Below are 72,089 nucleotides of genomic sequence, written 5' to 3' on the forward strand. Positions count from 1 at the left end.
TTGTCGTTCATTAAATCCCATAAGAAACGTCGCATCGAATAAATGCGATTTAATTCTCCCCGTCTGGATGAGCGGGATTTAGTGGTGCAACAGATTTTGCTGTGCTGTGTTAAATAAGATATTTGCATGACTGCTTTTGTTTTATTTTGTGAATAGAAAAAAGCATTCATCCCCATAATACATGTTGTTTTATTGGTCGATCGTCCATTTTATATTCCATAGCTTAACCACTCATATCTTTGGATTCCTCTCGATGAGGCGAGCAGTACGAGTACCAGCTTGATGGGGCTGCGACGTTTCCTTCCAGAGTTATTAAAAAAAAACACAAACATCCCAGAATCCTCTCGGTTTGGGGTCAAAATGTTGTCGTTCATTAAATCCCATAAGAAACGTCGCATCGAATGAATGCGATTTAATTCTCCCCGTCTGGATGAGCGGGATTGAATGGTGCAACACATTTTGCTGTGCTGTGTTAAATAAGATATTTGCATGACTGCTTTTGTTTTTTTTTGTGAAAAGAAAAAAACATTCAACCCCATAATACATGTTGTTTTATTGGTCGATCGTCCATTTTATATCCCATAGCTTAACCACTCATATCTTTGGATTCCTCTCGATGAGGCGAGCAGTACGAGCACCACCTTGATGGGTCTGCGACGTTTTCTTCCAGAGTTATTACCAAAAAACCACAAACATCCCAGAATCCTCTCGGTTTGGGGTCAATATGTTGTCGTTCATTAAATCCCATAAGAAACGTCGCATCGAATAAATGCGATTTAATTCTCCCCGTCTGGATGAGCGGGATTGAATGGTGCAACAGATTTTGCTGTGCTGTGTTAAATAAGATATTTGCATGACTGCTTTTGTTTTATTTTGTGAATAGAAAAAAGCATTCATCCCCATAATACATGTTGTTTTATTGGTCGCTCGTCCATTTCATATCCCATAGCTTACTCACTCATATCGTTGGATTCCTCTCGATGAGGCGAGCAGTACGAGTACCACCTTGATGGGTCTGCGACGTTTTCTTCCAGAGTTATTACCAAAAAACCACAAACATCCCAGAATCCTCTCGGTTTGGGGTCAAAATGTTGTCGTTCATTAAATCCCATAAGAAACGTCGCATCGAATAAATGCGATTTAATTCTCCCCGTCTGGATGAGCGGGATTGAATGGTGCAACAGATTTTGCTGTGCTGTGTTAAATAAGATATTTGCATGACTGCTTTTGTTTTATTTTGTGAATAGCAAAAAGCATCGAACCCCATAATACATGTTGTTTTGTTGGTCGCTCGTCAATTTCATATCCCATAGCTTAACCACTCATATCTTTCGATTCCTCTCAATGAGTCGAGCAGTACGAGTACCACCTTGATGGGTCTGCGACGTTTTCTTCCAGAGTTATTACCAAAAAACCACAAACATCCCAGAATCCTCTCGGTTTAGGGTCAATATGTTGCCGCTCATTAAATCCCATAAGAAACGTCACATGGAATAAATGTGATTGAATTCTCCCCGTCTGGACGAGCGGGATTGAATGGTGCAACTGATTTTGCTGTGCTGTGTTAAATAATATATTTGCATTACTGCTTTTGTTTTAATTTGTGAATAGCAAAAAGCATTCAACCCCATAATACATGTTGTTTTATTGGTCGCTCGTCCATTTCATATCCCATAGCTTATCCACTCATATCTTTGGATTCCTCTCGATGAGGCGAGCAGTACGAGCACCACCTTGATGGGTCTGCGACGTTTTCTTACAGAGTTATTACCAAAAAACCACAAACTTCCCAGAATCCTCTCGGTTTGGGGTCAATATGTTGTCGTTCATTAAATCCCATAAGAAACGTCGCATCGAATAAATGCGATTTAATTCTCCCCGTCTGGATGAGCGGGATTGAATGGTGCAACAGATTTTGCTGTGCTGTGTTAAATAAGATATTTGCATGACTGCTTTTGTTTTATTTTGTGAATAGAAAAAAGCATTCATCCCCATAATACATGTTGTTTTATTGGTCGCTCGTCCATTTCATATCCCATAGCTTAATCACTCATATCGTTGGATTCCTCTCGATGAGGCGAGCAGTACGAGTACCACCTTGATGGGGCTGCGACGTTTCCTTCCAGAGTTATTACAAAAAAAAACACAAACATCCCAGAATCCTCTCGGTTTGGGGTCAAAATGTTGTCGTTCATTAAATCCCATAAGAAAAGTCGCATCGAATGAATGCGATTTAATTCTCCCCGTCTGGATGAGCGTGATTGAATGGTCCAACACATTTTGCTGTGCTGTGTTAAATAAGATATTTGCATGACTGCTTTTGTTTTATTTTGTGAATAGAAAAAAGCATTCAACCCCATAATACATGTTGTTTTATTGGTCGATCGTCCATTTTATATCCCATAGCTTAACCACTCATATCTTTGGATTCCACTCGATGAGGCGAGCAGTACGAGTACCACCTTGGTGGGTCTGCGACGTTTCCTTCCAGAGTTATTACCAAAAAACCACAAACATTCCAGAATCCTCTCGGTTTGGCATCAAAATGTTGTCGCTCATTAAATCCCATAAGAAACGTCACATGGAATAAATTTGATTGAATTCTCCCCGTCTGGACGAGTGGAATTGAATGGTGCAACTGATTTTGCTGTGCTGTGTTAAATCAGATATTTGCATTACTGCTTTTGTTTTAATTTGTGAATAACAAAAAGCATTCAACCCCATAATACATGTTGTTTTGTTGGTCGCTCGTCAATTTCATATCCCATAGCTTAACCACTCATATCTTTGGATTCCTCTCGATGAGGCGAGCAGTACGAGTACCACCTTGATGGGTCTGCGACGTTTTCTTCCAGAGTTATTACCAAAAAACCACAAACATCCCAGAATCCTCTCGGTTTAGGGTCAATATGTTGCCGCTCATTAAATCCCATAAGAAACGTCACATGGAATAAATGTGATTGAATTCTCCCCGTCTGGACGAGCGGGATTGAATGGTGCAACTGATTTTGCTGTGCTGTGTTAAATATTATATTTGCATTACTGCTTTTGTTTTAATTTGTGAATAGCAAAAAGCATTCAACCCCATAATACATGTTGTTTTATTGGTCGCTCGTCCATTTCATATCCCATAGCTTATCCACTCATATCTTTGGATTCCTCTCGATGAGGCGAGCAGTACGACTACCACCTTGATGGGTCTGCGACGTTTGCTTCCAGAGTTATTACCAAAAAAACACAAACATCCCAGAATCCTCTCGGTTTGGGGTCAATATGTTGTCGCTCATTAAATCCCATAAGAAACGTCACATGGAATAAATGTGATTGAATTCTCCCCGTCTGGACGAGCGGAATTGAATGGTGGAACTGATTTTGCTGTGCTGTGTTAAATAAGATATTTGCATGACTGCTTTTGTTTTATTTTGTGAATAGCAAAAAGCATTCAACCCCATAATACATGTTGTTTTATTGGTCGATCGTCCATTTTATATCCCATAGCTTAACCACTCATATCTTTGGATTCCTCTCGATGAGGCGAGCAGTACGAGTACCACCTTGGTGGGTCTGCGACGTTTCCTTCCAGAGTTATTACCAAAAAACCACAAACATCCCAGAATCCTCTCGGTTTGGGGTCAAAATGTTGTCGCTCATTCAATCCCGTAAGAAACGTCGCATCGAATGAATGTGATTGAATTCTCCCCGTCTGGACAAGCGGGATTGAATGGTGCAACACATTTTGCTGTGCTGTGTTAAATAAGATATTTGCATGACTGCTTTTGTTTAATTTTGTGAATAGAAAAAAGTATTCAACCCCATAATACATGTTGTTTTATTGGTCGATCGTCCATTTTATATCCCATAGCTTAACCACTCATATCTTTGGATTCCTCTCGATGAGGCGAGCAGTACGAGTATCACCTTGGTGGGTCTGCGACGTTTCCTTCCAGAGTTATTACCAAAAAACCACAAACATCCCAGAATCCTCTCGATTTGGGGTCAAAATGTTGTCGTTCATTAAATCCCATAAGAAACGTCGCATCGAATAAATGCGATTTAATTCTCCCCGTCTGGATGAGCGGGATTTAGTGGTGCAACAGATTTTGCTGTGCTGTGTTAAATAAGATATTTGCATGACTGCTTTTGTTTTATTTTGTGAATAGAAAAAAGCATTCATCCCCATAATACATGTTGTTTTATTGGTCGATCTTCCATTTTATATTCCATAGCTTAACCACTCATATCTTTGGATTCCTCTCGATGAGGCGAGCAGTACGAGTACCAGCTTGATGGGGCTGCGACGTTTCCTTCCAGAGTTATTAAAAAAAACACAAACATCCCAGAATCCTCTCGGTTTGGGGTCAAAATGTTGTCGTTCATTAAATCCCATAAGAAACGTCGCATCGAATGAATGCGATTTAATTCTCCCCGTCTGGATGAGCGGGATTGAATGGTGCAACACATTTTGCTGTGCTGTGTTAAATAAAATATTTGCATGACTGCTTTTGTTTTATTTTGTGAAAAGAAAAAAGCATTCAACCCCATAATACATGTTGTTTTATTGGTCGATCGTCCATTTTATATCCCATAGCTTAACCACTCATATCTTTGGATTCCACTCGATGAGGCGAGCAGTACGAGTACCACCTTGGTGGGTCTGCGACGTTTCCTTCCAGAGTTATTACCAAAAAACCACAAACATTCCAGAATCCTCTCGGTTTGGCATCAAAATGTTGTCGCTCATTAAATCCCATAAGAAACGTCACATGGAATAAATTTGATTGAATTCTCCCCGTCTGGACGAGTGGAATTGAATGGTGCAACTGATTTTGCTGTGCTGTGTTAAATCAGATATTTGCATTACTGCTTTTGTTTTAATTTGTGAATAACAAAAAGCATTCAACCCCATAATACATGTTGTTTTGTTGGTCGCTCGTCAATTTCATATCCCATAGCTTAACCACTCATATCTTTGGATTCCTCTCGATGAGGCGAGCAGTACGAGTACCACCTTGATGGGTCTGCGACGTTTTCTTCCAGAGTTATTACCAAAAAACCACAAACATCCCAGAATCCTCTCGGTTTAGGGTCAATATGTTGCCGCTCATTAAATCCCATAAGAAACGTCACATGGAATAAATGTGATTGAATTCTCCCCGTCTGGACGAGCGGGATTGAATGGTGCAACTGATTTTGCTGTGCTGTGTTAAATATTATATTTGCATTACTGCTTTTGTTTTAATTTGTGAATAGCAAAAAGCATTCAACCCCATAATACATGTTGTTTTATTGGTCGCTCGTCCATTTCATATCCCATAGCTTATCCACTCATATCTTTGGATTCCTCTCGATGAGGCGAGCAGTACGACTACCACCTTGATGGGTCTGCGACGTTTGCTTCCAGAGTTATTACCAAAAAAACACAAACATCCCAGAATCCTCTCGGTTTGGGGTCAATATGTTGTCGCTCATTAAATCCCATAAGAAACGTCACATGGAATAAATGTGATTGAATTCTCCCCGTCTGGACGAGCGGAATTGAATGGTGGAACTGATTTTGCTGTGCTGTGTTAAATAAGATATTTGCATGACTGCTTTTGTTTTATTTTGTGAATAGCAAAAAGCATTCAACCCCATAATACATGTTGTTTTATTGGTCGATCGTCCATTTTATATCCCATAGCTTAACCACTCATATCTTTGGATTCCTCTCGATGAGGCGAGCAGTACGAGTACCACCTTGGTGGGTCTGCGACGTTTCCTTCCAGAGTTATTACCAAAAAACCACAAACATCCCAGAATCCTCTCGGTTTGGGGTCAAAATGTTGTCGCTCATTCAATCCCGTAAGAAACGTCGCATCGAATGAATGTGATTGAATTCTCCCCGTCTGGACAAGCGGGATTGAATGGTGCAACACATTTTGCTGTGCTGTGTTAAATAAGATATTTGCATGACTGCTTTTGTTTAATTTTGTGAATAGAAAAAAGTATTCAACCCCATAATACATGTTGTTTTATTGGTCGATCGTCCATTTTATATCCCATAGCTTAACCACTCATATCTTTGGATTCCTCTCGATGAGGCGAGCAGTACGAGTATCACCTTGGTGGGTCTGCGACGTTTCCTTCCAGAGTTATTACCAAAAAACCACAAACATCCCAGAATCCTCTCGATTTGGGGTCAAAATGTTGTCGTTCATTAAATCCCATAAGAAACGTCGCATCGAATAAATGCGATTTAATTCTCCCCGTCTGGATGAGCGGGATTTAGTGGTGCAACAGATTTTGCTGTGCTGTGTTAAATAAGATATTTGCATGACTGCTTTTGTTTTATTTTGTGAATAGAAAAAAGCATTCATCCCCATAATACATGTTGTTTTATTGGTCGATCTTCCATTTTATATTCCATAGCTTAACCACTCATATCTTTGGATTCCTCTCGATGAGGCGAGCAGTACGAGTACCAGCTTGATGGGGCTGCGACGTTTCCTTCCAGAGTTATTAAAAAAAACACAAACATCCCAGAATCCTCTCGGTTTGGGGTCAAAATGTTGTCGTTCATTAAATCCCATAAGAAACGTCGCATCGAATGAATGCGATTTAATTCTCCCCGTCTGGATGAGCGGGATTGAATGGTGCAACACATTTTGCTGTGCTGTGTTAAATAAAATATTTGCATGACTGCTTTTGTTTTTTTTTGTGAAAAGAAAAAAGCATTCAACCCCATAATACATGTTGTTTTATTGGTCGATCGTCCATTTTATATCCCATAGCTTAACCACTCATATCTTTGGATTCCTCTCGATGAGGCGAGCAGTACGAGCACCACCTTGATGGGTCTGCGACGTTTTCTTCCAGAGTTATTACCAAAAAATCACAAACATCCCAGAATCCTCTCGATTTGGGGTCAAAATGTTGTCGTTCATTAAATCCCATAAGAAACGTCGCATCGAATGAATGTGATTGAATTCTCCCCGTCTGGACGAGCGGGATTGAATGGTGCAACACATTTTGCTGTGCTGTGTTAAATAAGATATTTGCATGACTGCTTTTGTTTAATTTTGTGAATAGAAAAAAGTATTCAACCCCATAATACATGTTGTTTTATTGGTCGATCGTCCATTTTATATCCCATAGCTTAACCACTCATATCTTTGGATTCCTCTCGATGAGGCGAGCAGTACGAGTACCACCTTGATGGGTCTGAGACGTTTTCTTCCAGAGTTATTACCAAAAAACCACAAACATCCCAGAATCCTCTCGATTTGGGGTCAAAATGTTGTCGTTCATTAAATCCCATAAGAAACGTCGCATCGAATGAATATGATTGAATTCTCCCCGTCTGGACGAGCGGGATTGAATGGTGCAACACATTTTGCTGTGCTGTGTTAAATAAGATATTTGCATGACTGCTTTTGTTTAATTTTGTGAATAGAAAAAAGTATTCAACCCCATAATACATGTTGTTTTATTGGTCGATCGTCCATTTTATATCCCATAGCTTAACCACTCATATCTTTGGATTCCTCTCGATGAGGCGAGCAGTACGAGTATCACCTTGGTGGGTCTGCGAGGTTTCTTTCCAGAGTTATTACCAAAAAACCACAAACATCCCAGAATCCTCTCGATTTGGGGTCAAAATGTTGTCGTTCATTAAATCCCATAAGAAACGTCGCATCGAATAAATGCGATTTAATTCTCCCCGTCTGGATGAGCGGGATTGAATGGTGCAACACATTTTGCTGTGCTGTGTTAAATAAAATATTTGCATGACTGCTTTTGTTTTTTTTTGTGAAAAGAAAAAAGCATTCAACCCCATAATACATGTTGTTTTATTGGTCGATCGTCCATTTTATATCCCATAGCTTAACCACTCATATCTTTGGATTCCTCTCGATGAGGCGAGCAGTACGAGCACCACCTTGATGGGTCTGCGACGTTTTCTTCCAGAGTTATTACCAAAAAATCACAAACATCCCAGAATCCTCTCGATTTGGGGTCAAAATGTTGTCGTTCATTAAATCCCATAAGAAACGTCGCATCGAATGAATGTGATTGAATTCTCCCCGTCTGGACGAGCGGGATTGAATGGTGCAACACATTTTGCTGTGCTGTGTTAAATAAGATATTTGCATGACTGCTTTTGTTTAATTTTGTGAATAGAAAAAAGTATTCAACCCCATAATACATGTTGTTTTATTGGTCGATCGTCCATTTTATATCCCATAGCTTAACCACTCATATCTTTGGATTCCTCTCGATGAGGCGAGCAGTACGAGTACCACCTTGATGGGTCTGAGACGTTTTCTTCCAGAGTTATTACCAAAAAACCACAAACATCCCAGAATCCTCTCGATTTGGGGTCAAAATGTTGTCGTTCATTAAATCCCATAAGAAACGTCGCATCGAATGAATATGATTGAATTCTCCCCGTCTGGACGAGCGGGATTGAATGGTGCAACACATTTTGCTGTGCTGTGTTAAATAAGATATTTGCATGACTGCTTTTGTTTAATTTTGTGAATAGAAAAAAGTATTCAACCCCATAATACATGTTGTTTTATTGGTCGATCGTCCATTTTATATCCCATAGCTTAACCACTCATATCTTTGGATTCCTCTCGATGAGGCGAGCAGTACGAGTATCACCTTGGTGGGTCTGCGAGGTTTCTTTCCAGAGTTATTACCAAAAAACCACAAACATCCCAGAATCCTCTCGATTTGGGGTCAAAATGTTGTCGTTCATTAAATCCCATAAGAAACGTCGCATCGAATAAATGCGATTTAATTCTCCCCGTCTGGATGAGCGGGATTTAGTGGTGCAACAGATTTTGCTGTGCTGTGTTAAATAAGATATTTGCATGACTGCTTTTGTTTTATTTTGTGAATAGAAAAAAGCATTCATCCCCATAATACATGTTGTTTTATTGGTCGATCGTCCATTTTATATTCCATAGCTTAACCACTCATATCTTTGGATTCCTCTCGATGAGGCGAGCAGTACGAGTACCAGCTTGATGGGGCTGCGACGTTTCCTTCCAGAGTTATTAAAAAAAAACACAAACATCCCAGAATCCTCTCGGTTTGGGGTCAAAATGTTGTCGTTCATTAAATCCCATAAGAAACGTCGCATCGAATGAATGCGATTTAATTCTCCCCGTCTGGATGAGCGGGATTGAATGGTGCAACACATTTTGCTGTGCTGTGTTAAATAAGATATTTGCATGACTGCTTTTGTTTTTTTTTGTGAAAAGAAAAAAACATTCAACCCCATAATACATGTTGTTTTATTGGTCGATCGTCCATTTTATATCCCATAGCTTAACCACTCATATCTTTGGATTCCTCTCGATGAGGCGAGCAGTACGAGCACCACCTTGATGGGTCTGCGACGTTTTCTTCCAGAGTTATTACCAAAAAACCACAAACATCCCAGAATCCTCTCGGTTTGGGGTCAATATGTTGTCGTTCATTAAATCCCATAAGAAACGTCGCATCGAATAAATGCGATTTAATTCTCCCCGTCTGGATGAGCGGGATTGAATGGTGCAACAGATTTTGCTGTGCTGTGTTAAATAAGATATTTGCATGACTGCTTTTGTTTTATTTTGTGAATAGAAAAAAGCATTCATCCCCATAATACATGTTGTTTTATTGGTCGCTCGTCCATTTCATATCCCATAGCTTACTCACTCATATCGTTGGATTCCTCTCGATGAGGCGAGCAGTACGAGTACCACCTTGATGGGTCTGCGACGTTTTCTTCCAGAGTTATTACCAAAAAACCACAAACATCCCAGAATCCTCTCGGTTTGGGGTCAAAATGTTGTCGTTCATTAAATCCCATAAGAAACGTCGCATCGAATAAATGCGATTTAATTCTCCCCGTCTGGATGAGCGGGATTGAATGGTGCAACAGATTTTGCTGTGCTGTGTTAAATAAGATATTTGCATGACTGCTTTTGTTTTATTTTGTGAATAGCAAAAAGCATCGAACCCCATAATACATGTTGTTTTGTTGGTCGCTCGTCAATTTCATATCCCATAGCTTAACCACTCATATCTTTCGATTCCTCTCAATGAGTCGAGCAGTTCGAGTACCACCTTGATGGGTCTGCGACGTTTTCTTCCAGAGTTATTACCAAAAAACCACAAACATCCCAGAATCCTCTCGGTTTAGGGTCAATATGTTGCCGCTCATTAAATCCCATAAGAAACGTCACATGGAATAAATGTGATTGAATTCTCCCCGTCTGGACGAGCGGGATTGAATGGTGCAACTGATTTTGCTGTGCTGTGTTAAATAATATATTTGCATTACTGCTTTTGTTTTAATTTGTGAATAGCAAAAAGCATTCAACCCCATAATACATGTTGTTTTATTGGTCGCTCGTCCATTTCATATCCCATAGCTTATCCACTCATATCTTTGGATTCCTCTCGATGAGGCGAGCAGTACGAGCACCACCTTGATGGGTCTGCGACGTTTTCTTACAGAGTTATTACCAAAAAACCACAAACTTCCCAGAATCCTCTCGGTTTGGGGTCAATATGTTGTCGTTCATTAAATCCCATAAGAAACGTCGCATCGAATAAATGCGATTTAATTCTCCCCGTCTGGATGAGCGGGATTGAATGGTGCAACAGATTTTGCTGTGCTGTGTTAAATAAGATATTTGCATGACTGCTTTTGTTTTATTTTGTGAATAGAAAAAAGCATTCATCCCCATAATACATGTTGTTTTATTGGTCGCTCGTCCATTTCATATCCCATAGCTTAATCACTCATATCGTTGGATTCCTCTCGATGAGGCGAGCAGTACGAGTACCACCTTGATGGGGCTGCGACGTTTCCTTCCAGAGTTATTACAAAAAAAAACACAAACATCCCAGAATCCTCTCGGTTTGGGGTCAAAATGTTGTCGTTCATTAAATCCCATAAGAAAAGTCGCATCGAATGAATGCGATTTAATTCTCCCCGTCTGGATGAGCGTGATTGAATGGTCCAACACATTTTGCTGTGCTGTGTTAAATAAGATATTTGCATGACTGCTTTTGTTTTATTTTGTGAATAGAAAAAAGCATTCAACCCCATAATACATGTTGTTTTATTGGTCGATCGTCCATTTTATATCCCATAGCTTAACCACTCATATCTTTGGATTCCACTCGATGAGGCGAGCAGTACGAGTACCACCTTGGTGGGTCTGCGACGTTTCCTTCCAGAGTTATTACCAAAAAACCACAAACATTCCAGAATCCTCTCGGTTTGGCATCAAAATGTTGTCGCTCATTAAATCCCATAAGAAACGTCACATGGAATAAATTTGATTGAATTCTCCCCGTCTGGACGAGTGGAATTGAATGGTGCAACTGATTTTGCTGTGCTGTGTTAAATCAGATATTTGCATTACTGCTTTTGTTTTAATTTGTGAATAACAAAAAGCATTCAACCCCATAATACATGTTGTTTTGTTGGTCGCTCGTCAATTTCATATCCCATAGCTTAACCACTCATATCTTTGGATTCCTCTCGATGAGGCGAGCAGTACGAGTACCACCTTGATGGGTCTGCGACGTTTTCTTCCAGAGTTATTACCAAAAAACCACAAACATCCCAGAATCCTCTCGGTTTAGGGTCAATATGTTGCCGCTCATTAAATCCCATAAGAAACGTCACATGGAATAAATGTGATTGAATTCTCCCCGTCTGGACGAGCGGGATTGAATGGTGCAACTGATTTTGCTGTGCTGTGTTAAATATTATATTTGCATTACTGCTTTTGTTTTAATTTGTGAATAGCAAAAAGCATTCAACCCCATAATACATGTTGTTTTATTGGTCGCTCGTCCATTTCATATCCCATAGCTTATCCACTCATATCTTTGGATTCCTCTCGATGAGGCGAGCAGTACGACTACCACCTTGATGGGTCTGCGACGTTTGCTTCCAGAGTTATTACCAAAAAAACACAAACATCCCAGAATCCTCTCGGTTTGGGGTCAATATGTTGTCGCTCATTAAATCCCATAAGAAACGTCACATGGAATAAATGTGATTGAATTCTCCCCGTCTGGACGAGCGGAATTGAATGGTGGAACTGATTTTGCTGTGCTGTGTTAAATAAGATATTTGCATGACTGCTTTTGTTTTATTTTGTGAATAGCAAAAAGCATTCAACCCCATAATACATGTTGTTTTATTGGTCGATCGTCCATTTTATATCCCATAGCTTAACCACTCATATCTTTGGATTCCTCTCGATGAGGCGAGCAGTACGAGTACCACCTTGGTGGGTCTGCGACGTTTCCTTCCAGAGTTATTACCAAAAAACCACAAACATCCCAGAATCCTCTCGGTTTGGGGTCAAAATGTTGTCGCTCATTCAATCCCGTAAGAAACGTCGCATCGAATAAATGTGATTGAATTCTCCCCGTCTGGACGAGCGGAATTGAATGGTGCAATTGATTTTGCTGTGCTGTGTTAAATAAGAAATTTGCATTACTCCTTTTGTTTTATTTTGTGAATAGCAAAAAGTATTCAACCCCATAATACATGTTGTTTTATTGGTCGCTCGTCCATTTCATATCCCATAGCTTAACCACTCATAAATTTGGATTCCTCTCGATGAGGCGAGCAGTAGGAGTACCACCTTGATGGGTCTGCGACGTTTCCTTCCAGAGTTATTACAAAAAAAACACAAACATCCCAGAATTCTCTCGGTTTGGGGTCAAAATGTTGTCGCTCATTCAATCCCATAAGAAACGTCGCATCGAATAAATGTGATTGAATTCTCCCCGTCTGGACGAGCGGAATTGAATGGTGCAACTGATTTTGCTGTGCTGTGTTAAATAAGATATTTGCATGACTGCTTTTGTTTTATTTTGTGAATAGCAAAAAGCATTCAACCCCATAATACATGTTGTTTTATTGGTCGCTCGTCCATTTCATATCCCATAGCTTAATCACTCATATATTTGGATTTCTCTCGATGAGGCGAGCAGTACGAGTACCACCTTGATGGGTCTGCGACGTTTCCTTCCAGAGTTATTACAAAAAAACCAAAAACATCCCAGAATCCTCTCGGTTTGGCGTCAAAATGTTGTCGCTCATTCAATCCCATAAGAAATGTCGCATCGAATGAATGTGATTGAATTCTCCCCGTCTGGACGAGCGGAATTGAATGGTGCAACTGATTTTGCTGTGCTGTGTTAAATAAGAAATTTGCATTACTGCTTTTGTTTTATTTTGTGAATAGCAAAAAGTATTCAACCCCATAATACATGTTGTTTTATTGGTCGCTCGTCCATTTCATATCCCATAGCTTAACCACTCATAACTTTGGATTCCTCTCGATGAGGCGAGCAGTAGGAGTACCACCTTGATGGGTCTGCGACGTTTCCTTCCAGAGTTATTACAAAAAAACCACAAACATCCCAGAATCCTCTCGGTTTGGCATCAAAATGTTGTCGCTCATTCAATCCCATAAGAAACGTCGCATCGAATGACTGTGATTGAATTCTCCCCGTCTGGACGAGCGGAATTGAATGGTGCAACTGATTTTGCTGTGCTGTGATAGATAAGAAATTTGCATTACTGCTTTTGTTTTATTTTGTGAATAGCAAAAAGTATTCAACCCCATAATACATGTTGTTTTATTGGTCGCTCGTCCATTTCATATCCCATAGCTTAATCACTCATATCTTTGGATTTCTCTCGATGAGGCGAGCAGTACGAGTACCACCTTGATGGGTCTGCGACGTTTCCTTCCAGAGTTATTACAAAAAAACCAAAAACATCCCAGAATCCTCTCGGTTTGGCGTCAAAATGTTGTCGCTCATTCAATCCCATAAGAAACGTCGCATCGAATGAATGTGATTGAATTCTCCCCGTCTGGACGAGCGGAATTGAATGGTGCAACTGATTTTGCTGTGCTGTGATAGATAAGAAATTTGCATTACTGCTTTTGTTTTATTTTGTGAATAGCAAAAAGTATTCAACCCCATAATACATGTTGTTTTATTGGTCGCTCGTCCATTTCATATCCCATAGCTTAATCACTCATATCTTTGGATTTCTCTCGATGAGGCGAGCATTACGAGTACCACCTTGATGGGTCTGCGACGTTTCCTTCCAGAGTTATTACAAAAAAACCAAAAACATCCCAGAATCCTCTCGGTTTGGCGTCAAAATGTTGTCGCTCATTCAATCCCATAAGAAATGTCGCATCGAATGAATGTGATTGAATTCTCCCCGTCTGGACGAGCGGAATTGAATGGTGCAACTGATTTTGCTGTGCTGTGTTAAATAAGAAATTTGCATTACTGCTTTTGTTTTATTTTGTGAATAGCAAAAAGTATTCAACCCCATAATACATGTTGTTTTATTGGTCGCTCGTCCATTTCATATCCCATAGCTTAACCACTCATAACTTTGGATTCCTCTCGATGAGGCGAGCAGTAGGAGTACCACCTTGATGGGTCTGCGACGTTTCCTTCCAGAGTTATTACAAAAAAAACACAAACATCCCAGAATTCTCTCGGTTTGGGGTCAAAATGTTGTCGCTCATTCAATCCCATAAGAAACGTCGCATCGAATAAATGTGATTGAATTCTCCCCGTCTGGACGAGCGGAATTGAATGGTGCAACTGATTTTGCTGTGCTGTGTTAAATAAGATATTTGCATGACTGCTTTTGTTTTATTTTGTGAATAGCAAAAAGCATTCAACCCCATAATACATGTTGTTTTATTGGTCGCTCGTCCATTTCATATCCCATAGCTTAATCACTCATATCTTTGGATTTCTCTCGATGAGGCGAGCAGTACGAGTACCACCTTGATGGGTCTGCGACGTTTCCTTCCAGAGTTATTACAAAAAAACCAAAAACATCCCAGAATCCTCTCGGTTTGGCGTCAAAATGTTGTCGCTCATTCAATCCCATAAGAAACGTCGCATCGAATGAATGTGATTGAATTCTCCCCGTCTGGACGAGCGGAATTGAATGGTGCAACTGATTTTGCTGTGCTGTGATAGATAAGAAATTTGCATTACTGCTTTTGTTTTATTTTGTGAATAGCAAAAAGTATTCAACCCCATAATACATGTTGTTTTATTGGTCGCTCGTCCATTTCATATCCCATAGCTTAATCACTCATATCTTTGGATTTCTCTCGATGAGGCGAGCAGTACGAGTACCACCTTGATGGGTCTGCGACGTTCCCTTCCAGAGTTATTACAAAAAAACCAAAAACATCCCAGAATCCTCTCGGTTTGGCGTCAAAATGTTGTCGCTCATTCAATCCCATAAGAAATGTCGCATCGAATGAATGTGATTAAATTCTCCCCGTCTGGACGAGCGGAATTGAATGGTGCAACTGATTTTGCTGTGCTGTGTTAAATAAGAAATTTGCATTACTGCTTTTGTTTTATTTTGTGAATAGCAAAAAGTATTCAACCCCATAATACATGTTGTTTTATTGGTCGCTCGTCCATTTCATATCCCATAGCTTAACCACTCATAACTTTGGATTCCTCTCGATGAGGCGAGCAGTAGGAGTACCACCTTGATGGGTCTGCGACGTTTCCTTCCAGAGTTATTACAAAAAAACCACAAACATCCCAGAATCCTCTCGGTTTGGCATCAAAATGTTGTCGCTCATTCAATCCCATAAGAAACGTCGCATCGAATGAATGTGATTGAATTCTCCCCGTCTGGACGAGCGGAATTGAATGGTGCAACTGATTTTGCTGTGCTGTGATAGATAAGAAATTTGCATTACTGCTTTTGTTTTATTTTGTGAATAGCAAAAAGTATTCAACCCCATAATACATGTTGTTTTATTGGTCGCTCGTCCATTTCATATCCCATAGCTTAATCACTCATATCTTTGGATTTCTCTCGATGAGGCGAGCAGTACGAGTACCACCTTGATGGGTCTGCGACGTTTCCTTCCAGAGTTATTACAAAAAAACCAAAAACATCCCAGAATCCTCTCGGTTTGGCGTCAAAATGTTGTCGCTCATTCAATCCCATAAGAAACGTCGCATCGAATGAATGTGATTGAATTCTCCCCGTCTGGACGAGCGGAATTGAATGGTGCAACTGATTTTGCTGTGCTGTGTTAAATAAGAAATTTGCATTACTGCTTTTGTTTTATTTTGTGAATAGCAAAAAGTATTCAACCCCATAATACATGTTGTTTTATTGGTCGCTCGTCCATTTCATATCCCATAGCTTAACAACTCATAACTTTGGATTCCTCTCGATGAGACGAGCAGTAGGAGTACCACCTTGATGGGTCTGCGACGTTTCCTTCCAGAGTTATTACAAAAAAAACACAAACATCCCAGAATCCTCTCGGTTTGGCGTCACAATGTTGTCGCTCATTCAATCCCATAAGAAACGTCGCATCGAATGAATGTGATTGAATTCTCCCCGTCTGGACGAGCGGAATTGAATGGTGCAACTGATTTTGCTGTGCTGTGATAGATAAGAAATTTGCATTACTGCTTTTGTTTTATTTTGTGAATAGCAAAAAGTATTCAACCCCATAATACATGTTGTTTTATTGGTCGCTCGTCCATTTCATATCCCATAGCTTAATCACTCATATCTTTGGATTTCTCTCGATGAGGCGAGCAGTACGAGTACCACCTTGATGGGTCTGCGACGTTTCCTTCCAGAGTTATTACAAAAAAACCAAAAACATCCCAGAATCCTCTCGGTTTGGCGTCAAAATGTTGTCGCTCATTCAATCCCATAAAAAAGTCGCATCGAATGAATGTGATTGAATTCTCCCCGACTGGACGAGCGGAATTGAATGGTGCAACTGATTTTGCTGTGCTGTGTTAAATAAGAAATTTGCATTACTGCTTTTGTTTTATTTTGTGAATAGCAAAAAGTATTCAACCCCATAATACATGTTGTTTTATTGGTCGCTCGTCCATTTCATATCCCATAGCTTAAACACTCATAACTTTGGATTCCTCTCGATGAGGCGAGCAGTAGGAGTACCACCTTGATGGGTCTGCGACGTTTCCTTCCAGAGTTATTACAAAAAAACCACAAACATCCCAGAATCCTCTCGGTTTGGCGTCAAAATGTTGTCGCTCATTCAATCCCATAAGAAACGTCGCATCGAATGAATGTGATTGAATTCTCCCCGTCTGGACGAGCGGAATTGATTGGTGCAACTGATTTTGCTGTGCTGTGTTAAATAAGAAATTTGCATTACTGCTTTTGTTTTATTTTGTGAATAGCAAAAAGTATTCAACCCCATAATACATGTTTTTTTATTGGTCGCTCGTCCATTTCATATCCCATAGCTTAACCACTCATAACTTTGGATTCCTCTCGATGAGGCGAGCAGTAGGAGTACCACCTTGATGGGTCTGCGACGTTTCCTTCCAGAGTTATTACAAAAAAACCACAAACATCCCAGAATCCTCTCGGTTTGGCGTCAAAATGTTGTCGCTCATTCAATCCCATAAGAAACGTCGCATCGAATGAATGTGATTGAATTCTCCCCGTCTGGACGAGCGGAATTGAATGGTGCAACTGATTTTGCTGTGCTGTGATAGATAAGAAATTTGCATTACTGCTTTTGTTTTATTTTGTGAATAGCAAAAAGTATTCAACCCCATAATACATGTTGTTTTATTGGTCGCTCGTCCATTTCATATCCCATAGCTTAACCACTCATATCTTTGGATTTCTCTCGATGAGGCGAGCAGTATGAGTACCACCTTGATGGGTCTGCGACGTTTCCTTCCAGAGTTATTACAAAAAAACCAAAAACATCCCAGAATCCTCTCGGTTTGGCATCAAAATGTTGTCGCTCATTCAATCCCATAAGAAACGTCGCATCGAATGAATGTGATTGAATTCTCCCCGTCTGGACGAGCGGAATTGAATGGTGCAGCTGATTTTGCTGTGCTGTGTTAAATAAGAAATTTGCATTACTGCTTTTGTTTTATTTTGTGAATAGCAAAAAGTATTCAACCCCATAATACATGTTTTTTTATTGGTCGCTCGTCCATTTCATATCCCATAGCTTAACCACTTATAACTTTGGATTCCTCTCGATGAGGCGAGCAGTAGGATTACCACCTTGATGGGTCTGCGACGTTTCCTTCCAGAGTTATTACAAAAAAACCACAAACATCCCAGAATCCTCTCGGTTTGGGGTCAAAATGTTGTCGCTCATTCAATCCCATAAGAAACGTCGCATCGAGTAAATGTGATTGAATTCTCCCCGTCTGGACGAGCGGAATTGAATGGTGCAACTGATTTTGCTGTGCTGTGTTAAATAAGATATTTGCATGACAGCTTTTGTTTTATTTTGTGAATAGCAAAAAGCATTCAACCCCATAATACATGTTGTTTTATTGGTCGCTCGTCCATTTCATATCCCATAGCTTAACCACTCATAACTTTGGATTCCTCTCGATGAGGCGAGCAGTAGGATTACCACCTTGATGGGTCTGCGACGTTTCCTTCCAGAGTTATTACAAAAAAACCACAAACATCCCAGAATCCTCTCGGTTTGGGGTCAAAATGTTGTCGCTCATTCAATCCCATAAGAAACGTCGCATCGAGTAAATGTGATTGAATTCTCCCCGTCTGGACGAGCGGAATTGAATGGTGCAACTGATTTTGCTGTGCTGTGTTAAATAAGAAATTTGCATTACTCCTTTTGTTTTATTTTGTGAATAGCAAAAAGTATTCAACCCCATAATACATGTTGTTTTATTGGTCGCTCGTCCATTTCATATCCCATAGCTTAACCACTCATAAATTTGGATTCCTCTCGATGAGGCGAGCAGTAGGAGTACCACCTTGATGGGTCTGCGACGTTTCCTTCTAGAGTTATTACAAAAAAAACACAAACATCCCAGAATTCTCTCGGTTTGGGGTCAAAATGTTGTCGCTCATTCAATCCCATAAGAAACGTCGCATCGAATGAATGTGATTGAATTCTCCCCGTCTGGACGAGCGGAATTGAATGGTGCAACTGATTTTGCTGTGCTGTGTTAAATAAGAAATTGGCATTACTGCTTTTGTTTTATTTTGTGAATAGCAAAAAGTATTCAACCCCATAATACATGTTGTTTTATTGGTCGCTCGTCCATTTCATATCCCATAGCTTAACCACTCATAAATTTGGATTCCTCTCAATGAGGCGAGCAGTAGGAGTACCACCTTGATGGGTCTGCGGCGTTTGCTTCCAGAGTTATTACAAAAAAACCACAAACATCCCAGAATCCTCTCGGTTTGGGGTCAAAATGTTGTCGCTCATTCAATCCCATAAGAAACTTCGCATCGAATAAATGTGACTGAATTCTCCCCGTCTGGACGAGCGGAATTGAATGGTGCAACTGAGTTTGCTGTGCTGTGTTAAATAAGATATTTGCATGTCTGCTTTTGTTTTATTTTGTGAATAGCAAAAAGCATTCAACCCCATAATACATGTTGTTTTATTGGTCGCTCGTCCATTTCATATCCCATAGCTTAATCACTCATAACTTTGGATTCCTCTCAATGAGGCGAGCAGTAGGAGTACCACCTTGATGGGTCTGCGACGTTTCCTTCCAGAGTTATTACAAAAAAACCACAAACATCCCAGAATCCTCTCGGTTTGGCGTCAAAATGTTGTCGCTCATTCAATCCCATAAGAAACGTCGCATCGAATGAATGTGATTGAATTCTCCCCGTCTGGACGAGTGGAATTGAATGGTGCAACTGATTTTGCTGTGCTGTGTTAAATAAGATATTTGCATGACTGCTTTTGTTTTATTTTGTGAATAGCAAAAAGTATTCAACCCCATAATACATGTTGTTTTATTGGTCGCTCGTCCATTTCATATCCCATAGCTTAACCACTCATAAATTTGGATTCCTCTCGATGAGGCGAGCAGTAGGAGTACCACCTTGATGGGTCTGCGACGTTTCCTTCCAGAGTTATTACAAAAAAACCACAAACATCCCAGAATCCTCTCGGTTTGGGGTCAAAATGTTGTCGCTCATTCAATCCCATAAGAAACGTCGCATCGAATGAATGTGATTGAATTCTCCCCGTCTGGACCAGCGGAATTGAATGGTGCAACTGATTTTGCTGTGCTGTGTTAAATAAGAAATTTGCATTACTGCTTTTGTTTTATTTTGTGAATACCAAAAAGTATTCAACCCCATAATACATGTTGTTTTATTGGTCGCTCGTCCATTTCATATCCCATAGCGTAACCACTCATAAATTTGGATTCCTCTCGATGAGGCGAGCAGTAGGAGTACCACCTTGATGGGTCTGCATCGTTTCCTTCCAGAGTTATTACAAAAAAACCAAAAACATCCCAGAATCCTCTCGGTTTGGCATCAAAATGTTGTCGCTCATTCAATCCCATAAGAAACGTCGCATCGAATGAATGTGATTGAATTCTCCCCGTCTGGACGAGCGGAATTGAATGGTGCAACTGATTTTGCTGTGCTGTGTTAAATAAGAAATTTGCATTACTGCTTTTGTTTTATTTTGTGAATAGCAAAAAGTATTCAACCCCATAATACATGTTGTTTTATAGGTCGCTCGTCCATTTCATATCCCATAGCTTAACCACTCATAACTTTGGATTCCTCTCGATGAGGCGAGCAGTAGCAGTACCACCTTGATGGGTCTGCGACGTTTCCTTCCAGAGTTATTACAAAAAAACCAAAAACATCCCAGAATCCTCTCGGTTTGGCATCAAAATGTTGTCACTCATTCAATCCCATAAGAAACGTCGCATCGAATGAATGTGATTGAATTCTCCCCGTCTGGACGAGCGGAATTGAATGGTGCAACTGATTTTGCTGTGCTGTGTTAAATAAGAAATTTGCATTACTGCTTTTGTTTTATTTTGTGAATAGCAAAAAGTATTCAACCCCATAATACATGTTTTTTTATTGGTCGCTCGTCCATTTCATATCCCATAGCTTAACCACTCATAACTTTGGATTCCTCTCGATGAGGCGAGCAGTAGGATTACCACCTTGATGGGTCTGCGACGTTTCCTTCCAGAGTTATTACAAAAAAACCACAAACATCCCAGAATCCTCTCGGTTTGGGGTCAAAATGTTGTCGCTCATTCAATCCCATAAGAAACGTCGCATCGAGTAAATGTGATTGAATTCTCCCCGTCTGGACGAGCGGAATTGAATGGTGCAACTGATTTTGCTGTGCTGTGTTAAATAAGAAATTTGCATTACTCCTTTTGTTTTATTTTGTGAATAGCAAAAAGTATTCAACCCCATAATACATGTTGTTTTATTGGTCGCTCGTCCATTTCATATCCCATAGCTTAACCACTCATAAATTTGGATTCCTCTCGATGAGGCGAGCAGTAGGAGTACCACGTTGATGGGTCTGCGACGTTTCCTTCCAGAGTTATTACAAAAAAACCACAAACATCCCAGAATTCTCTCGGTTTGGGGTCAAAATGTTGTCGCTCATTCAATCCCATAAGAAACGTCGCATCGAATGAATGTGATTGAATTCTCCCCGTCTGGACGAGCGGAATTGAATGGTGCAACTGATTTTGCTGTGCTGTGTTAAATAAGAAATTTGCATTACTGCTTTTGGTTTATTTTGTGAATAGCAAAAAGTATTCAACCCCATAATACATGTTGTTTTATTGGTCGCTCGTCCATTTCATATCCCATAGCTTAACCACTCATAAATTTGGATTCCTCTCAATGAGGCGAGCAGTAGGAGTACCACCTTGATGGGTCTGCGGCGTTTGCTTCCAGAGTTATTACAAAAAAACCACAAACATCCCAGAATCCTCTCGGTTTGGCGTCAAAATGTTGTCGCTCATTCAATCCCATAAGAAACGTCGCATCGAATGAATGTGATTGAATTCTCCCCGTCTGGACGAGTGGAATTGAATGGTGCAACTGATTTTGCTGTGCTGTGTTAAATAAGATATTTGCATGACTGCTTTTGTTTTATTTTGTGAATAGCAAAAAGTATTCAACCCCATAATACATGTTGTTTTATTGGTCGCTCGTCCATTTCATATCCCATAGCTTAACCACTCATAAATTTGGATTCCTCTCGATGAGGCGAGCAGTAGGAGTACCACCTTGATGGGTCTGCGACGTTTCCTTCCAGAGTTATTACAAAAAAAACACAAACATCCCAGAATCCTCTCGGTTTGGGGTCAAAATGTTGTCGCTCATTCAATCCCATAAGAAACGTCGCATCGAATGAATGTGATTGAATTCTCCCCGTCTGGACGAGCGGAATTGAATGGTGCAACTGATTTTGCTGTGCTGTGTTAAATAAGAAATTTGCATTACTGCTTTTGTTTTATTTTGTGAATACCAAAAAGTATTCAACCCCATAATACATGTTGTTTTATTGGTCGCTCGTCCATTTCATATCCCATAGCTTAACCACTCATAAATTTGGATTCCTCTCGATGAGGCGAGCAGTAGGAGTACCACCTTGATGGGTCTGCATCGTTTCCTTCCAGAGTTATTACAAAAAAACCAAAAACATCCCAGAATCCTCTCGGTTTGGCATCAAAATGTTGTCGCTCATTCAATCCCATAAGAAACGTCGCATCGAATGAATGTGATTGAATTCTCCCCGTCTGGACGAGCGGAATTGAATGGTGCAACTGATTTTGCTGTGCTGTGTTAAATAAGAAATTTGCATTACTGCTTTTGTTTTATTTTGTGAATAGCAAAAAGTATTCAACCCCATAATACATGTTGTTTTATAGGTCGCTCGTCCATTTCATATCCCATAGCTTAACCACTCATAACTTTGGATTCCTCTCGATGAGGCGAGCAGTAGCAGTACCACCTTGATGGGTCTGCGACGTTTCCTTCCAGAGTTATTACAAAAAAAAACACAAACATCCCAGAATCCTCTCGGTTTGGCGTCAAAAAGTTGTCGCTCATTCAATCCCATAAGAAACGTCGCATCGAATGAATGTGATTGAATTCTCCCCGTCTGGACGAGCGGAAATGAATGGTGCAACTGATTTTGCTGTGCTGTGATAGATAAGAAATTTGCATTACTGCTTTTGTTTTATTTTGTGAATAGCAAAAAGTATTCAACCCAATAATACATGTTGTTTTATTGGTCGCTCGTCCATTTCATATCCCATAGCTTAACCACTCATAACTTTGGATTCCTCTCGATGAGGCGAGCAGTAGGAGTACCACCTTGATGGGTCTGCGACGTTTCCTTCCAGAGTTATTACAAAAAAACCACAAACATCCCAGAATCCTCTCGGTTTGGCGTCAAAATGTTGTCGCTCATTCAATCCCATAAGAAACGTCGCATCGAATGAATGTGATTGAATTCTCCCCGTCTGGACGAGCGGAATTGAATGGTGCAACTGATTTTGCTGTGCTGTGTTAAATAAGAAATTTGCATTACTGCTTTTGTTTTATTTTGTGAATAGCAAAAAGTATTCAACCCCATAATACATGTTGTTTTATTGGTCGCTCGTCCATTTCATATCCCATAGCTTAACCACTCATAAATTTGGATTCCTCTCAATGAGGCGAGCAGTAGGAGTACCACCTTGATGGGTCTGCGGCGTTTGCTTCCAGAGTTATTACAAAAAAACCACAAACATCCCAGAATCCTCTCGGTTTGGGGTCAAAATGTTGTCGCTCATTCAATCCCATAAGAAACGTCGCATCGAATGAATGTGATTGAATTCTCCCCGTCTGGACGAGCGGAATTGAATGGTGCAACTGATTTTGCTGTGCTGTGTTAAATAAGAAATTTGCATGACTGCTTTTGTTTTATTTTGTGAATAGCAAAAAGCATTCAACCCCATAATACATGTTGTTTTATTGGTCTCTCGTCCATTTCATATCCCATAGCTTAACCACTCATAAACTTGGATTCCTCTCGATGAGGCGAGCAGTACGAGTACCACCTTGATGGGTCTGCGACGTTTCCTTCCAGAGTTATTACAAAAAAACCACAAACATCCCAGAATCCTCTCGGTTTGGGGTCAAAATGTTGTCGCTCATTCAATCCCATAAGAAACTTCGAATCGAATAAATGTGATTGAATTCTCCCCGTCTGGACGAGCGGAATTGAATGGTGCAACTGAGTTTGCTGTGCTGTGTTAAATAAGATATTTGCATGACTGCTTTTGTTTTATTTTGTGAATAGCAAAAAGCATTCAACCCCATAATACATGTTGTTTTATTGGTCGCTCGTCCATTTCATATCCCATAGCTTAATCACTCATATCTTTGGATTTCTCTCGATGAGGCGAGCAGTGCGAGTACCACCTTGATGGGTCTGCGACGTTTCCTTCCAGAGTTATTACAAAAAAACCAAAAACATCCCAGAATCCTCTCGGTTTGGCGTCAAAATGTTGTCGCTCATTCAATCCCATAAGAAACGTCGCATCGAATGAATGTGATTGAATTCTCCCCGTCTGGACGAGCGGAATTGAATGGTGCAACTGATTTTGCTGTGCTGTGTTAAATAAGAAATTTGCATTACTGCTTTTGTTTTATTTTGTGAATAGCAAAAAGTATTCAACCCCATAATACATGTTGTTTTATTGGTCGCTCGTCCATTTCATATCCCATAGCTTAACCACTCATAAATTTGGATTCCTCTCGATGAGGCGAGCAGTACGAGTACCACCTTGATGGGGCTGCGACGTTTCCTCCCAGAGTTATTACAAAAAAAACACAAACATCCCAGAATCCTCTCGGTTTGGGGTCAAAATGTTGTCGTTCATTAAATCCCATAAGAAGGGTCGCATCGAATGAATGCGATTTAATTCTCCCCGACTGGATGAGCGGGATTGAATGGTGCAACTGATTTTGCTGTGCTTTGTTAAATAAGATATTTGCATGACTGCTTTTGTTTTATTTTGTGAATAGCAAAAAGCATTCAACCCCATAATACATGTTGTTTTATTGGTCGCTCGTCCATTTCATATCCCATAGCTTAATCACTCATATCTTTGGATTCCTCTCGATGAGGCGAGCAGTAGGAGTACAACCTTGATGGGTCTGCGACGTTGTCTTCCAGAGTTATTACCAAAAAACCTCAAACATCCCAGAATCCTCTCGGTTTGGGGTCAATATGTTGTCGTTCATTAAATCCCAAAAGAAACGTCGCATCGAATAAATGCGATTTAATTCTCCCCGTCTGGATGAGCGGGATTGAATGGTGCAACAGATTTTGCTGTGCTGTGTTAAATAAGATATTTGCATGACTGCTTTTGTTTTATTTTGTGAATAGAAAAAAGCATTCAACCCCATAATACATGTTGTTTTATTGGTCGATCGTCCATTTTATATCCCATAGCTTAACCACTCATATCTTTGGATTCCTCTCGATGAGGCGAGCAGTACGAGTACCACCTTGATGGGTCTGCGACGTTTTATTCCAGAGTTATTACCAAAAAACCACAAACATCCCAGAATCCTCTCGATTTGGGGTCAAAATGTTGTCGCTCATTCAATCCCATAAGAAACGTCGCATCGAATAAATGTGATTGAATTCTCCCTGTCTGGACGAGCGGAATTGAATGGTGCAACTGATTTTCCTGTGCTTTGTTAAATAAGATATTTGCATGACTGCTTTTGTTTTATTTTGTGAATAGCAAAAAGCATTCAACCCCATAATACATGTTGTTTTATTGGTCGCTCGTCCATTTCATATCCCATAGCTTAACCACTCATATCTTTGGATTCCTCTCGCTAAGGCGAGCAGTACGAGTACCACCATGATGGGTCTGCGACGTTTTCTTCCAGAGTTATTACCAAAAAACCACAAACATCCCAGAATCCTCTCGTTTTGGGGTCAAAATGTTGTCGCACATTCAATCCCATAAGAAACGTCGCATCGAATAAATGTGATTGAATTCTCCCCGTCTGGACGAGCGGGATTGAATGGTGCAACTGATTTTGCTGTGCTGTGTTAAATAATATATTTGCATTACTGCTTTTGTTTTAATTTGTGAATAGCAAAAAGCATTCAACCCCATAATACATGTTGCTTTATTGGTCGCTCGTCCATTTCATATCCCATAGCTTAACCACTCATATCTTTGGATTCCTCTCGATGAGGCGAGCAGTACGAGTACCACCTTGATGGGTCTCCGACGTTGTCTTCCAGAGTTATTACCAAAAAACCACAAACATCCCAGAATCCTCTCGGTTTGGGGTCAATATGTTGTGGTTCATTAAATCCCAAAAGGAACGTCGCATCGAATAAATGCGATTTAATTCTCCCCGTCTGGATGAGCGGGATTGAATGGTGCAACAGATTTTGCTGTGCTGTGTTAAATAAGATATTTGCATGACTGCTTTTGTTTAATTTTGTGAATAGCAAAAAGCATTCAACCCCATAATACATGTTGTTTTATTGGTCGCTCGTCCATTTCATATCCCATAGCTTAATCACTCATATCTTTGGATTCCTCTCGATGAGGCGAGCAGTACGAGTACCACCTTGATGGGGCTGCGACGTTTCCTTCCAGAGTTATTACAAAAAAAACACAAACATCCCAGAATCCTCTCGGTTTGGGGTCAAAATGTTGTCGTTCATTAAATCCCATAAGAAACGTCGCATCGAATGAATGCGATTTAATTCTCCCCGACTGGATGAGTGGGATTGAATGGTGCAACACATTTTGCTGTGCTGTGTTAAATAAGATATTTGCATGACTGCTTTTGTTTTAATTTGTGAATAGCAAAAAGCATTCAACCCCATAATACATGTTGTTTTATGGGTCGCTCGTCCATTTCATATCCCATAGCTTAACCACTCATATCTTTGGATTCCTCTCGATGAGGCGAGCAGTACGAGTACCACCTTGATGGGTCTGCGACGTTGTCTTCCAGAGTTATTACCAAAAAACCACAAACATCCCAGAATCCTCTCGGTTTGGGGTCAAAATGTTGTGGTTCATTAAATCCCAAAAGAAACGTCGCATCGAATAAATGCGATTTAATTCTCCCCGTCTGGATGAGCGGGATTGAATGGTGCAACAGATTTTGCTGTGCTGTGTTAAATAATATATTTGCATTACTGCTTTTGTTTTAATTTGTGAATAGCAAAAAGCATTCAACCCCATAATACATGTTGTTTTATTGGTCGCTCGTCCATTTCATATCCCATAGCTTAACCACTCATATCTTTGGATTCCTCTCGATGAGGCGAGCAGTACGAGTACCACCTTGATGGGTCTGCGACGTTGTCTTCCAGAGTTATTACCAAAAAACCACAAACATCCCAGAATCCTCTCGGTTTGGGGTCAATATGTTGTGGTTCATTAAATCCCAAAAGGATCATCGCATCGAATAAATGCGATTTAATTCTCCCCGTCTGGATGAGTGGGAATGAATGGTGCAACAGATTTTGCTGTGCTGTGTTAAATAAGATATTTGCATGACTGCTTTTGTTTTATTTTGTGAATAGAAAAAAGCATTCAACCCCATAATACATGTTGTTTTATTGGTCGCTCGTCCATTTCATATCCCATAGCTTAATCACTCATATCTTTGGATTCCTCTCGATGAGGCGAGCAGTAGGAGTACCACCTTGATGGGTCTGCGACGTTGTCTTCCAGAGTTATTACCAAAAAACCTCAAACATCCCAGAATCCTCTCGGTTTGGGGTCAATATGTTGTCGTTCATTAAATCCCAAAAGAAACGTCGCATCGAATAAATGCGATTTAATTCTCCCCGTCTGGATGAGCGGGATTGAATGGTGCAACAGATTTTGCTGTGCTGTGTTAAATAAGATATTTGCATGACTGCTTTTGTTTTATTTTGTGAATAGAAAAAAGCATTCAACCCCATAATACATGTTGTTTTATTGGTCGATCGTCCATTTTATATCCCATAGCTTAACCACTCATATCTTTGGATTCCTCTCGATGAGGCGAGCAGTACGAGTACCACCTTGATGGGTCTGTGACGTTTTCTTCCAGAGTTATTACCAAAAAACCACAAACATCCCAGAATCCTCTCGATTTGGGGTCAAAATGTTGTCGCTCATTCAATCCCATAAGAAACGTCGCATCGAATAAATGTGATTGAATTCTCCCCGTCTGGACGAGCGGAATTGAATGGTGCAACTGATTTTCCTGTGCTTTGTTAAATAAGATATTTGCATGACTGCTTTTGTTTTATTTTGTGAATAGCAAAAAGCATTCAACCCCATAATACATGTTGTTTTATTGGTCGCTCGTCCATTTCATATCCCATAGCTTAACCACTCATATCTTTGGATTCCTCTCGCTAAGGCGAGCAGTACGAGTACCACCATGATGGGTCTGCGACGTTTTCTTCCAGAGTTATTACCAAAAAACCACAAACATCCCAGAATCCTCTCGTTTTGGGGTCAAAATGTTGTCGCACATTCAATCCCATAAGAAACGTCGCATCGAATAAATGTGATTGAATTCTCCCCGTCTGGACGAGCGGGATTGAATGGTGCAACTGATTTTGCTGTGCTGTGTTAAATAATATATTTGCATTACTGCTTTTGTTTTAATTTGTGAATAGCAAAAAGCATTCAACCCCATAATACATGTTGTTTTATTGGTCGCTCGTCCATTTCATATCCCATAGCTTAACCACTCATATCTTTGGATTCCTCTCGATGAGGCGAGCAGTACGAGTACCACCTTGATGGGTCTCCGACGTTGTCTTCCAGAGTTATTACCAAAAAACCACAAACATCCCAGAATCCTCTCGGTTTGGGGTCAATATGTTGTGGTTCATTAAATCCCAAAAGGAACGTCGCATCGAATAAATGCGATTTAATTCTCCCCGTCTGGATGAGCGGGATTGAATGGTGCAACAGATTTTGCTGTGCTGTGTTAAATAAGATATTTGCATGACTGCTTTTGTTTAATTTTGTGAATAGCAAAAAGCATTCAACCCCATAATACATGTTGTTTTATTGGTCGCTCGTCCATTTCATATCCCATAGCTTAATCACTCATATCTTTGGATTCCTCTCGATGAGGCGAGCAGTACGAGTACCACCTTGATGGGGCTGCGACGTTTCCTTCCAGAGTTATTACAAAAAAAACACAAACATCCCAGAATCCTCTCGGTTTGGGGTCAAAATGTTGTCGTTCATTAAATCCCATAAGAAACGTCGCATCGAATGAATGCGATTTAATTCTCCCCGACTGGATGAGTGGGATTGAATGGTGCAACACATTTTGCTGTGCTGTGTTAAATAAGATATTTGCATGACTGCTTTTGTTTTAATTTGTGAATAGCAAAAAGCATTCAACCCCATAATACATGTTGTTTTATTGGTCGCTCGTCCATTTCATATCCCATAGCTTAACCACTCATATCTTTGGATTCCTCTCGATGAGGCGAGCAGTACGAGTACCACCTTGATGGGTCTGCGACGTTGTCTTCCAGAGTTATTACCAAAAAACCACAAACATCCCAGAATCCTCTCGGTTTGGGGTCAAAATGTTGTGGTTCATTAAATCCCAAAAGAAACGTCGCATCGAATAAATGCGATTTAATTCTCCCCGTCTGGATGAGCGGGATTGAATGGTGCAACAGATTTTGCTGTGCTGTGTTAAATAATATATTTGCATTACTGCTTTTGTTTTAATTTGTGAATAGCAAAAAGCATTCAACCCCATAATACATGTTGTTTTATTGGTCGCTCGTCCATTTCATATCCCATAGCTTAACCACTCATATCTTTGGATTCCTCTCGATGAGGCGAGCAGTACGAGTACCACCTTGATGGGTCTGCGACGTTGTCTTCCAGAGTTATTACCAAAAAACCACAAACATCCCAGAATCCTCTCGGTTTGGGGTCAATATGTTGTGGTTCATTAAATCCCAAAAGGAACGTCGCATCGAATAAATGCGATTTAATTCTCCCCGTCTGGATGAGCGGGATTGAATGGTGCAACAGATTTTGCTGTGCTGTGTTAAATAAGATATTTGCATGACTGCTTTTGTTTTATTTTGTGAATAGAAAAAAGCATTCAACCCCATAATACATGTTGTTTTATTGGTCGCTCGTCCATTTCATATCCCATAGCTTAATCACTCATATCTTTGGATTCCACTCGATGAGGCGAGCAGTAGGAGTACCACCTTGATGGGTCTGCGACGTTGTCTTCCAGAGTTATTACCAAAAAACCTCAAACATCCCAGAATCCTCTCGGTTTGGGGTCAATATGTTGTCGTTCATTAAATCCCAAAAGAAACGTCGCATCGAATAAATGCGATTTAATTCTCCCCGTCTGGATGAGCGGGATTGAATGGTGCAACAGATTTTGCTGTGCTGTGTTAAATAAGATATTTGCATGACTGCTTTTGTTTTATTTTGTGAATAGAAAAAAGCATTCAACCCCATAATACATGTTGTTTTATTGGTCGATCGTCCATTTTATATCCCATAGCTTAACCACTCATATCTTTGGATTCCTCTCGATGAGGCGAGCAGTACGAGTACCACCTTGATGGGTCTGTGACGTTTTCTTCCAGAGTTATTACCAAAAAACCACAAACATCCCAGAATCCTCTCGATTTGGGGTCAAAATGTTGTCGCTCATTCAATCCCATAAGAAACGTCGCATCGAATAAATGTGATTGAATTCTCCCCGTCTGGACGAGCGGAATTGAATGGTGCAACTGATTTTCCTGTGCTTTGTTAAATAAGATATTTGCATGACTGCTTTTGTTTTATTTTGTGAATAGCAAAAAGCATTCAACCCCATAATACATGTTGTTTTATTGGTCGCTCGTCCATTTCATATCCCATAGCTTAACCACTCATATCTTTGGATTCCTCTCGCTAAGGCGAGCAGTACGAGTACCACCATGATGGGTCTGCGACGTTTTCTTCCAGAGTTATTACCAAAAAACCACAAACATCCCAGAATCCTCTCGTTTTGGGGTCAAAATGTTGTCGCACATTCAATCCCATAAGAAACGTCGCATCGAATAAATGTGATTGAATTCTCCCCGTCTGGACGAGCGGGATTGAATGGTGCAACTGATTTTGCTGTGCTGTGTTAAATAATATATTTGCATTACAGCTTTTGTTTTAATTTGTGAATAGCAAAAAGCATTCAACCCCATAATACATGTTGTTTTATTGGTCGCTCGTCCATTTCATATCCCATAGCTTAACCACTCATATCTTTGGATTCCTCTCGATGAGGCGAGCAGTACGAGTACCACCTTGATGGGTCTCCGACGTTGTCTTCCAGAGTTATTACCAAAAAACCACAAACATCCCAGAATCCTCTCGGTTTGGGGTCAATATGTTGTGGTTCATTAAATCCCAAAAGGAACGTCGCATCGAATAAATGCGATTTAATTCTCCCCGTCTGGATGAGCGGGATTGAATGGTGCAACAGATTTTGCTGTGCTGTGTTAAATAAGATATTTGCATGACTGCTTTTGTTTAATTTTGTGAATAGCAAAAAGCATTCAACCCCATAATACATGTTGTTTTATTGGTCGCTCGTCCATTTCATATCCCATAGCTTAATCACTCATATCTTTGGATTCCTCTCGATGAGGCGAGCAGTACGAGTACCACCTTGATGGGGCTGCGACGTTTCCTTCCAGAGTTATTACAAAAAAAACACAAACATCCCAGAATCCTCTCGGTTTGGGGTCAAAATGTTGTCGTTCATTAAATCCCATAAGAAACGTCGCATCGAATGAATGCGATTTAATTCTCCCCGACTGGATGAGTGGGATTGAATGGTGCAACACATTTTGCTGTGCTGTGTTAAATAAGATATTTGCATGACTGCTTTTGTTTTAATTTGTGAATAGCAAAAAGCATTCAACCCCATAATACATGTTGTTTTATTGGTCGCTCGTCCATTTCATATCCCATAGCTTAACCACTCATATCTTTGGATTCCTCTCGATGAGGCGAGCAGTACGAGTACCACCTTGATGGGTCTGCGACGTTGTCTTCCAGAGTTATTACCAAAAAAACACAAACATCCCAGAATCCTCTCGGTTTGGGGTCAAAATGTTGTGGTTCATTAAATCCCAAAAGAAACGTCGCATCGAATAAATGCGATTTAATTCTCCCCGTCTGGATGAGCGGGATTGAATGGTGCAACAGATTTTGCTGTGCTGTGTTAAATAATATATTTGCATTACTGCTTTTGTTTTAATTTGTGAATAGCAAAAAGCATTCAACCCCATAATACATGTTGTTTTATTGGTCGCTCGTCCATTTCATATCCCATAGCTTAACCACTCATATCTTTGGATTCCTCTCGATGAGGCGAGCAGTACGAGTACCACCTTGATGGGTCTGCGACGTTGTCTTCCAGAGTTATTACCAAAAAACCACAAACATCCCAGAATCCTCTCGGTTTGGGGTCAAAATGTTGTGGTTCATTAAATCCCAAAAGAAACGTCGCATCGAATAAATGCGATTTAATTCTCCCCGTCTGGATGAGCGGGATTGAATGGTGCAACAGATTTTGCTGTGCTGTGTTAAATAATATATTTGCATTACTGCTTTTGTTTTAATTTGTGAATAGCAAAAAGCATTCAACCCCATAATACATGTTGTTTTATTGGTCGCTCGTCCATTTCATATCCCATAGCTTAACCACTCATATCTTTGGATTCCTCTCGATGAGGCGAGCAGTACGAGTACCACCTTGATGGGTCTGCGACGTTGTCTTCCAGAGTTATTACCAAAAAACCACAAACATCCCAGAATCCTCTCGGTTTGGGGTCAATATGTTGTGGTTCATTAAATCCCAAAAGGAACGTCGCATCGAATAAATGCGATTTAATTCTCCCCGTCTGGATGAGCGGGATTGAATGGTGCAACAGATTTTGCTGTGCTGTGTTAAATAAGATATTTGCATGACTGCTTTTGTTTTATTTTGTGAATAGAAAAAAGCATTCAACCCCATAATACATGTTGTTTTATTGGTCGATCGTCCATTTTATATCCCATAGCTTAACCACTCATATCTTTGGATTCCTCTCGATGAGGCGAGCAGTACGAGTACCACCTTGGTGGGTCTGCGACGTTTCCTTCCAGAGTTATTACCAAAAAACCACAAACATCCCAGAATCCTCTCGGTTTGGGGTCAAAATGTTGTCGCTCATTCAATCCCGTAAGAAACGTTGCATCGAATAAATGTGATTGAATTCTCCCCGTCTGGACGAGCGGAATTGAATGGTGCAACTGATTTTGCTGTGCTGTGTTAAATCAGATATTTGCATGACTGCTTTTGTTTTAATTTGTGAATAGCAAAAAGCATTCAACCCCATAATACATGTTGTTTTGTTGGTCGCTCGTCCATTTCATATCCCATAGCTTAACCACTCATATCTTTGGATTCCTCTCGATGAGACGAGCAGTACGAGTACCACCTTGATGGGTCTCCGACGTTGTCTTCCAGAGTTATTACCAAAAAACCACAAACATCCCAGAATCCTCTCGGTTTGGGGTCAATATGTTGTGGTTCATTAAATCCCAAAAGGAACGTCGCATCGAATGAATGCGATTTAATTCTCCCCGTCTGGATGAGCGGGATTGAATGGTGCAACAGATTTTGCTGTGCTGTGTTAAATAAGATATTTGCATGACTGCTTTTGTTTTATTTTGTGAATAGCAAAAAGCATTCAACCCCATAATACATGTTGTTTTATTGGTCGCTCGTCCATTTCATATCGCATAGCTTAATCACTCATATCTTTGGATTCCTCTCGATGAGGCGAGCAGTACGAGTACCACCTTGATGGGGCTGCGACGTTTCCTTCCAGAGTTATTACCAAAAAACCACAAACATCCCAGAATCCTCTCGTTTTGGGGTCAAAATGTTGTCGCTCATTCAATCCCATAAGAAACGTCGCATCGAATAATTGTGATTGAATTATCCCCGTCTGGACGAGCGGGATTGAATGGTGCAACTGATTTTGCTGTGCTGTGTTAAATAATATATTTGCATTACTGCTTTTGTTTTAATTTGTGAATAGCAAAAAGCATTCAACCCCATAATACATGTTGTTTTATTGTTCGCTCGTCCATATCATATCCCATAGCTTAACCACTCATATCTTTGGATTCCTCTCGATGAGGCGAGCAGTACGAGTACCACCTTGATGGGTCTCCGACGTTGTCTTCCAGAGTTATTACCAAAAAACCACAAACATCCCAGAATCCTCTCGGTTTGGGGTCAATATGTTGTGGTTCATTAAATCCCAAAAGGAACGTCGCATCGAATAAATGCGATTTAATTCTCCCCGTCTGGATGAGCGGGATTGAATGGTGCAACAGATTTTGCTGTGCTGTGTTAAATCAGATATTTGCATGACTGCTTTTGTTTTAATTTGTGAATAGCAAAAAGCATTCAACCCCATAATACATGTTGTTTTGTTGGTCGCTCGTCCATTTCATATCCCATAGCTTAACCACTCATATCTTTGGATTCCTCTCGATGACGCGAGCAGTACGAGTACCACCTTGATGGGTCTCCGACGTTGTCTTCCAGAGTTATTACCAAAAAACCACAAACATCCCAGAATCCTCTCGGTTTGGGGTCAATATGTTGTGGTTCATTAAATCCCAAAAGGAACGTCGCATCGAATAAATGCGATTTAATTCTCCCCGTCTGGATGAGCGGGATTGAATGGTGCAACAGATTTTGCTGTGCTGTGTTAAATAAGATATTTGCATGACTGCTTTTGTTTTATTTTGTGAATAGCAAAAAGCATTCAACCCCATAATACATGTTGTTTTATTGGTCGCTCGTCCATTTCATATCGCATAGCTTAATCACTCATATCTTTGGATTCCTATCGATGAGGCGAGCAGTACGAGTACCACCTTGATGGGGCTGCGACGTTTCCTTCCAGAGTTATTACAAAAAAAAACACAAACATCCCAGAATCCTCTCGGTTTGGGGTCAAAATGTTGTCGTTCATTAAATCCCATAAGAAACGTCGCATCGAATGAATGCGATTTAATTCTCCCCGACTGGATGAGTGGGATTGAATGGTGCAACACATTTTGCTGTGCTGTGTTAAATAAGATATTTGCATGACTGCTTTTGTTTTAATTTGTGAATAGCAAAAAGCATTCAACCCCATAATACATGTTGTTTTATTGGTCGCTCGTCCATTTCATATCCCATAGCTTAACCACTCATATCTTTGGATTCCTCTCGATGAGGCGAGCAGTACGAGTACCACCTTGATGGGTCTGCGACGTTGTCTTCCAGAGTTATTACCAAAAAACCACAAACATCCCAGAATCCTCTCGGTTTGGGGTCAATATGTTGTGGTTCATTAAATCCCAAAAGAAACGTCGCATCGAATAAATGCGATTTAATTCTCCCCGTCTGGATGAGCGGGATTGAATGGTGCAACAGATTTTGCTGTGCTGTGTTAAATAAGATATTTGCATGACTGCTTTTGTTTTAATTTGTGAATAGCAAAAAGCATTCAACCCCATAATACATGTTGTTTTATTGGTCGCTCGTCCATTTCATATCCCATAGCTTAATCACTCATATCTTTGGATTCCACTCGATGAGGCGAGCAGTACGAGTACCACCTTGATGGGGCTGCGACGTTTCCTTCCAGAGTTATTACAAAAAAAACACAAACATCCCAGAATCCTCTCGGTTTGGGGTCAAAATGTTGTCGTTCATTAAATCCCATAAGAAACGTCGCATCGAATGAATGCGATTTAATTCTCCCCGACTGGATGAGTGGGATTGAATGGTGCAACACATTTTGCTGTGCTGTGTTAAATAAGATATTTGCATGACTGCTTTTGTTTTATTTTGTGAATAGAAAAAAGCATTCAACCCCATAATACATGTTGTTTTATTGGTCGATCGTCCATTTTATATCCCATAGCTTAACCACTCATATCTTTGGATTCCTCTCGATAAGGCGAGCAGTACGAGTACCACCATGATGGGTCTGCGACGTTTTCTTCCAGAGTTATTACCAAAAAACCACAAACATCCCAGAATCCTCTCGTTTTGGGGTCAAAATGTTGTCGCTCATTCAATCCCATAAGAAACGTCGCATCGAATAAATGTGATTGAATTCTCCCCGTCTGGACGAGCGGGATTGAATGGTGCAACTGATTTTGCTGTGCTGTGTTAAATCAGATATTTGCATGACTGCTTTTGTTTTAATTTGTGAATAGCAAAAAGCATTCAACCCCATAATACATGTTGTTTTATTGGTCGCTCGTCCATTTCATATCCCATAGCTTAACCACTCATATCTTTGGATTCCTCTCGATGAGGCGAGCAGTACGAGTACCACCTTGATGGCTCTCCGACGTTGTCTTCCAGAGTTATTACCAAAAAACCACAAACATCCCAGAATCCTCTCGGTTTGGGGTCAATATGTTGTGGTTCATTAAATCCCAAAAGGAACGTCGCATCGAATAAATGCGATTTAATTCTCCCCGTCTGGATGAGCGGGATTGAATGGTGCAACAGATTTTGCTGTGCTGTGTTAAATAAGATATTTGCATGACTGCTTTTGTTTTATTTTGTGAATAGCAAAAAGCATTCAACCCCATAATACATGTCGTTTTGTTGGTCGCTCGTCAATTTCATATCCCATAGCTTAACCACTCATATCTTTGGATTCCTCACAATGAGGCGAGCAGTACGAGTACCACCTTGATGGGGCTGCGACGTTTCCTTCCAGAGTTATTACAAAAAAAAACACAAACATCCCAGAATCCTCTCGGTTTGGGGTCAAAATGTTGTCGTTCATTAAATCCCATAAGAAACGTCGCATCGAATGAATGCGATTTAATTCTCCCCGACTGGATGAGTGGGATTGAATGGTGCAACACATTTTGCTGTGCTGTGTTAAATAAGATATTTGCATGACTGCTTTTGTTTTATTTTGTGAATAGAAAAAAGCATTCAACCCCATAATACATGTTGTTTTATTGGTCGATCGTCCATTTTATATCCCATAGCTTAACCACTCATATCTTTGGATTCCTCTAGATGAGGCGAGCAGTACGAGTACCACCTTGATGGGTCTGCGACGTTGTCTTCCAGAGTTATTACCAAAAAACCACAAACATCCCAGAATCCTCTCGGTTTGGGGTCAATATGTTGTGGTTCATTAAATCCCAAAAGAAACGTCGCATCGAATAAATGCGATTTAATTCTCCCCGTCTGGATGAGCGGGATTGAATGGTGCAACAGATTTTGCTGTGCTGTGTTAAATAAGATATTTGCATGACTGCTTTTGTTTTAATTTGTGAATAGCAAAAAGCATTCAACCCCATAATACATGTTGTTTTATTGGTCGCTCGTCCATTTCATATCCCATAGCTTAATCACTCATATCTTTGGATTCCACTCGATGAGGCGAGCAGTACGAGTACCACCTTGATGGGGCTGCGACGTTTCCTTCCAGAGTTATTACAAAAAAAACACAAACATCCCAGAATCCTCTCGGTTTGGGGTCAAAATGTTGTCGTTCATTAAATCCCATAAGAAACGTCGCATCGAATGAATGCGATTTAATTCTCCCCGACTGGATGAGTGGGATTGAATGGTGCAACACATTTTGCTGTGCTGTGTTAAATCAGATATTTGCATGACTGCTTTTGTTTTAATTTGTGAATAGCAAAAAGCATTCAACCCCATAATACATGTTGTTTTATTGGTCGCTCGTCCATTTCATATCCCATAGCTTAACCACTCATATCTTTGGATTCCTCTCGATGAGGCGAGCAGTAGGAGTACCACCTTGATGGCTCTCCGACGTTGTCTTCCAGAGTTATTACCAAAAAACCACAAACATCCCAGAATCCTCTCGGTTTGGGGTCAATATGTTGTGGTTCATTAAATCCCAAAAGGAACGTCGCATCGAATAAATGCGATTTAATTCTCCCCGTCTGGATGAGCGGGATTGAATGGTGCAACAGATTTTGCTGTGCTGTGTTAAATAAGATATTTGCATGACTGCTTTTGTTTTATTTTGTGAATAGCAAAAAGCATTCAACCCCATAATACATGTTGTTTTGTTGGTCGCTCGTCAATTTCATATCCCATAGCTTAACCACTCATATCTTTGGATTCCTCACAATGAGGCGAGCAGTACGAGTACCACCTTGATGGGGCTGCGACGTTTCCTTCCAGAGTTATTACAAAAAAAAACACAAACATCCCAGAATCCTCTCGGTTTGGGGTCAAAATGTTGTCGTTCATTAAATCCCATAAGAAACGTCGCATCGAATGAATGCGATTTAATTCTCCCCGACTGGATGAGTGGGATTGAATGGTGCAACACATTTTGCTGTGCTGTGTTAAATAAGATATTTGCATGACTGCTTTTGTTTTATTTTGTGAATAGAAAAAAGCATTCAACCCCATAATACATGTTGTTTTATTGGTCGATCGTCCATTTTATATCCCATAGCTTAACCACTCATATCTTTGGATTCCTCTCGATAAGGCGAGCAGTACGAGTACCACCATGATGGGTCTGCGACGTTTTCTTCCAGAGTTATTACCAAAAAACCACAAACATCCCAGAATCCTCTCGTTTTGGGGTCAAAATGTTGTCGCTCATTCAATCCCATAAGAAACGTCGCATCGAATAAATGTGATTGAATTCTCCCCGTCTGGACGAGCGGGATTGAATGGTGCAACTGATTTTGCTGTGCTGTGTTAAATCAGATATTTGCATGACTGCTTTTGTTTTAATTTGTGAATAGCAAAAAGCATTCAACCCCATAATACATGTTGTTTTATTGGTCGCTCGTCCATTTCATATCCCATAGCTTAACCACTCATATCTTTGGATTCCTCTCGATGAGGCGAGCAGTACGAGTACCACCTTGATGGGTCTGCGACGTTGTCTTCCAGAGTTATTACCAAAAAACCACAAACATCCCAGAATCCTCTCGGTTTGGGGTCAATATGTTGTGGTTCATTAAATCCCAAAAGAAACGTCGCATCGAATAAATGCGATTTAATTCTCCCCGTCTGGATGAGCGGGATTGAATGGTGCAACAGATTTTGCTGTGCTGTGTTAAATAAGATATTTGCATGACTGCTTTTGTTTTAATTTGTGAATAGCAAAAAGCATTCAACCCCATAATACATGTTGTTTTATTGGTCGCTCGTCCATTTCATATCCCATAGCTTAATCACTCATATCTTTGGATTCCACTCGATGAGGCGAGCAGTACGAGTACCACCTTGATGGGGCTGCGACGTTTCCTTCCAGAGTTATTACAAAAAAAACACAAACATCCCAGAATCCTCTCGGTTTGGGGTCAAAATGTTGTCGTTCATTAAATCCCATAAGAAACGTCGCATCGAATGAATGCGATTTAATTCTCCCCGACTGGATGAGTGGGATTGAATGGTGCAACACATTTTGCTGTGCTGTGTTAAATAAGATATTTGCATGACTGCTTTTGTTTTAATTTGTGAATAGCAAAAAGCATTCAACCCCATAATACATGTTGTTTTATTGGTCGCTCGTCCATTTCATATCCCATAGCTTAACCACTCATATCTTTGGATTCCTTTCGATGAGGCGAGCAGTACGAGTACCACCTTGATGGGTCTGCGACGTTGTCTTCCAGAGTTATTACCAAAAAACCACAAACATCCCAGAATCCTCTCGGTTTGGGGTCAATATGTTGTGGTTCATTAAATCCCAAAAGAAACGTCGCATCGAATAAATGCGATTTAATTAACCCCGTCTGGATGAGCGGGATTGAATGGTGCAACAGATTTTGCTGTGCTGTGTTAAATAAGATATTTGCATGACTGCTTTTGTTTTAATTTGTGAATAGCAAAAAGCATTCAACCCCATAATACATGTTGTTTTATTGGTCGCTCGTCCATTTCATATCCCATAGCTTAATCACTCATATCTTTGGATTCCACTCGATGAGGCGAGCAGTACGAGTACCACCTTGATGGGGCTGCGACGTTTCCTTCCAGAGTTATTACAAAAAAAACACAAACATCCCAGAATCCTCTCGGTTTGGGGTCAAAATGTTGTCGTTCATTAAATCCCATAAGAAACGTCGCATCGAATGAATGCGATTTAATTCTCCCCGACTGGATGAGTGGGATTGAATGGTGCAACACATTTTGCTGTGCTGTGTTAAATAAGATATTTGCATGACTGCTTTTGTTTTAATTTGTGAATAGCAAAAAGCATTCAACCCCATAATACATGTTGTTTTATTGGTCGCTCGTCCATTTCATATCCCATAGCTTAACCACTCATATCTTTGGATTCCTCTCGATGAGGCGAGCAGTACGAGTACCACCTTGATGGGTCTGCGACGTTGTATTCCAGAGTTATTACCAAAAAACCACAAACATCCCAGAATCCTCTCGGTTTGGGGTCAATATGTTGTGGTTCATTAAATCCCAAAAGAAACGTCGCATCGAATAAATGCGATTTAATTCTCCCCGTCTGGATGAGCGGGATTGAATGGTGCAACAGATTTTGCTGTGCTGTGTTAAATAAGATATTTGCATGACTGCTTTTGTTTTAATTTGTGAATAGCAAAAAGCATTCAACCCCATAATACATGTTGTTTTATTGGTCGCTCGTCCATTTCATATCCCATAGCTTAATCACTCATATCTTTGGATTCCACTCGATGAGGCGAGCAGTACGAGTACCACCTTGATGGGGCTGCGACGTTTCCTTCCAGAGTTATTACAAAAAAAACACAAACATCCCAGAATCCTCTCGGTTTGGGGTCAAAATGTTGTCGTTCATTAAATCCCATAAGAAACGTCGCATCGAATGAATGCGATTTAATTCTCCCCGACTGGATGAGTGGGATTGAATGGTGCAACACATTTTGCTGTGCTGTGTTAAATAAGATATTTGCATGACTGCTTTTGTTTTATTTTGTGAATAGAAAAAGCATTCAACCCCATAATACATGTTGTTTTATTGGTCGATCGTCCATTTTATATCCCATAGCTTAACCACTCATATCTTTGGATTCCTCTCGATAAGGCGAGCAGTACGAGTACCACCATGATGGGTCTGCGACGTTTTCTTCCAGAGTTATTACCAAAAAACCACAAACATCCCAGAATCCTCTCGTTTTGGGGTCAAAATGTTGTCGCTCATTCAATCCCATAAGAAACGTCGCATCGAATAAATGTGATTGAATTCTCCCCGTCTGGACGAGCGGGATTGAATGGTGCAACTGATTTTGCTGTGCTGTGTTAAATCAGATATTTGCATGACTGCTTTTGTTTTAATTTGTGAATAGCAAAAAGCATTCAACCCCATAATACATGTTGTTTTATTGGTCGCTCGTCCATTTCATATCCCATAGCTTAACCACTCATATCTTTGGATTCCTCTCGATGAGGCGAGCAGTACGAGTACCACCTTGATGGGTCTGCGACGTTGTCTTCCAGAGTTATTACCAAAAAACCACAAACATCCCAGAATCCTCTCGGTTTGGGGTCAATATGTTGTGGTTCATTAAATCCCAAAAGAAACGTCGCATCGAATAAATGCGATTTAATTCTCCCCGTCTGGATGAGCGGGATTGAATGGTGCAACAGATTTTGCTGTGCTGTGTTAAATAAGATATTTGCATGACTGCTTTTGTTTTAATTTGTGAATAGCAAAAAGCATTCAACCCCATAATACATGTTGTTTTATTGGTCGCTCGTCCATTTCATATCCCATAGCTTAATCACTCATATCTTTGGATTCCACTCGATGAGGCGAGCAGTACGAGTACCACCTTGATGGGGCTGCGACGTTTCCTTCCAGAGTTATTACAAAAAAAACACAAACATCCCAGAATCCTCTCGGTTTGGGGTCAAAATGTTGTCGTTCATTAAATCCCATAAGAAACGTCGCATCGAATGAATGCGATTTAATTCTCCCCGACTGGATGAGTGGGATTGAATGGTGCAACACATTTTGCTGTGCTGTGTTAAATAAGATATTTGCATGACTGCTTTTGTTTTATTTTGTGAATAGAAAAAAGCATTCAACCCCATAATACATGTTGTTTTATTGGTCGATCGTCCATTTTATATCCCATAGCTTAACCACTCATATCTTTGGATTCCTCTCGATAAGGCGAGCAGTACGAGTACCACCATGATGGGTCTGCGACGTTTTCTTCCAGAGTTATTACCAAAAAACCACAAACATCCCAGAATCCTCTCGTTTTGGGGTCAAAATGTTGTCGCTCATTCAATCCCATAAGAAACGTCGCATCGAATAAATGTGATTGAATTCTCCCCGTCTGGACGAGCGGGATTGAATGGTGCAACTGATTTTGCTGTGCTGTGTTAAATCAGATATTTGCATGACTGCTTTTGTTTTAATTTGTGAATAGCAAAAAGCATTCAACCCCATAATACATGTTGTTTTATTGGTCGCTCGTCCATTTCATATCCCATAGCTTAACCACTCATATCTTTGGATTCCTCTCGATGAGGCGAGCAGTATGAGTACCACCTTGTTGGGTCTGCGACGTTTCCTTCCAGAGTTATTACAAAAAAACCACAAACATCCCAGAATCCTCTCGGTTTGGGGTCAATATGTTGTGGTTCATTAAATCCCAAAAGAAACGTCGCATCGAATAAATGCGATTTAATTCTCCCCGTCTGGATGAGCGGGATTGAATGGTGCAACAGATTTTGCTGTGCTGTGTTAAATAAGATATTTGCATGACTGCTTTTGTTTTAATTTGTGAATAGCAAAAAGCATTCAACCCCATAATACATGTTGTTTTATTGGTCGCTCGTCCATTTCATATCCCATAGCTTAATCACTCATATCTTTGGATTCCACTCGATGAGGCGAGCAGTACGAGTACCACCTTGATGGGGCTGCGACGTTTCCTTCCAGAGTTATTACAAAAAAAACACAAACATCCCAGAATCCTCTCGGTTTGGGGTCAAAATGTTGTCGTTCATTAAATCCCATAAGAAACGTCGCATCGAATGAATGCGATTTAATTCTCCCCGACTGGATGAGTGGGATTGAATGGTGCAACACATTTTGCTGTGCTGTGTTAAATAAGATATTTGCATGACTGCTTTTGTTTTATTTTGTGAATAGAAAAAAGCATTCAACCCCATAATACATGTTGTTTTATTGGTCGATCGTCCATTTTATATCCCATAGCTTAACCACTCATATCTTTGGATTCCTCTCGATAAGGCGAGCAGTACGAGTACCACCATGATGGGTCTGCGACGTTTTCTTCCAGAGTTATTACCAAAAAACCACAAACATCCCAGAATCCTCTCGTTTTGGGGTCAAAATGTTGTCGCTCATTCAATCCCATAAGAAACGTCGCATCGAATAAATGTGATTGAATTCTCCCCGTCTGGACGAGCGGGATTGAATGGTGCAACTGATTTTGCTGTGCTGTGTTAAATCAGATATTTGCATGACTGCTTTTGTTTTAATTTGTGAATAGCAAAAAGCATTCAACCCCATAATACATGTTGTTTTATTGGTCGCTCGTCCATTTCATATCCCATAGCTTAACCACTCATATCTTTGGATTCCTCTCGATGAGGCGAGCAGTACGAGTACCACCTTGATGGGTCTGCGACGTTGTCTTCCAGAGTTATTACCAAAAAACCACAAACATCCCAGAATCCTCTCGGTTTGGGGTCAATATGTTGTGGTTCATTAAATCCCAAAAGAAACGTCGCATCGAATAAATGCGATTTAATTCTCCCCGTCTGGATGAGCGGGATTGAATGGTGCAACAGATTTTGCTGTGCTGTGTTAAATAAGATATTTGCATGACTGCTTTTGTTTTAATTTGTGAATAGCAAAAAGCATTCAACCCCATAATACATGTTGTTTTATTGGTCGCTCGTCCATTTCATATCCCATAGCTTAATCACTCATATCTTTGGATTCCACTCGATGAGGCGAGCAGTACGAGTACCACCTTGATGGGGCTGCGACGTTTCCTTCCAGAGTTATTACAAAAAAAACACAAACATCCCAGAATCCTCTCGGTTTGGGGTCAAAATGTTGTCGTTCATTAAATCCCATAAGAAACGTCGCATCGAATGAATGCGATTTAATTCTCCCCGACTGGATGAGTGGGATTGAATGGTGCAACACATTTTGCTGTGCTGTGTTAAATAAGATATTTGCATGACTGCTTTTGTTTTATTTTGTGAATAGAAAAAAGCATTCAACCCCATAATACATGTTGTTTTATTGGTCGATCGTCCATTTTATATCCCATAGCTTAAGCACTCATATCTTTGGATTCCTCTCGATAAGGCGAGCAGTACGAGTACCACCATGATGGGTCTGCGACGTTTTCTTCCAGAGTTATTACCAAAAAACCACAAACATCCCAGAATCCTCTCGTTTTGGGGTCAAAATGTTGTCGCTCATTCAATCCCATAAGAAACGTCGCATCGAATAAATGTGATTGAATTCTCCCCGTCTGGACGAGCGGGATTGAATGGTGCAACTGATTTTGCTGTGCTGTGTTAAATCAGATATTTGCATGACTGCTTTTGTTTTAATTTGTGAATAGCAAAAAGCATTCAACCCCATAATACATGTTGTTTTATTGGTCGCTCGTCCATTTCATATCCCATAGCTTAACCACTCATATCTTTGGATTCCTCTCGATGAGGCGAGCAGTACGAGTACCACCTTGATGGCTCTCCGACGTTGTCTTCCAGAGTTATTACCAAAAAACCACAAACATCCCAGAATCCTCTCGGTTTGGGGTCAATATGTTGTGGTTCATTAAATCCCAAAAGGAACGTCGCATCGAATAAATGCGATTTAATTCTCCCCGTCTGGATGAGCGGGATTGAATGGTGCAACAGATTTTGCTGTGCTGTGTTAAATAAGATATTTGCATGACTGCTTTTGTTTTATTTTGTGAATAGCAAAAAGCATTCAACCCCATAATACATGTTGTTTTGTTGGTCGCTCGTCAATTTCATATCCCATAGCTTAACCACTCATATCTTTGGATTCCTCACAATGAGGCGAGCAGTACGAGTACCACCTTGATGGGTCTGCGACGTTTTCTTCCAGAGTTATTACCAAAAAACCACAAACATCCCAGAATCCTCTCGGTTTAGGGTCAATATGTTGTCGCTCATTAAATCCAATAAGAAACGTAACATGGAATAAATGTGATTGAATTCTCCCCGTCTGGACGAGCGGGATTGAATGGTGCAACTGATTTTGCTGTGCTGTGTTAAATCAGATATTTGCATTACTGCTTTTGTTTTAATTTGTGAATAGCAAAAAGCATTCAACCCCATAATACATGTTGTTTTGTTGGTCGCTCGTCTATTTCATATCCCATAGCTTAACCACTCATATCTTTGGATTCCTCTCGATGAGGCGAGCAGTACGAGTACCACATTGATGGGTCTGCGACGTTTCCTTCCAGAGTTATTACCAAAAAACCACAAACATCCCAGAATCCTCTCGGTTTGGCGTCAAAATGTTGTCGCTCATTAAATCCCATAAGAAACGTCACATGGAATAAATGTGATTGAATTCTCCCCGTCTGGACGAGCGGAATTGAATGGTGCAACTGATTTTGCTGTGCTGTGTTAAATAAGATATTTGCATGACTGCTTTTGTTTTATTTTGTGAATAGCAAAAAGCATTCAACCCCATAATACATGTTGTTTTATTGGTCGCTCGTCCATTTTATCTCCCATAGCTTAACCACTCATATCTTTGGATTCCTCTCGATGAGGCGAGCAGTATGAGTACCACCTTGGTGGGTCTGCGACGTTTCCTTCCAGAGTTATTACAAAAAAACCACAAACATCCCAGAATCCTCTCGGTTTGGGGTCAAAATGTTGTCGCTCATTCAATCCCGTAAGAAACGTCGCATCGAATAAATGTGATTGAATTCTCCCCGTCTGGACGAGCGGAATTGAATGGTGCAACTGATTTTGCTGTGCTGTGTTAAATCAGATATTTGCATTACTGCTTTTGTTTTAATTTGTGAATAGCAAAAAGCATTCAACCCCATAATACATGTTGTTTTGTTGGTCGCTCGTCAATTTCATATCCCATAGCTTAACCACTCATATCTTTGGATTCCTCACAATGAGGCGAGCAGTACGAGTACCAACTTGATGGGTCTGCAACGTTTTCTTCCAGAGTTATTACCAAAAAACCACAAACATCCCAGAATCCTCTCGGTTTGGGGTCAAAATGTTGTCGCTCATTCAATCCCGTAAGAAACGTCGCATCGAATAAATGTGATTGAATTCTCCCCGTCTGGACGAGCGGAATTGAATGGTGCAACTGATTTTGCTGTGCTGTGTTAAATAAGATATTTGCATGACTGCTTTTGTTTTATTTTGTGAATAGCAAAAAGCATTCAACCCCATAATACATGCTGTTTTATTGGTCGCTCGTCCATTTTATCTCCCATAGCTTAACCACTCATATCTTTGGATTCCTCTCGATGAGGCGAGCAGTATGAGTACCACCTTGGTGGGTCTGCGACGTTTCCTTCCAGAGTTATTACAAAAAAACCACAAACATCCCAGAATCCTCTCGGTTTGGGGTCAAAATGTTGTCGCTCATTCAATCCCGTAAGAAACGTCACATCGAATAAATGTGATTGAATTCTCCCCGTCTGGACGAGCGGAATTGAATGGTGCAACTGATTTTGCTGTGCTGTGTTAAATCAGATATTTGCATTACTGCTTTTGTTTTAATTTGTGAATAGCAAAAAGCATTCAACCCCATAATACATGTTGTTTTGTTGGTCGCTCGTCAATTTCATATCCCATAGCTTAACCACTCATATCTTTGGATTCCTCACAATGAGGCGAGCAGTACGAGTACCACCTTGATGGGTCTGCGACGTTTTCTTCCAGAGTTATTACCAAAAAACCACAAACATCCCAGAATCCTCTCGGTTTAGGGTCAATATGTTGTCGCTCATTAAATCCCATAAGAAACGTCACATGGAATAAATGTGATTGAATTCTCCCCGTCTGGACGAGCGGGATTGAATGGTGCAACTGATTTTGCTGTGCTGTGTTAAATAATATATTTGCATTACTGCTTTTGTTTTAATTTGTGAATAGCAAAAAGCATTCAACCCCATAATACATGTTGTTTATTGGTCGATCGTCCATTTTATATCCCATAGCTTAACCACTCATATCTTTGGATTCTTCTCGATGAGGCGAGCAGTACGAGTACCACCTTGGTGGGTCTGCGACGTTTCCTTCCAGAGTTAATACCAAAAAACCAAAAACATCCCAGAATCCTCTCGGTTTGGGGTCAAAATGTTGTCGCTCATTCAATCCCGTAATAAACGTCGCATCGAATAAATGTGTTTGAATTTTCCCCGTCTGGACGAGCGGAATTGAATGGTGCAACTGATTTTGCTGTGCTGTGTTAAATCAGATATTTGCATTACTGCTTTTGTTTTAATTTGTGAATAGCAAAAAGCATTCAACCCCATAATACATGTTGTTTTGTTGGTCGCTCGTCAATTTCATATCCCATAGCTTAACCACTCATATCTTTGGATTCCTCACAATGAGGCGAGCAGTACGAGTACCACCTTGATGGGTCTGCGACGTTTTCTTCCAGAGTTATTACCAAAAAACCACAAACATCCCAGAATCCTCTCGGTTTAGGGTCAATATGTTGTCGCTCATTAAATCCCATAAGAAACGTCACATGGAATAAATGTGATTGAATTCTCCCCGTCTGGACGAGCGGGATTGAATGGTGCAACTGATTTTGCTGTGCTGTGTTAAATAATATATTTGCATTACTGCTTTTGTTTTAATTTGTGAATAGCAAAAAGCATTCAACCCCATAATACATGTTGTTTATTGGTCGATCGTCCATTTTATATCCCATAGCGTAACCACTCATATCTTTGGATTCTTCTCGATGAGGCGAGCAGTACGAGTACCACCTTGGTGGGTCTGCGACGTTTCCTTCCAGAGTTAATACCAAAAAACCAAAAACATCCCAGAATCCTCTCGGTTTGGGGTCAAAATGTTGTCGCTCATTCAATCCCGTAATAAACGTCGCATCGAATAAATGTGTTTGAATTTTCCCCGTCTGGACGAGCGGAATTGAATGGTGCAACTGATTTTGCTTTGCTGTGTTAAATCAGATATTTGCATTACTGCTTTTGTTTTAATTTGTGAATAGCAAAAAACATTCAACCCCATAATACATGTTGTTTTGTTGGTCGCTCGTCTATTTCATATCCCATAGCTTAACCACTCATATCTTTGGATTCCTCTCGATGAGGCGAGCAGTAGGAGTACCACATTGATGGGTCTGCGACGTTTCCTTCCAGAGTTATTACCAAAAAACCACAAACATCCCAGAATCCTCTCGGTTTGGCGTCAAAATGTTGTCGCTCATTAAATCCCATAAGAAACGTCACATGGAATAAATGTGATTGAATTCTCCCCGCCTGGACGAGCGGAATTGAATGGTGCAACTGATTTTGCTGTGCTGTGTTAAATAAGATATTTGCATGACTGCTTTTGTTTTATTTTGTGAATAGCAAAAAGCATTCAACCCCATAATACATGTTGTTTTATTGGTCGCTCGTCCATTTTATCTCCCATAGCTTAACCACTCATATCTTTGGATTCCTTTCGATGAGGCGAGCAGTATGAGTACCACCTTGGTGGGTCTGCGACGTTTCCTTCCAGAGTTATTACAAAAAAACCACAAACATCCCAGAATCCTCTCGGTTTGGGGTCAAAATGTTGTCGCTCATTCAATCCCGTAAGAAACGTCGCATCGAATAAATGTGATTGAATTCTCCCCGTCTGGACGAGCGGAATTGAATGGTGCAACTGATTTTGCTGTGCTGTGTTAAATCAGATATTTGCATTACTGCTTTTGTTTTAATTTGTGAATAGCAAAAAGCATTCAACCCCATAATACATGTTGTTTTGTTGGTCGCTCGTCAATTTCATATCCCATAGCTTAACCACTCATATCTTTGGATTCCTCACAATGAGGCGAGCAGTACGAGTACCACCTTGATGGGTCTGCGACGTTTTCCTCCAGAGTTATTACCAAAAAACCACAAACATCCCAGAATCCTCTCGGTTTAGGGTCAATATGTTGTCGCTAATTAAATCCCATAAGAAACGTCACATGGAATAAATGTGATTGAATTCTCCCCGTCTGGACGAGCGGGATTGAATGGTGCAACTGATTTTGCTGTGCTGTGTTAAATAATATATTTGCATTACTGCTTTTGTTTTAATTTGTGAATAGCAAAAAGCATTCAACCCCATAATACATGTTGTTTATTGGTCGATCGTCCATTTTATATCCCATAGCTTAACCACTCATATCTTTGGATTCTTCTCGATGAGGCGAGCAGTACGAGTACCACCTTGGTGGGTCTGCGACGTTTCCTTCCAGAGTTATTACCAAAAAACCAAAAACATCCCAGAATCCTCTCGGTTTGGGGTCAAAATGTTGTCGCTCATTCAATCCCGTAAGAAACGTCGCATCGAATAAATGTGTTTGAATTTTCCCCGTCTGGACGAGCGGAATTGAATGGTGCAACTGATTTTGCTTTGCTGTGTTAAATCAGATATTTGCATTACTGCTTTTGTTTTAATTTGTGAATAGCAAAAAGCATTCAACCCCATAATACATGTTGTTTTGTTGGTCGCTCGTCTATTTCATATCCCATAGCTTAACCACTCATATCTTTGGATTCCTCTCGATGAGGCGACCAGTACGAGTACCACCTTGATGGGTCTGCGACGTTTCCTTCCAGAGTTATTACCAAAAAAACACAAACATCCCAGAATCCTCTCGGTTTGGGGTCAAAATGTTGTCGCTCATTAAATCCCATAAGAAACGTCACATAAAATAAATGTGATTGAATTCTCCCCGTCTGGACGAGCGGAATTGAATGGTGCAACTGATTTTGCTGTGCTGTGTTAAATAAGATATTTGCATGACTGCTTTTGTTTTATTTTGTGAATAGCAAAAAACATTCAACCCCATAATACATGTTGTTTTGTTGGTCGCTCGTCTATTTCATATCCCATAGCTTAACCACTCATATCTTTGGATTCCTCTCGATGAGGCGACCAGTACGAGTACCACCTTGATGGGTCTGCGACGTTTCCTTCCAGAGTTATTACCAAAAAAACACAAACATCCCAGAATCCTCTCGGTTTGGGGTCAAAATGTTGTCGCTCATTAAATCCCATAAGAAACGTCACATAAAATAAATGTGATTGAATTCTCCCCGTCTGGACGAGCGGAATTGAATGGTGCAACTGATTTTGCTGTGCTGTGTTAAATAAGATATTTGCATGACTGCTTTTGTTTTATTTTGTGAATAGCAAAAAGCATTCAACCCCATAATACATGTTGTTTTAGAAATTATTCCTGCAACCAGAGGTATGATAAAGCAATTGCAAAATTGTGTCAACACTCCACAATTCAAATTGTTTTGGCAGAGTATTCAAAGAATGCTGCTGCTCACGATACAGGTTGCCTGTGATCAAAGTGGGTTGTCAAGTCTAGCGAGTTCATGATCTCAGCCTGGTCGTCAATGACTGCGAAACATAAACCATCACATGGCAGTAATGTGGTTCTCTACTTAATTTGCGTGAGGAGGCCCTCGTAAAACCATGTTTTTACAAGGAGGTCTGCATTGTGCACACAGAATCGCCCCTTGGATACGGAGAATCGGAGCGACCGCCCAGGTCCGCGGGCATTGGAGGGGCCCTGCGCTTCAATGTCACGGGGGTGTCAGATGTAATACTTGCGGTGGAATTTGAAGGCGTCGGAGGCCCACATGCTGGGATTTTCCCCTGGCCTAGCACCCTTATGGACGGTCCTGTGTGTATATTGTTCAAAGTCTCGCACAGGCTTTTGCCAAACTCAATTAGGGCAATAATAATAAAACGAATTACAGGACTGTGAAGGACATGGCATGTGAGCCCTGTAGCTCTCCCAAGTGCTTGTGGGTTGAACCGCGTGTTGTTTAGCAGGAATTCAGTGTTTTTGAAGGGAGGTGAGACAGTGAGACCCAGGTTAGTGTGGGTAGAGTGGTGAGTGTGACAGTAAGACAGACCCAAGTGAGTGAGTGTAGGAAGACAAATGAGTGAGAGAGTGAAACAGACTCTGGTGAGTGTGTGTGGGTAGAGGTGAGTGTGACATTGAGACAGACCAATGTAAGTGTCTGTGGAATGTGGTGTTAAAGTAAGACAGACCCAGGTGAGTGTGGTAGAGAGGTGAGTGTAACAGTGAGACAGACCCAGGTGGGTGAGTGTGACTAGTGATGTGAGTGTGACAATGAGACAGACCTACGTCAGTGCGTGTGGATGAGGTGAGTATGACAGTGAGACAGACCCAGATGAGTGAGTGTACGAATAGAGGTGAGTGTGACAGTGAGACATACCAAGGTGAGCACGGTTGTCCTTGACAGCACAAAGAAGTAAGAACATTGTTACGACCAACGTTACAGGAGGGAGGATCCTGCTCTTTATTACGTGGATGAGAGGGCACTTGAAAGGTACTCAGAAGTATCTCCGTGATTACAGCTTCAGTGGGCCATTCTCTAACACAAGGCTTGCAATCTTCTGCTCGAGACACGAATGATTCGTTGTTTCCACGGCAGGATGGCAACATCCAACCGAGGTTAAGATTTGGGTAAAATTAGAAAATGCAGGTTTACTAATAAAAGACGTTGCAGTTTGGTTACCAAAGCAGTGGGTTGTCGGCATGTAGCATGGAGGTAGGGTAGATGTGAAGTTTAACGTCATTGAGTAAAAACTCAGAGTGAGCGTACATCTACTGTCGTTATGATCCACGTCTAGCGATACACGCAGACACGAGGAGCAGTAGGTACTCTATTTATTATAGCCTTCACAGGGTACAAGGGGTCACTACACTTTCAGTCAAGAGAGCTAACAGACTGCCTGTCTGACACCGCCGAGAAGATGCAGATGGTGACAATGACTCCAGCAGTCCGACGAGATTCCACTCCAAGCAACAGTCCCAAACCTTTGCCCGGGGTCCCCTTTTATCCTCCTAGCGTGGCCTCGCTAGGAGGATAATGGAAATCAAATTATAACATTTTTGACATGTTTTTCTGGATGTTTTTGTTGTTATTCTGCCTCTCACTGTTCAAATAAACCTACCATTAAAATTATATTCTGTTCATTTCATTGTCAGTGGGCAAATGTACAAAATCAGCAGGGGATCAAATAATTTTTTCCCTCACTGTACTTGATATGTACAGGACCGGACAACATCACCTTAACAAATTCATATGCCACAGATTGCACATTAGATCAGAGCACAATTATTTGTTTTGTCATAGTTCTGAATGTCTCAACTGGGACCAAAAAAGTTAAACAAAGTTAATGTAATAAACAGTGCTTGTTAATATTTGTCTGTTGTTCAAAAGAAATAAGTTTCTGTTCCCAAAACTTATTTTCAATAAATTGTACCATAGATGTACACTTGAATAGTGTGCTGATCTTTAAAGGTGTATTGAATGTTTTTTATATACTGCGACTCATAATTCTGCTGTTATGGAGTGACTCATACAGCCAGCTATGGCTGCAAAGTTTGGTCGTACATGTTATGTATATATCGTTAATTGTTAAATTTGAATCACAGTTCCTATGATCACTGTTACATTGTTTTTATAGCTTTATTTTGGTGATTTTGAAAACGTTTTGGTTTAGCCATGTTTGTTTTTTGTAGTACAGAGTTAGCCTGATAACTTTAATCTAAATTGTCTTATGATTGTTATTATTCGACTTGCATCCCACCGGGATTTTTGCACACAGTGTTGATATACGGTGCTTTTCTGGAAGACTTTGCTGTCTTTTCCTGGATTTTTCTGTTGCGTGTAGTCGCTTTAAGATGTTCCTTGATCATGTTTTGTTTGTTGCGGTTGCACCCGAGTCAAGAGCAACATAGCTCACAGGGTTATACCAAATAAATGAATCTGAAAAACTTAAATGAATTTCTGCTTGCATGTCTGTATATTCATGTGATTATCTTTGCTTGAACAGAGGATAATTGGGGAGTTGAAGGATCTCAGCGGGGTGAAGCATCTCCAGGAGGAGAAGGACCATGCGACAGAGAAACGCCACATGGTAGAGGAGCACCTCTTTGAGGTGCAGCGCCTTGCCAGGGTGAAGCGCCGCACAGAGGAGAACTGCTTCAGAGACTATTTCCTCAAGAAGCGCCTCGTTAAAGTGAAGTGCTTCACGGAAGAGAAGCGTCTGGTGGAGGAGAAGTGTCTCGCCAACGTGAAGAGCGTCGAGGAGGAGAAGCGCCTCATGGAGGAAGAGCGGTGCCTCGCCAGGACTACTACCATCACCACCACCAACGCTGCCACCTCCGCCCCACCACCGCTGGCGCCACCGCCACCTCCGCTGCCACCATCACCACCATTGCCACCGCCACCACGGCCATCACCTCCAGCACCTCCGCTGCCACCACCGATGCCACCGACGCCACCTCGGAGGTTGAGGAGCATGAAGAGAAAATGGAGAAAACAGAAGAGGGGGAGAAGATGGTGGTGGAGGATTAAGAGGAGGTGGAGGAGGATGAGACAAAGGAGGAGATGGAGGTGGTGATGCAGGGAATGAAGAGGAAGCGAGAGGGCCTCGCTCGTGAGGCGAGAGCAGTCACCTCACTCCTCCGCCGCATGCTGCTTTGTGGTGGCATGTCCACCACTCAGTAGGGGTGATGGAGGTCGTGGATCGGTGCCTACCATGACCACTATCACGATACTATCCACCCACCCCGTGATACATGCCACACCCACACACACACCACATGGGTCCCCGGAGAGACCGCGCCACTGGAACCACAGCTGTGGAATGAAGCTGAGCAGCAGATGCCAGGACTACAGTGGAGAACGATTGCTACGAAGACACCGCACACCACACACAAACGGGACTAGCCCAAAAGCATAGCCAGTCCGACCCTGGGCCCCTTCCATGCTGGTTTTCATCCAGGCAGTCCTCATAGGATGACCTTGCCATGGTTTCCAGGACATGGAAGGGGCAGCTGACCCAGGGTGAGAGAGCTGGAGGGGTCTGGTATGGACAATGGACGACACCTGCCACGTGGCAAGCCCCAGGGCCACCCTGTAAAGAAAAAGGTTCAATACCATTCTGTTAAATTTCGATTTAAAGCTATCTTGGCTGCAAGGATTCATCTTCTTTGGTTCTTTCGGTAAAGTAGCGTAGAATGAGAATAAAATAATACATTGATCAAATAAAATAACACAATAAAATTCTCACGACGTTTCGGCCACAACACAAGCGGCCTTCATCAGGTGAAGGGACGAGACTGTCTGGAGGAAAGCGCTGGAGTGAACACAGCCAAGCTCAGACCGCGACCTTTAAGCTGTGTGAGAAGAAACAGAGCGCCTTGACAAACGAATTAGCATAAAATTTAGCATTGAAAGAGCTGAGTGATTAGCTTGTGACTGGTCACAGAAATGGCTATGTTAAAGTCAAAGCCTACACATCCACAGAGGCACCTAGTACAAATCAAACAGGATAATTTAGCATTGAAATTGCTGAGTGATTAGCTTGTGTCTGGTCACAGAAATGGCTATGTTAAAGTCAAAGCTTGCAAGCAGAAATATCCCTGTGAAACTCGCACAGACAGACACACACACACGCAGATGCGCACACAAACAGGCACACAGGCGCACACAGACACTACTGCTACTAACTACTACTCAGTACTACCACTGCTGCTACCACTAAGCGTAAAACATTCCCATCGTGATTGTGACTCTGACTGGCCGTTGCGGCGCTGCTGCTGCTGCTTCTTAGATACCCCAGGAGCAGCTCCAATGCCGCTTCGAGGTGCGAGAGAAGATTGGCGAGGGAGGGCAGGGAGTGGTGCTGCGGTGCGTGGACCACAATATGGGATTCCTGGTGGCTGTCAAGATGCTGGCACTGCCCATCCAGTAGGTTGGGGCAGGGGTGATGGGGTTGGTGGTGGTGGTGGTGTGCGTGGGTGCTGGTGGTCTTAACACAGCGGCCATGGTCATAATTATAAATGAATACAATAATAGATAATAAATGCAAGTAAATACAACATGGTTACAAAATAATGAGTATAATAGTAAACAACAATGATAATAACCTCTGCAAAACTATCTCTAAATATAAACTGAAACTATCTCACTAAAAAATTAACCGTCGTAAAACTACTATGAACTAGAGACCCACAGACTTGCTGTGTGCACACAGCCCTACCAAAATGGAGATGCAGAGGATGGAGTTGAAGGTGATCACGGAGCTGCAGGGGGAGGGCAGTGCTGAGCTGCACGGCGTCATCCGCGTCCTGCACTCGTTCCACTTCCGCGGACACAACTGTCTCGTGCTGGAGCTGTTGAAGTACTCATCATCACCATTGTTATTATTGTCATCATTATCATCATTATCACCATCGTCATCATTATCGTCATTATCACTATCGTCATTAAAATTGATTAACACAGAAGTGTTGTGTTCTTTCGTGACATTTATGCATAAGAACTGTATTCTGTGCTGAGATCTGAACTTGGAGACCTGGCTGAACACACTACCACATACTCAGTAAATGTTAAAGCGGGAATAATTGTATTATACTGATCGATAGTACAAAGTTAAACAACACAGCCGAGTTTAATCTGACATGCTCAAGTACCTGCATAACTGCATATGATTAATTGCATTATCCCGATTGAAAACCGACCCTCGTCAACGAGGCGGGGCCTAATTATCATAACGGCTCGCAGTAGCATAATCACACATACACTAGCATAAATTAATACGATTATCTCTCGCATTCGCATAGTTTATGCGCATAAATTACAGCAAATTAACATTTTTTCGGATAATTATGCAAATTTCAAATTTGATTTAATTTTTATTATTTTCATCAAATTTTCATAACCTACATATACAACAGACCGCAACCTCACCCCAACCGTGACGCGTGTCGGAGAGCCCTCATGTCGTTGTTGTTGACTCCGTAGTACAGGTTTTGTTTGGGTTAGATCGCGTGAATATATAAATGTTGTGTTGTTATACCTCGCCACCACCCGACACGGCCATCACCACACAGAGACCCATAGACATCGTCACCACACAGAGACCCACAGACTCACCACACTGTCAACCACAGACTCAGCCCCTTTACCGTATTCACCTGATTAAGAGACTCAGTTTTTTTATGTTCTTGTTACAACAAAGTATGGTTTGCGTCCTATAATCCGGTAGTAGGATAGATCGGATTGATTTAACTCACCCGTTTTGGGGTGCGTCTTACTTTACCCACTAAGCTATTCATTGTTGTTATGTTTGTGTTATATTTTAAATACAAAATGTTTACATATGTGGGACCTCTTTGGCCCAGAATTACAATTACACAATAAGGGATATGGTGTTACCACCTCGTGGAAATAGAAAAACTTCATCAGCAAAAAAGGAAAAGGAGGAGGGAGACACAGGGAGGAGGGAGACGGGGGAAGGAGGGAAACACGGGGAGCAGGAAGGAGACCGGGGGAGGAGGGAGACACAGGGAGGTGGAGGGAGACAGGGGGAGGAGGAGGAGGAGGAGGAGGGAAATGAGGGGGAGGAAGAGAAGGAGGTGCTGCAGCTGCTGACCTTCTTGACAGCGAATCTGATCGCCGGTTTCATGGCTCACCTAGCGACACAGACGGAGTGGCTGCAGTTGCAGGAACAGCTGCAGAAGGTGCAGAAGGTTCAGCAGCTGCAGGAGGTTCAGCCAGCACAGCTGGTGCAGGAGGTGGTCAACTGCCTGGCAGACCTGTTCCTCGTGCGGTTCAGAGACTCCGTTCTGGACTTGGTGAGCCACACGGAGGAGCGGGTGGTGCACCGAGGGCTCCTCCGGCTGCTCGTGGACGTGGCCTGGGAGGTCCTCCGCGATGGCTCCGCGAACTGGGGCCGCGTGGTGGTCCTGGTGGTGCTCTGCTCGCTCCTCCCTCGCGAAGAGGCTGGTGGACTGCTTACGTCTGAGCGACGCGGAGAAGACGGTGGCCGTGACGGACGCGGTGGCCGCCCTGCTGGTGAACGCGTGCGGGGCCTGGCTCGTTGAGCAGGGAGGCTGGGAGGGCTTCAGGCGAGAATTCGGGCTGGGGTCGCCCACCTAGGAGAGCGGCCGCGGATGCCGAGCTCCGACGATTGGCGACGGTGGAGACAAAAAGAGAGGAGAGAGCGAGAACGTCGCAGTTGGGAAAAGAAGAAACAATCCGTACGGAGGAGACGGCGCGACCTCACCCTGACCCCAACCGCGACGCGCGTCGGAGAGCCCTCATGTCGTTGTTGTTGACTCCGTAGTACAGGTCTTGTTTGGGTTAGATCTCGTGAATCTCATAATGTTGTGTTGTTAAACCCGCCACCACCCGACACGGCCATCATCACACAGAGACCCAGAGAGATCGTCACCACACAAAGACCCACAGACTCACCACACTGATACAACAAAGTTTGGGTTGCATCCTATAATCCGGTAATAGGAGAGATCGGATTTATTAAGCTCACCCGTTTTGGGGTGCGTCTTACTTTACCCACTAAGCCATTCATCATTGTTGTTATGTTTGTGTTATATTTTAAATACAACACGTTTACGTTTATGGGACCTCTTTGGCCCAGAATTAAAAAGACAGAATAAGGACACACTGCAAGCCTCGCAGAGTGCTCTGCTACTGTGGAAGAGGCGTGTGGTAGCATTCCACCTGCCACGGCCCCTGGGGGAGGTGTTGTATCTAGGCCCCTTTTCCATCTTAATATTAACAAGTAATTTTTCAATACATATATATACATATTTCTATTGTTTCTTTTAATTTTAATAATGAATAAAAACACCAAACCAGGCCTCAGCATGGCATGTGGGGGTCATATTTACCTTGACCCACTAACACGATTTTGACGTTCAGAGCCCTCCCAGGGTCAGAGGGAGCAGATAGAGAGCAGAGCGCAGTGGATTGCAAAGGGCTGACGTAAACACAAAGCCAGGGTCACTGGGAGGTTGCGTTAGCCTAGATCTAGTTAAGTCAAAAAAGCTAATTGGTGCTGCATTACTATTAAAGCAACTTAAAGTCGGAATTTAACGACAGGGTAGGCTAAAGTTATTGATCTTCACACCCACTTCAATTGAACCCTGCCACAAGCTACGTCAATGTAACCATCACCCGTCTATTAATTTAATATGAAATGTATTTCCATATTTTAATAATGTCTATACGACTTGACCCGAAGCCTATAACAATCAGGTTTTCCTAAGTCAACATAAATGCTCTAGCCTCCACCCATACGCAAATAATAAGCAGGGTTAAAGTAAGAGTAGAGAGGAAAAGAAATGCAAGCGGACAGCAAAACTGCAACGTAAGCAAAGGGCGATGTTAAACCCAGGGTCGGAGAGAAAGGGAAATCCCGGCCGTCTTTGTATCCCTGCAGCGCGGGGTAGGAGTGTGTATACGCTTGGGGAAACACGAGTCAAACACCACAACGAGAAGCTGACTCAGACCTTGGATTAATACAGAATCATAACTATGGAATTCTGATGAAATGAAATGTTAACTTAAAACTTTTTAACCATTTCTTTGTGCGTCGGTGAAAGTCGGAGGGAATATCACCCCTCCCTCCAGGTTGTGCACCCAGACAGAGAGGCGCCTTCGAGACAATTTATAACATTTGATTGTTTTACTTGTGGGTTTTATGGTAGGAGTATGACAACGGAATATACCGTGGGTGATCTACACAAGGACACACACTGACACATGTACGGACACACACACACGGACGCAGATACATACGGACAAATCCTTACACAGCAAAAATCGAAAGAAACCTCGCCTTGTGGGCAGGATCCGAGTGAAGGGATTTTTGGGCATAAAAAGAGGATCCTGAGCATTGAAACCTCAGTTCGACTTGGGGGGGGGGGGGGTCGGCTCACCAGAGTTCGACCGGGGGGTCGACTCTCGGGAGACAGTTCGACTCGGAGGAGCAACTCGGAAGAGTTCGACCCGGGGGGGGTCGGCTCACCAGAGTTCGACCGGGGGGGGTCGACTCTCGGGAGACAGTTCGACTCGGAGAGGTCGGAACTCGGGGAGTTCTACCAGGGGGTCGGAACTCGGGGAGTTCGAATCGGAGGAGGTCGGAACGCGGGGATTTCGACCAGTGGGCCGGCTCAGGAGCAGTTCCAATCGGGAACGAGAGCAACAGGTCGCCAGCCGGCGAGCTGCAGAGCAGGGGGCGGCGAGCAGAAGCCAAAGTGGCCCCGTCGCTACCCACTGACGTTGGCAAGACTCGCAAGGTAGTGAGGCGTCACCTAGTGTGATTTCCAAGAGCTGAAAGACAGAGTATTGCTGAAAGATTATTCTACATTGAGTCCAGCTGCAGAGCGACCGACGCACCAAGCAAGAGCTTCTGCAAACCAGAGCAAGAGCACGTGCGACTTGAGTCATCCAGCAGTGGAGAAAAACCTGCTTTCAGCAAACCAGCAACGAGCACGTTCGAGTTCTTCACCCAGAGAGAGGGAGCGTGCCGATGCAGCTCATCCAACAGCGGAGAGAAACTGCTGTCAGCGAACCAGCACGAGCGTGATCGCGCAGCTCATCCAGCAGTGGAGAGAGGTGTCCACTGAGCAGAACTGAGAGCGATCAAGCAACTCTCCCCCGTGGACAGAGGCTGGCTGCTGCGTGGAGGAGGGCGGCGATTCGTATGATGCACTCCCACACACCTCACCGCTCTAAAGGGAGCGAGGCTACTTCTCCTACAAGCGATGCCAACTTCAGCATATGGCAACGCAAATAATTAATTCCAAACACTGACTATTCAAAACAATTCATATCACTCAAACATACACAGGTTCTTAACCAGAAGCGAACACTCAAGTCCGTGAACCATCTGGCTGTGGAAGCATCGATCGTGTGATAACAGTCCGTCATTTATAAGTATATTCATAATTTCCCTCTTTAATATTTTGTTTTGGACTGTACTTCTAATCGCATAAGTTACCAACCGATCCATCAATACGAATTAACCCTTGGCACCTTCGCCACGGAGCTACGGTCCCGGGGAGGAATCGTGCTAAACCGATTTTCTGATCATACATTCTTATTCACGAATTAATTAATTAATCTCCCGTGAGATAACACGTTCCGCCGCATACCCTCACACTAAGCCATTTCGGTAATCTTATAGTCTGTCCGGTGGATCTGTTGTTACATTTATGCCTTTGGAAATAATAACTGTTTGATTGTCTTTTTATATGAATACCGTTGCATGTTAATCAGTCGCCTGTGATAATGTGCTGACCATTTCAAGCATAATGATCGTTCATATTATAATGTATAAGCTTTTGTGTAACATAGCATTTGCATGTTCTGACTCTCTCTCTCACTAACAGCAATCGCTTTATGCGGGGTCCATGTGTTATCAAAGTGAAATCGTACAGTCGTTGATGATACTGTCTTGATACCGTGTGGATACCGTGTTGAAGTTCCGAGATTGAGAGTCACATACATATTATAGTTAAGGTTTAATTAGAAAATAAATTGATTAATACAGAAGTGGTCGTGTGATTTTTTCCTGAAGTTTTTGCATAAGATCTGTATCCTGCGACGAGATATGAACTCGGGAACCTAAACTATAAACACACCAATCCACACTCATTAAACTAATGCGAACGATGTGAACATGAGACCTAAAATATGAACACTCGGGGAGTGTTAAAGCGAGAATCATTGTATTATGCTGATCTATAATACGAAGTTAGACAACGAGGCCGAATTGACACTAGCGTAACGGCACACGATTGATTGCGTTATCCTGATTGATAACCCCACCTCGTCAACGAGACGGGGCCTGATTATCATAAAGGCTATCATTAACACAACCACACCCACTCGTATAAATTAATACGATTACCTCTCTAATTAGCATAGTTACACGCATAAGTACACAAATTAGCATAATTTCGGATTAATTATGCAAATTTCGAATTTCATTTAATTTTATTTATTTTTCATCAATTTTCACACACCCACATATACAACAAATTGGGGGCTCGTATCCGGGATCTCTCGCAGACAGTTTATGCTTAAATTAAGGAACGAATCACTGTTGTATTGATCAAGGTATTGTGAACTAACATTGCCCTGTGACTGTAAACGGTGTAAACAAACAAAAAAACGCACTCTGAAGGAAAATACCAGAGTAGCAGTGTATAACAAAGACAGTGGGGGTAAGATTATTTGCTCGAGTTGAACCAACACATCCTGTGATACGAATGTTTTTATATGTACTCTGAAGTGGAATTCCAGAGTAACTCACGCCACACATAAGAGACTAGAGTTAAGATACACTCTTAGGTCTATTAACTACACTACGTAATAGAGATGGCACATGACCCGCAACGTTCTGAGGGTGACATCCCAACGCATAACACTGATACAGAATGGACCTCCGAGGAGGAGATAGAATCTATGGAAAAACAATATCGTGAATTTGTGTTAAAACGTACTGGACGGACTGCTAGACAGCAGACAGAGCAGAGAGACGTATGGGAGGGGAGACATATAGAAGATGTTAAGGCACATAGGAGGAAACTACTTAAGGATGTGATGAAATGTAGCAAAGCCAAACGTGACGTAAAAATTGCAGAAATAGCAAGGTTAGACTCGTATCTCCTCACACAGACATACAGAGAAAGATTATGGACTGGGGAAAAATTTGACAGGGAAAGGAAGGAGAAACTGTCCCTAATAGAGGAGGTTGAGCGTCTGCACGCCCTCGTGAGAGAAAAAGAGTCGGCGCTGAATGCACCAGCGAAACCCCCAGATGTTGATACACATAACACATACGGGAGTAACAGTTTACCACACTCCGAGCCACGCGGACGTAAACCAGAGACAGGTCACACAGGAGGTGTGGCTACCAATCAAAGTGGTTTTGACAGAGATTCCCCCTCGCGACTCGAGAGAGGGGAGGGAGAGATACGGATGAAAATAGGAAAACATAGGACTGACAACTTCGAGGGTAGAGAGGAAAAAAATATTAACACTAAGTCAGCAGGATATTCTGTACTGATCGAGCAAAAAAGGGCGGAGCTGGGGCAAGACGAGCGACATGACAGAGACAGCTCATTTGGTAGACACATTCCACGCAAGCACGACCGACGTGGAACCTATGGCAGAGATTACTTTCCAGAAAGACGCACATCACACAAGCATGAGCCATGGGATAAGCAGGAGTCACCGAGCAAAGTTGACTCACGTTACAGGTGCAAAAGGCACTACAAAAGTTATGTTAAGCAGCGCCACCGTGATGGTGACAGCTCGAGTGAGCACTCCTCAGGAACAGACGCCTCTGACGATGATCAACTGTCCGAATACTCATTCAGTAGTAAAACTCTGAAATTGATGGACAAGGCTCTCGTCAGAATTCCCTACTTTGATCCACACGATAGGAACAGAGACATACACGCTCACATCGCAACGGTAGAAGCAGAAGCAGTGATCAGGGGTTTGAGGAAAACGAATGAGAAAGCCAGTTTACTGAGACGAAGCTTGCACGAGCAGTCTATACCATGGGTAAAGTCGCTTTCATACAAGGTTCGGAACGATTTCAAAAAGCTGAGCCTGGCAGTGAGCCGGAAGTTTGGAGAATATTTAACATGGTCTGAGGGATTTAATGCTGCAAAATCTATGACCCAGTGCGCAGACGAGGATCCGCGAGATTACCTCCTACGGTTTAAAAGAGCGTACTACGCGGGTGATGTGGATCAGTATCACGAAGGTGACAAAAGGTTCAAAGTTATGTTTTTCGGGTCTTTGAGTCCAGAGATTACAGAAATTGTGGGAATGGTATTGAATCCAGAAACAGCCTCCTTACACCATATAGAGGATAAGGCGCACAGAGCTTGGCTGTACAGAGCTAAAGACAATAGTTCTACGACACCCAGAGAGAGGGATGATGTAACCAGCGTTTCAGAGGGAAATAGAAATCACGTGAGCAGAAACACAGCACCACCAGCGAGGCAATGGCCCGCAGGCTGGGAGCGATCGCAGCGTGCAGGGACGCATATTTGCGAGAATCGCGGTGTGTGTAGACCAAGAGCAGAATCATGCCGGGTCCCAATGCCACGACACACGAGGGATCAAACACAATCGGCCCACTTCCGATCGATTCCCCCACCAGTTTTACCAGGAGAGAGCAGAGGCATGAGGAATAGGGAGACAGGCGTGAGCTTGGCTGAGACACAAAAAATGACACGGGCACGTGATGAATCAATCACATTGGTTGAGAGGGAGCTTTCAGTGAGAGTGGTGTCCGTGGAGCTGCAGGGAAATTATGGACCCGTTAAAAAAATTAAGCAGGCTGCGGTTGACAAGGTAAACCAGGAGGGTCCCAATGATTGGGAAACAATAAATGCGTCGGGCACCAGTTCTGATAATGTGGTGGAGAGCGCAAGTGTTGCTCCCGTAATTGACACACCTATCGAGCAGGGAAACATAACTGCATTAAAGTGTGATCCTACATGAGATGATAACCAACCGCAGGGAGGGGAAGGAAAACCTGATTGTCTGGTAAATATAAATGCCATCCCTTGTGTCGCGGAAGTGCGTGAGTGTACTGTGGAAGAGGCAGATGAATGCAGACATCAGCCTTTGGATGTTAAATTGTGCTCGGGCACACTAAGGAGGGATGGAGATCAGAGTGTTGAAGTGGAGGAGAAGAATATCCGTGACGGATCGGGAATTGTGTTGAAACACAGCATACTCAAAAGCACGGAATCGAATCGTGACCCACAATCGAATCGTAGCGCAGAAGGGAATCGTGGCCCAGAGTCAAATCGACTCCCAGAGGCAGCAGATGTGCACAGGGCTGCGGAGAATACAAATGACCCCAACAGTCGAGTACGGAAACTCGTGGTGTATGTTGATCCTGGTTACGCACAGCATAACTTCACGCCACACAATCTCACATGGAAAGGGAGTGATAAAATAAATTACCGATACGAACCAGTGAGCCATGTTCATTAGGCCAAAGCCATCACGACGATGAGCCGGGACGATGATGTGATGATGTTGCATGGAAGGGTCATCGGTAACTCTAAGATACCTGGCCATGAGAGATATGATACACTCGTGACTAAAAGAGTCAGTCAGGTTATCAATGACTTGGTACAAGGTGGCAGAGAGGTAACATGAGAAAGTCAGAGAGACACCGTGGTTCTCGTTAACCTGCACTCCGCCATGGTTAACTTAACAATCCAAGAATTGGGTTTCGCAATCCGAGATCTGTACGAAGAAGAGAATACTCGACAGCAAATTCAATAGTTGATCCAAAGACTTGTTGCATTGCACCAGCGGCAGCATCAGTGATCTTCTCCAAGGACAATTTCCTTCATATCTGGTAACTCCAACACTAAAAAAAAATGTGATACCATTAGCATCCCTGGAAACAATCAGTACAACACAGGTACAAATTGCCTTTAAAATGGGTACAGCCACACCCATACATGGGGACTCCCAGACCAGACAGGTGGGATTTTTGTTGAATTTCCCACTGGTCAAACCCGAAAATGTATTTCGATTGCGGACAGTATTGAACGTGGGTACATGGAATAACGACATCTCCTATAACATGTAGCCAGTAAAACAATTTCCCCTTGTTTTACCTTCCTTTTAGTATTTCTTTTCTTATTTCAAATGTAATCATAAGTTGTGACGTGCGCGCGTTGTAAGGAAACATTATTTGAGTAATATTGATGATTCATGATGGAAAAGTGCATAGATTCTTTGTTTTAAAAATGACCCGTGGCCAATTGACCACCGATCATTTTTAAAAGGGCGGAATGTTGTATCTAGGCCCCTTTTCCATCTTAATATTAACAAGTAATTTTTCAATACATATAGATACATATTTCTATTGTTTCTTTTAATTTTAATAATGAATAAAAACACCAAACCAGGCCTCAGCATGGCATGTGGGGGTCATATTTACCTTTACCCACACGTTTATTATGAATAATATTGGTCGCGAAAGCCTACGTGTTAAACTGACTAACCTCTATGGGGAGGATACTTTTCTTAAAACCAGAAAGTTGGAGAAGCTCCGCATCAAGCGGATGGAATTGATATCTTCACTGGCGTTCCTCAAAAGGTGCAGAGATTCGAAGTTAATACCAAACGCAGTTAAAATAACACATCACAAAGTCTGCTAAAGCTAACCAAATACTACACAAAGCTAGCAAATGATTATTAATAGAGAGAATACAGCACAACAGGAGTGAATTATCTTACATTTCAGAATCTCTAAGGCAGTTGCACTTAGATATAAGCAAGTAGATCAATGCATTATTGGAATATAATCGAGACCATAACACAACAATCGGCTGATAATGTGTTTAATCTAACCAAAACTAGCCAAATGAATAAATTATCTAGACTTCATAATAAACAAATACCCACTAAAAACGAACAATTTAAAAACAAACCCGTAATGAACTTGACTAACACTGTTTTAACCAGTGACATGATCTCTGTCCTTTCTAAAGGCCTTAACTTTGCCGTTACCCCACGCACAATTCCAGTGGATGAGATAATTGCTGAGGTAGAATCAGCAGTTAGACTCCTTCCACATAATGAGGCAGAGATGACTAGACACGAGGTTGCCAAAATAATTGAAAATAGCAAAGTACCAAAAATAAATATTAGCTCGAACGAAGCAAAAGCCTTAAGAGAGATTCATTTAAATAAAGATTTTAAAATCCTGGCAGCTGATGAAGGCCGCACTACTGTGGTGATGCCACGAGCCAATTATGATAATAAAATTAAAGATTTACTAGAGAAAAGTACCCACATTAAAATTAAACGAGATCCTATTAATACTTTAGAACGTCAGACTACTGCAATAATTGCAAATTCATTAATCCCTAAGAATGAGCAATACCGAATAATTCCAAGGGCCTCAAAACCATCTAGACTGTATGGGCTACCAAAGATTCATGAAATCGGCATCCCATTACGACCCATAGTCAGTACAATTCGCTCTGCCACATATAAATTAGCAAAACATATAACTAAACAATTACATCCCTACATCGGGAGGACATCTTCATACATAAGAAATTCAGAACATCTTGTGAATGTGAATAAAGATATTAAACTTTACCCTAATGATATTCTGGTGAGTTTTGATGTGATTTCTCTATTCACTAAGGTTCCAGTGAACGAGTCACTTAAATTACTTGATACACTAGTAAAGAATACAGGTTTACCAAAATATATTCTGAAACTGGCTCATCATTGTTTAAATAACACTTACTTCTTTTGGAGGTGATTTCTTTAAACAAAAGGAAGGAGCAGCAATGGGCTCTCCTTTATCTCCGGCTATAGCAAATATGCACATGGAAAACTCTGAAACAAGAGCACTTGTCTCGAGCACATTGAAACCATGTTTTTGGTTTAGATATGTGGATGACACTTTGGTTGCCTGGCCACATGGTAAAGATACACTTAATGATTTTCTAAATCATCTCAATGCACAAAACCCGGCCATCCAGTTCACCATGGAAATGGAGGTGAATAACACATTCCCGTTCCTAGATATTTTGCTTGGACATGGCCTAAATGGTAAAATAGCACACAGCGTTTACAGAAAGCGAACGCACACACTGATGCTATTTGAATGCAGAATCACATCATCACCCAGCTCAGACATCCTCTCTTATCAAGACGCTGATATATCAGGCTAAAGCAGTGTCAGATGGTGAAAGTCTCGTGAGAGAGATTAAACACGTTAAAGAAGCACTACGACAGAATGGCTACAATAATGCTCAAATTAACAGAGCATTGAATGCCAAATCACGATGGCAAAGCAACAATGCTGAAATCGATAAGATTGTTAAAACAATTAAAATACCATATATCTCGGGAGTAACTGACAAATTAGTACGTGTTTTGCAAAAGCAAAACATTACAGTAGGAGGGAGACACAGGGAGGTGGAGGGAGACAGGGGGAGGGAGTGGGACACGGGGAGGAGGAATGAGACACGGGCAGGAGGAGGAAGAAGATGAGGGGGAGGAAAAGGAGGTGCTGCAGCTGCTGACCGTCTTGACAGCGGATCTGATCGTCGGCTACATGGCTCACCTGGTGACACAGACGGAGTAGCTGCAGGTGCAGGAGCAGCTGCAGGTCCAGCAGCTGCAGAAGGTTTAGCCAGCACAGCTGGTGCAGGAGGTGGTCAACTGCCTGGGGGACCTGTTCCTCACACGGAGTGGGTGGAGCACCGAGGGCACCGCCGGCTGCTCGTGGACGTGGCCTGGGAAGTCATCCGCGATGGCTCTGCGAGCTGGGGCCGCGTGGTGGTCCTGGTGGTGCTCTGCTCACTCCTCCCTCGCGAAGAGGCTGGTGGACTGCGTACGTCTGAGCGACGCGGAGAAGTCGGCCGTGACGGACGTGGTGGCCGCCTTGTTGGTGAACGTGTGCGGGGCCTGGTTCGTCGAGCAGGGAGGCTGGGAGGGCTTCCTGCGAGCATTCGGGCTGGGGACGCCCACTTAGGAGAGGGGCCGTGGATGCGGTGCGTTAAATTGTGGGTACTCCTTCCTCTACTGAAACATCCGCCCAGTGTGGAAGAGTAGACCAAAACATCGCGTAAAGGGGTTCTCTAGAACTCGGTCTTATAGAAATTCTTCCTATCACCAGAGATATGATAAAGCTATTGCGGAATTGTGCCACCACTCCACAATTCAAATTGTTTTGGCAGAGTATTCAAATAATGCTGCTGCTCACGATACAGGTTCCTGCTTATGTATTTGACATGGGGGGTGTTTGGAAGCGGCTCAGTGACCCAGAGGTTGTGGTGCCGCGGCAGCGGAGCCGCTCCATCGGGGCCGTGCCCACCGCCGTGACGCAGCCACCGGGGAGTGACGGCGCCGACGTGGCGCGCCCATCACACGAATGCACACACACCCCACGTAGAGCCGGGAGGGAAGGTCACCTGGCCAACAGGTTTTTATCCAGAAGCCCCTAATGAGATCAAGCTTCATGGTTTCCTGCAGCCGGGAAATTGGGCGACCTACCCCCGAGGCTGAAGAGCACCGCGGTGCTGTGACCTGGGATTGTAATGGCATGGTCATGGCAGGGGCTGTTTAGCCACCGCGAGTGGAACCACACACACACAAACACGAGTCAGTGGGCGGATAGCGGGAAGAACGGAAAGCGGACGTCCAATAAACCACTGCGGTGACGTCACCAGAGCGGTGATCCGAGGGCGGGAAAATCCAGACCTCTGATTGGACAGGGGGGCACGGGGTGCGGGAACATCACCGTTCCACAGCTTCTGCAGCATCAGATTGGGACTAAGGTGAGTGCAGGCTAATTGATCAGAGGGAAGAAAGCGGAGAGGCAGGCAGGATAAGTTGAGCCCAGGATCCCCGAGGGATAAGCTAAAGTCTGCTGACCCACACAATCACGAGTAGTTTAGCGGGTTACTCGCGGTGAATAAAATAGCTAGTAGGGGGATAAACTGTGTCGTGTGGTCTTTGTGAGTGTGAAGAGGAAGGCGGAGTGCTTAGCATTCGCGTGCCCGTGCGGCTGTTTACCGGAGTGCTTAGCGTTTGCGTACCTGGGCGACTGTTTACGGGAGTGCTTAGCGTTCGCGTGCCCGTGCGGCTGTTTACCGGAGTTCTTAGCGTTCACGTACCTGGGCGACTGTTTACGGGAGTGCTTAGCGTTTGCGTACCTGGGCGACTGTTTACCGGAGTGCTTAGCGTTCGCGTACCTGGGCGACTGTTTACGGGAGTGCTTAGCGTTCGCGTGCCTGGGCGACTGTTTACGGGAGTGCTTAGCGTTCGCGTACCTGGGCGACTGTTTACGGGAGTGCTTAGCATTCGCGTGCCCGTGCGGCTGTTTACGGGAGCGCTTAGCGTTCATGTACCTGGGCGATTGTTTATGGGAGTGCTTAGCGCTTGCGTACCTGTGCGAATGTTTACGGGAGTGCTTAGCGTTCGCATACCTGGGCGACTATTTACGGGAGTGTCTTGCGGTCGCGTGCATGCGCGGTTGTTTCTAGCGAAGCAGAGAGCTAAGCGCCTGGTGTGCGTGTACACGCGCGGCTGTTTAAACGGCCCTTTTAAATCAGAGCGGAGTGACTCCCTCCAATAAGCGGCGCGCGCACGGCAGACACCCCTGCCCTCTCACCCCCGAACCCAACTCCCTCGCGTGTGATTGGTGTATGGGGCTGGGCAGGTAGCGGTGTTGGGTTTGTTATTGCCTAGGCGTGTAGAGCGTGTGTGTGAGGGAGTCATGCGTCAGCATACCGTACCCATTTGTTTACGTACTGAAATCACGCGTCGGCGCACCGTACCCATTTGTTTACGTACGTGAGTCACGCATCGGTGCGCCGTACCCATTTTTTTACGTACGGGACAGAGTCTTGCTTCGCGAGCACGCTCACCGCAGCACGCCGCCACTGAACCCGCGTAGCGCGCCGCAAGAGTAAAGCGTACAAGCCCACTAATTGAGCCATGCCAACGCGGTCGGTAACAAAGTCAGGGGCCCCGGGGGGCGAGGAGTTGGAGGTCGCTAACCCGAACCCTACAGAACTGCCAGGTGGTAGTAGTACAAATGTAATGGGGGAGTCAGGGGGCAACGGCCCCGACAATTCAGTGATGGCGGGGGACGGCAGCCCCCACAGTTTGGCGTCAGAAGCGGTACGAACCCCCGCGTTACCCCACGCAAAAATATGGCATATATTTACCAGCCGGGGGGCTCCTTGGTGGAAGGCATTCGCCCGCAACGTCATAGGGGCTAAAGAGATTAATGGGTGGACGGACGCGCAGGCATTACGCCAACTTATTATGAACCTGGATGGGCGGGCAGCCAATTTTGTGGAAGCCCTACCCACAAGCGCGCAGACACAGCTAGAGGAACTGATGCGCCGACTTGATCTGCGTTTCGGTACGCGTGATGAGGAGTAGGCAAAAGCAGCCTTAGAGGCACGCTACCGCCAACCCGGCGAGGACCTGCGTGATTATGCCGAGGATGTGCGCGAGCTAACAAAGATCGCACACCTGGGATACACGACAGAGATGATTGAGGAGCTTGCCGCTGAGAAGATCCAGCGATACTTGACTCGCACGTCGTGGTGGCAGCCAGACATGAGCTATACACGTCTCCCCTTTAACGCCCTTGTCGAGCGCGCGCATAAATGTGAAGGAATTTCCAGCGAACGCGCGCAGCTCCGGGGGCTGGGAAGAGAGCGCACCATCGCAAGCCTGTCGTTAGAGTAGGAAGAGGAGGAACAGGTGCTCGCCACGACGGTAAGGGGTCGGGAAAGGGAGCCCCCGGTAGCCCGCGAGACAACCCCGGGATGGGTAGCAGGGCTACAGACCGGCATGGGTGATATAGTCGGCCAGGTGACCCAAGTTGGTGGCCATATCACCAAACTACAGTCCACAGTGGAGACCATTCAGTCGGAAATGGGGGAAATGCGCTCCACGGTAGGGGGGCTAGCCGGGAGGGTGGCCCGACTAGAGGCAGAGTCTGGGCAGCGGCGTACGGGAGGGGAAAGAGGGAGCGTGCGGGGAAGCTCCTACGGGGCCACCGCCCTTCCCCGAGCGTGTTACCTGTGCGACCGCCGCGGGCACCTCGTGAGAGACTGTCCTCAAATCGCCCGCACTAGACAGGCGCCAGGGTTAAACGCCAACGCCCCCTAGAGAGTGGACCACCTAAGGGTGCAATCGACAAGGTCCCAAAACAAAACAACGATAGTAATAATGGTGAGCGAGTGACCCCCGCACAGATTCCGACCACAACACCCAAGGACGCGGTGAGGACAGGTGACTGGCTATGGGAGCTGGTGGCGGCGATCACGGGGGCCACATCACTGGTAGGACAGGTGAACGGGCAGCGCACCTGGATCCTACTCGACACGGGGGCAGTGGCTTCACTCGTGAGCGCCACACACTGCAGCGTGCTCGGGGTTGACGTGAGCCGCCTGCAGGCACACAGCGAGCAGAGCCGGGATGGGGTTGCTAGGAAGGATCTCCCTCGAGGTCCGTCTCGGACACCAGGTGTGTACACAGGAATTCTATGTCTCGAGTGTGTTGTGCCATGAGTGTATTGCGGGTACGGACCTCCTGGAGAAACTGGGGCTCAACGACTAGCCAGGCCAGCGATGCGCCACTGTGGAGGACAGCGGGGAGAGGATCCCGCTCCTGGGACAAGAACGGAATCGCCCTCACTTCACACCCATGGCCGCCACCCTGGTGACGGCCGTCATCATCGGCCCGCTTGCCGAGATGCTGGTGCCCGTAGCAACACCCTCCGCCGACCCCACACACCGACCATCGGGCGAGGTAATGCTAACTCCTCACCCGGAGCTGGCGGACCGGTACGGAGTTGTGGGGTCAGCCACACTGGTAAACGCAGATGAGGGCCGACTGTTTATGCGGGTGTTTAACCCACACAGTACCCCGGAAATTCTACGACGACGCACCACGGTAGCCACCATACACCCCCTGCACGCGCGCCATTCTAACGACTCGGTGTTTGCACTCTGGGCGGAAGACCCTGGCTGCCCCGAGGACAACCAGGATCTGGCCTGGCGAGTCGGCCCGACCCCCCGAGCCGAGATCGTTCCCTTGCATGATGCGTTACATGTGCCTTGGGCAGATTTACCTAAGGGGGAGGCCGATCAACTGTGCGGATTGTTGCAGGAGCACGCCAACGTGTTTAGTGAGCACGATTCAGATGTGGGCCGGACAGACCTTGTTAAGCACCAAATTAACACAGGTGCAGCCCGACCCATCAAACTCCCCGCATACCGAGTGGGCGCGCCAGATCGGACCCAGATCAAAGAGGCAGTCGCGGATATGCTACGTGATAACATAATCCAGCCCTCGGCGAGCCCCTGGTCTTCCCCGGTAGTGCTAGTGACGAAAAAGGATGGGTCGACCCGATTCTGTGTTGATTACCGAAAGTTGAACGCAGTCACCCTCGGCGACGCCTTCCCCATACCGTGCATCGACGACACCTC

Source organism: Petromyzon marinus, chromosome 79 (assembly GCF_048934315.1).
Source record: "Petromyzon marinus isolate PM22_M1 ecotype Great Lakes invasive population chromosome 79, UKy_Petmar_22M1.pri1.0, whole genome shotgun sequence".
Lineage (NCBI taxonomy): Eukaryota > Metazoa > Chordata > Hyperoartia > Petromyzontiformes > Petromyzontidae > Petromyzon > Petromyzon marinus.